Source organism: Triticum dicoccoides, chromosome 2B (genome assembly GCF_002162155.2).
Source record: "Triticum dicoccoides isolate Atlit2015 ecotype Zavitan chromosome 2B, WEW_v2.0, whole genome shotgun sequence".
In the NCBI taxonomy this organism is placed as follows: domain Eukaryota; kingdom Viridiplantae; phylum Streptophyta; class Magnoliopsida; order Poales; family Poaceae; genus Triticum; species Triticum dicoccoides.
The window spans coordinates 698142090-698214178 of NC_041383.1; the positions used below are offsets into that span (position 1 = coordinate 698142090).

At 44.7% G+C, this 72089-nt stretch overlaps 1 pseudogene; it reads left to right on the forward strand.

The window, feature by feature from the left end:
* The first annotated feature begins 18458 nt into the window (after window positions 1-18458).
* Window positions 18459-19927, forward strand: LOC119361167 (annotated as a pseudogene).
* Window positions 19928-72089: the final 52162 nt, after the last annotated feature.

Below are 72089 nucleotides of genomic sequence, written 5' to 3' on the forward strand. Positions count from 1 at the left end.
CTAATACCAAACAGACATTGTAGCCAAACATAAACATCTAAGACCTGAGGTCCCAACCAGGACAACTGCCGGTATGGGGCACCAACCAGTCCGGCACACTCCTCAACCAGGCCGCCTGCCAGGTATGAGGCCGCCGCAGCCACCTGCCACCAATTCATCTTTAGAGTTGTACTGTTGCATGTACCGTGTCAGGTCTCTCTTCCATCGACGCCGCCACGACGCCTGACATCGTCGTCCTCCTGCGCGAGTCCATCCTCCCACAACGAACTTCGAATCTGCACAGCGCCACGTCGTCAAGATTCGTTGTCATCTGTGTGTAGAATGAAGCACCGCTCCACCGAAGAATCCGTTCTCTGGTCCCTCGACCACGTGTGTATCTCCAAGAATGACCCCCCAAAAGAGGAACGACACCAAAGCGTCGCCGTCATCCGATCATCCGATCTAGGGTGTCCCAAGAGGTAGCAGAGATTGGCCTGGCTTGTCTTTTCTTGTTAAAGTTGGCCAAGCCCGAATCTAGTGCACGCCAACTCTATGAACTAGCAAGTACTACTATCTCTGCTTTGATCCTTTCTTTTCAGCCAATTAGTTCCCGTTTTTAAATCCATTCCCTTTTTCTGTGAGACACTATAATTCCATTCTGTTGATTAATAATTTCAGGCACACGAAGGAATACAATAGAAATAATCAAGGCATCATATAACTTTCTCCAGACTTTGCACAAGCTAGGCAGCATAAACTTTGACGAGAGGGCTTGTTTAGATTATCATGACAAAAGCCTCTCCCGGGCTCTCCGAAGCTCTAACCGCAGGTAGGTAGCCGCTTCCTCTAAATGGACAAATGCAGCCACTAAAACGCTCCAGCCAGGAGGATTAGCGCTCAGCCTACATGGACTACCTGCTACTTAAATAACTAACGATCATCCGTACGCTATTCTCTTGTGTTACTATCCTTGCTGAGTGTTTCCTTTAAAAAAAAAATCCTTGTTGAGTGTTCGTAGTGTTGCGCCTGCATCAGCATCCAAAGGAGCAGAGATGCTTCCTGCAGTATTATTATAAGTGTTCGTGTAGCCCTCCATTCAGAGATGTACAGTATGTGTGCAATGCTCAAAGTGCCCCAACTTTGGCTCGACTCATTGTATCCCATTACATGCGTGGTGTATATATACACGTACAACTCAACTAATCTCTAGATCTAATCACGGTTTAATTCTCTAACAACACTACCCCCTCCCACTCATCCTTTGAAGCTCGCCATCGGTAGCTCTTTCGTCATGATGCCAGCAAGCTGTCCCGATCTAGGCATAGGCATATGAACGACTTGGAACTGTCCAAAAGAGGCTTTTTTTTTTCTTACAAAGTGAATCTCAAACTCGATGTGCTCGGTATGGCGTACGGGATTGGCGGAGAGGTAGACGGACGGCTGCTACATTGTCAGAAGACAAAGGTCGCATTGTTGATGGAGCAATGGAGTTCGCCAAGTAATTGCTGAAGCCAACAACATTCAGCTATCGTGTTTGCTACATAGCGGTAGTCTGCTTCCGCGCTCGAGCGTGTCATGGTAGGTTCTCATTTGGACGACTAGGGGACGAGACTTGTTCCATGGTAGATGCAATAACCAGAGGTGGAGCGGTGGATGTCGGGACATGCCGCCGAATCAACATCGGAGTAGGCAGCAATGTCTAGATATGAGGAGTCGAGGATCCACGAAACCTTGCCATGCAAAGAAGTGCCACGAATGTAGCGGAGAAGACACTTGATCAAGGGCGAGTTCATTTCCTTTGGGGCGTGCATCTGCAAGCAATCTGGCCAACCGCATAGGCGATGTCCGGGCGCGTCAAGGTGAGGTACTGAAGTGCTCCAATGGTGCTGCAAAGAAATGTGGTCTACGGTACCATAGAAAAGAACATGCCAAATGATCATCTTCTTCAACCGATGGACAGTAGTCCCCACAAACAAACCTCATTCCTAGATGTGGCATGTTTACAGCTTGGAAAATGGATTTTAGTCTAGCCAGGCAGTTTCTCTGCTCCCTTCCTCATAAGTGATAGTTTGGTTAACTGTAAGGTTAAGGGAGTCTACAACTTGCTTTAGTATAAGGCACCTACTTACGGTGATTCGGGTTGCATGTAACTTCATATACAAATAGAAAGTGATTTATTAGCAAGTGTCATCACGTTGGGAAAGCACACATGAATGACCAACAAAACCAAGAACGTGAAATCTACAGAAACACCTAAGCAATGAAACCTCACAGTGGGGACAGATGGACGAACTGCTCCTCATCCATCAAAGAAGAAGCCTCAATGCCCAAATAAAACACGTGTGGCTAGCTCCACGCCGCGAAACTGCTTGTTTCCAGGAAACTGGCATCTACTAGAGGCGCGTTTGGTTACTTGCATTATTTTTTGCAACTTTGCATACTTGTCCTAGTTGGGCCTGGCTGAGCATATACAGGCTAAAAACCAACATCTGCATGTTGATTGGTTGTCTGCATTGCATCAAGACCTAGATGGCTGCAAATTGTTTGGTTGCACGTGTTTGTGCTTTAGGTGTGAGCAGATGCAAAGCACAACTATTTGGTTGTGTGCAAGTACTTGATCTGCTCACCCCTTTCAAATGTGATGGACCCATTTGACAACACACAACACACACAACATGCTATGATCAACAGTAGCACAAAAACAGCAAGAACAAGCAAAGAACAGACAGATCATAAGCTACTAGGCATAAGTTTAAAACATCAGGGCATCCCATGCCCCTGCTGGACCCCAGAGTGCTGCTCTCTGGGCAAAATATGGACATGTTCACAACAAAAGAGACGATCGGGCTTCAGTTCAAACCTACACTACTTCAATTCAGAGTACTACACATGGTTCAGAGTTCCAGACTAGACAGACGAACTAGAGGGCCTGAGTGATGTTGCCGGCGTAGCTGTGCTTCATGCACCGGACAGTGCAAATGTTGGAGTTGCTGACGTGTAGATCTGCACCTTGAGCCCCAGGCCGGAGAGCTTGAAGACTACAAGGTCGCCGGGGACGATCATGTGCCGGCCGAAGAAGTACTCCCAGCCGCGCCCCAGCACTATGTGCCCTTTGAACATCTGCACCTGTACCCAAAACTCACACCACTTGTTGGCAGAGAGGATGACGACGTGAGGAGGGCCACTGACCAGCCATTGCTTCATCACCGGCCTGAATTTACGCGGGATGATGAGCATGTCGATGTCCTCCTGGTCAGCGATCTGCACATAGAACCTGATAGGTTCCCGTGCACCCTCTTCGTGCCCAGTCCTCGGCCTCCCGCCAGCGCCCAGCGGCATCCTCATGAACTCCACCCTGCCAGGGAGCACCACCCTCTTCAGCCACCGGTTGGTGGGGATGAGGTCCTCTGCCCCCTCTGCGCCAGCGACGACCTACGCACCACCGTTGGCTTGTCCCACTCCGTCTTCAGTATCTTGTCAGCAAGATGGACAACAGTTAGCAACACATATGACACATGATCAAAGCTAACAAGTAGGACATCATCTATGCTCGCCGAACACAGTTTCTAATGATCACTACTAAGTACTAACACATGATCAGTGCTACTCTGATCAGTGCTTACAGTTATCAGTGCTAACACTGATCAGATAAAGCCACCACTCACATGTCCTACTTGCACCTACTATTTTTGGCATTCAGGTATGTCCTACTTGCATACCACATGCACTCACATACACTGTCAACAAGAGCAACATAACAACAGCAGCAAGAAGAGTAGCATGGACAACTATAGCAAGAAGAGTAGCATCAACAACAGCGATAAGAACTAACAACAATAGCATATACACTAGTAATAGCACCAAGAACAAAAAATGTGGCACTACAGACTAACAATTTGGTAGTAGAAAGTAACAATGTGGCACTAAAACGATGCAAACTAGCACTACATTATGAACAATCTAGGCATGTGGGATGAGAAACTAAGCATGCACTCTTGTTCATCCCCAAAATAGTGGAATCTTATCGAATCTAGTCGAAACTAGTAGAATCGGATTGAATCGGATCAAATTGGGTCAAATGAACTACCCTAAGAACCCTAAATAAGAAGCAGAGGGAGATTTGAGAGCTTACAATGGGGGTAACCGGTGTAGCGTATGCTGGCCATTCCCAGGGTCGCGGCCGTGCACCTCGGCCTGCGCCGGCTGAAAGATGACGCCAACGTCCTGGAGCTCCCTCCCCTTGCATCAGACGCGGAGGAGAAAACCCTCTTATGGGGGTGGGGTCTGCAAAGGACACTGTTGGGGGGTATTGGATCCCTGCGATGTTCGAGCCCATGGAGAGGATGTCACGCCCAATATGCGATACTATCCTAAAGAGACTCGAAGGTCCCACCAAGGATAGAACCGCATATTGAAACGCTTTTGCAAGGTGGATATCATTACATCAACATTACATAATAGATAGGGATACATACAAAAGGCATACAATGCCACATGAATACAACATCATCTTACATAAGAGCACCATCCGACTACGGATGAAACACAAATAGAAACTCAAACGACATCCACCCTACTAGCCCAGGCTGCCGACCTGGAACCTATTCCCTGGTCGAAGAAGCAGAAGAAGAACTCAACACAAAGCAAGCATCGCTCTCGCGTCATGATCATCGCATAACCTGTACCTGCAACTGTTGTTGTAGTAATCTGTGAGCCACGAGGACTCAGCAATCCCATTACCATGGGTATCAACACTAGCAAAGCTTAAAGGGAAAGGAAGGGGTAAAGTGGTGAGGTTGCGGCAGCGACTAAGCATATATGGTGGCTAACATACGCAAATAAGAGCAAGAAGAGAGAAAAAGGAACGGTCGTGAAGCTAGCAATGATCAAGAAGTGATCCTGAACTCCTACTTACGTCAAACATAACCCAAAGACCGTGTTCACTTCCCGGACTCCGCCGAGAAGAGACCATCACGGCTACATACACGGTTGATGCATTTTAATTCGGATCTGGTGTCAAGTTATCTACAATCGGACATTAACAAATTCCCATCTGCCTATAACCGCAGGCACGGCTTTCAAAATATTATACCCTGCAGGGGTGTCCCAACTTAGCCCATGATAAGCTCTCGCGATCAACGAAGGATATACCTTCTCCCAGGAAGACCCGATCAAACTCGGAATCCCGGTTTACAAGACATTTCGACAATGGTAAAACAAGACCAGCAAAGCCGCCCGATGCACCGACAATCCCGATAGGAGTTGCGCATATCTCGTTCTCAGGGCAACACCGGATAGGTCAGCCTACGAGTAAAACCAGCCCTCGAGTTGCCCCGAGGTGGCCCCGCAGTCTACCCGGTTCGGACCAACACTTAGACAAGCACTGGCCCGGGGGGGGGGGCTAAAATAAAGATGACCCTTGGGTTAATTACTCCCAAGGGAAATATAGGTGGTGGTGAGGCAAATGGTAAAAGCAATGTTGGGCCTTGCTGAAGGAGTTTTATTCAAAGCAAACTGTCAAGGGGGTCCCATAAATCACCCGACCATGTAAGGAACGCAAAATCCGGGAACATAACACCGGTATGACGGAAACTAGGGCGGCAAGAGTGGAACAAAACACCAGGCATAAGGCCGAGCCTTCCACCCTTTACCAAGTATATAGATGCATTAATAATATAAGAGATATTGTGATATCCCAACCAAAATCCTGTCCACCATGGAGCAATCTTCAACTTCACCTGCAACTAGCAACGCTATAAAAGGGCTGAGCAAAGCGGTAACATAGCCAAGCAACGGTTTGCTAGGAAGGGTGTCAAAGGTTAGAGGTTCATGGCAATTTGGGATGGCTTGATAAACAGGTGATAGGTAGCGCAGCATAGCAATAGAACCAAGCAACTAGCATAGCAATGATAGTAGTGAGATCCAGGGTAGCGGTCATCTTGCCTGAAATCCCGCTAGGAAGAAGAACGAGTCCATGAAGAAGACGAACGGGAGTAGTCGAACGAATCCTCACAATCGCAACATTACCGGAACTAAGAAGCAACACCGGAAAGAAACAAACAACATGGTAAATGCACGAGCATAAACATGGCATGATGCACAAACAAGTATGATGCATGTCCGATTTAACGAGGCATGGCATGGCAAAGTGCAACAAACAATACTACAAGTTAAGTGGAGCTCAATATGCAACGAGTTGCATATTGACGAAATTCCACATCTGAGTTATTTAGTTCACTCTCGTTTAGGTACACAACAATGTTAAATATTGTTAAACATGGCAAGGGGTGAAGCATAAGTAAACTAACTATTTAGGCAAGTTTAAATAAGGCCGGAACAACAAACAACAATTCCGGAAAATCCTCATGTCCATATTCTAGTTTTGGTACTGTTCTGACTATTACATAATTTTAGAGTTGTTAAACAGGAAAATAAAGTGGACCATGTTAAACTAGGCATTTTTCCACCCCATTTACATATAAAGTTTATTAAAATTGGAGCTACGGTTATTTAGTTATTAAATAAAACATTTTAGCATGGCATTTAAGCAAATTTAATCAAATAGCATTTTGAACATTTTAAACATGGATGAAAGTGGCATATTATGAAACTAGATGAAATCCTAAGCATTTTACATATATAAAACATTTTAATCCGATGCACGGTTGTGGAGTTTATTATATGCATGATATTGAGGGGTTTTCTGTAAAACTGTAATTCACCGGATAATGCTAAAATCGCTGGACAGGAAAAAAACATGCATGGGCCGAATCTGACTAGCCCAATAGAGGAAAGGCCAGGGGGCTGCTCTCCCTGGGCCTTGGGCGGGTTCGGTGGAGAGGCTGGGCTGCAGCTGGGGAGGCCCACGCAGGTGTGGTGCGCGCGGGACGATTAGCTCCTCTGCTCGTCCCGAGCAGAGACATGGCGGCGGCGATGGAGGCTCGCCGAGCGCGGCTGCGCGAAGGCAGGGAGAACGCCGGGAGGCACGGGACTCGCCGGGGACGGGTGCCGGAGGCCAAGCCTCGGCCGGATCTGGCAGGAAGGAGGGCCAACAGAGAGGGACGACAACTCCGGCGGAGTTCCATGGCAGCACAGGGGGGTTGGCAATGGTGGGCGGCGGAGAGACACCGAGGGGCGACGGATCTGGGTTCCGGCGCAGCCACAGCCTTCCGGCTAGGCGACGCGGACGATGGCCGGCGGCGGGTCGACGGGGAGCTCGAGATCGAGGGTCTCCTCCCCTCGATCCAGAACGGGAAGGAGGAGGCGGGCGGTCAGGCGGGCTCGCGCACGCGACGGCGGGCTGCTGCGGCGCGGCTTCAAGCCCAGGCGGGCCTTGGATGGGCTCCGCGGGCCGTGTGGGTGGAGGACAGACAGGGGGACGCGTGGCAGCCGCTGGTTGGGTGAGAAGTCGGCTTGCAGTGGCCCTGGCGAGTGGGACGGCGCCAAGTGGCAGGGAGAAGGTGGTCGGCGGCGGATCCGAGGAGAAGGGGCGGCGCTGGATCCGAGGGAGGGGGTCTCGGGGTAGGGGAAGATCTAGGTTAGCCCATTTTTGGTAGGGGGGTGTATATATATGGAAGGGGCTAGGGTTTGAGGGGTTAGGAGGGGGGTTTCGGAGCCGTTCGATCATAATCGGACGGTTCGGAGCGGAGGGGAAGTGTAGGAGGTCTAGACGGGCTGTGATGAGAGGCCTCGGGCTGAGAGGAGAGAAGAGAAGAGAGGTCCGGCAACAGTTTCCGAATACCGAAAACGTCTGACGCTAGACCGACTATATCGCGGTTATATATTTAACGGTTGGGCAGTCAAACGAACTCCGAATGCGACGAAATTTGGCAGGCGGCCTGTCTACACTATAATAAGACCGCTCGACAAGTTTGATCCCATTCCGAGAACATTTTTATGCCGCTTATAAAATATTATTTCGGAGGTGCCGCGGGCGCGTGTGAGAGTGGTCGGGCTCAGAACGGACAACGGAGAGAACCGGCGGAACCCGAACGGATGCAAGTTTTGAAAAACATGCGGATGAAATGCAGATGATGACATGAGATGAGATGCGTAACAAGAACGAAATGCAAAACAATAGATAAAACCCAACCACGAAGGAAATATCATATCGCATCTCCGGAAAAGGCAAGAGTTGGAGTTACGAATATGGAAAGTTGTATCCGGGGCGTTACAACACTCCACCACTACGAGAGGATCTCGTCCCGAGATCTAGGATGGCACCGGAGGGAAAACAGAAAGGGAAGAGAATAGGTAAAACTAAGTTGCTTCTTCGACAAATGAGTGAAACCACGAACCTTGAGAGGTTGAGCAATATAAAAGAAAGAGTACAACAGAGATGAACGAGATTGCAAACAATCTGTTAGAAAAGAGGAACAAGGAACATTACGAGAACTTGAAGGTTGCAAAGACATGAATCAAGAGTTTAATGGACAATATAGAATTCGAAACCACTCCGGTTAAAACAAGATGAGAGAGGAAGAATTCAGGCAGCACTCCGGTAGAAAAAAAAGAAGAAAACTTGATAAGCTGAAAAGATATTGAAAAGATGATACAACGCTCCGGTTGGACATGGAAGGAATATAATTTGAACTTGGCAAAATGAAAGCACTTGGATGAGACTCCAGTTAAAAGAGGAATGATAGACACAACACTCCAGTTAAATGGATAAGCATGGAAAGAACACGATCCTCAAATCGAGATGATGAGTGAAGAGAGCAACATCACAATGCCTTCGGGACGAAAGAATAGAAGTTAGATTGTTGGGATAAAGGGAAGGAGAAGAAAATGAAATCTTCTGCCAGAAATGAACTTGGAAAGCATCCTTGCAAAGAAGAATAGAACGGAGTTGTTGGAAAATCAACAACGAAAAGCACAAGCTTATTATGGGCTTATGGCAAACATCTCAAAATGATGAGGTGACAACCCGCCACTAATAGAAACAATTGATTGGTTGAGATCAATGAAGATAAGAGAAACTTCTTTCACCAAGAGGATCATTGGAAAACTTGGGTCATTGATAAGCACCACAATAGCAACATTCCTTAGGGAAGGCTTTAGGTGAAATATGACACAAGATAACTCCAACAAAGAGATTGATGGATTTAAAATACCTCATTCTTGACAACAATATGAATCATGAAACATGAAGGAAATTGTCAAGAGTGACATAACACCACCTCAAAAGATAAGGTAGAAAGAATTGCACTTCAGAATGCAAGATGAAGAATGCTTGAACTCCTCAAAACAAGACATGTGTTGAACACCATGTTTATTTTAGAGTATAGCTTTGCGGATCATAACTTCAAGAGTAATCTTGAAGAACAATTGCAGAATGAAAAGAATCCCTTGACGAACGATCATGTAGAGCCTCCATGAAGAACTCCGGTAATAAAAGGATGATAAAAAGAAAGAGAAGTTGAAAACACAAGGTGGAGCCTTGCGATGATTTAGATAGATCTTCGCGACGAGATAAAGCGGAAAACTTGAAACTCCGGAGAAGGAAAGATGAAGTATCTCGAACTGACAAAAATAACATGATGAACAACTCTGGAAAGAAGAAACTAGATTACTTGGATGAAACAATAATAAGAATTACATTATGCCTATCCTTCACCAATTTAAATTGATGACAAGCAACGGATTTGGCATTACTACTTATTCCCATTGAAAAAGGATTAAGAAAGATATAGTACAAACTTGAGAAGGTATAGATGGAACCACCGGTGGGATTTGGAAACAATGAATGAATTGATATGATAACAAAGGAAGTGAAAATCTTGAATGAACCACCATAAAAATTGAAAATGAGATTAGCAAAGGCACAATTCACCGGGAAGAATTGGAAAATGAATGAAGATACTTGAAGGGATTTAGATACATGAGAACAAAGAGATCATGACCTGATTAGAGGATATTTGAACGATGCACCGGTAAGATTTGGAGAATGATAGCTACACACTGCGAATGAAGAATTATGAAATGATGGTCTTCGGAGGAAAGAAATGGAAACAACTCATGAAATGCTCCAGATGATAAGAAAATAAATCTCACAATCAAAACAATTATGAGGATAGCATGAAGCTAGAACCATGAATCTTCAAGAGAATGGACCAAGATTTAGAGGAAACACTTCTTCGGTCTTCACATGTTGAGAATGATGATGAGAACCACCATGACAATTGTTGAGGCACTCTGGAATGAAAATTGGAAAGGTTGAGCCAACGATGAAAAGAATTTGAAAGATCTTGAAGAAAGACATCTGACTGATGAAAATTCATTCTTACATCAAACTTGGAAATGAATTTTAGAAGCTCTGGGAAAATTAGAAGAGTCAGGTAAGATCCTGGGAAAAGACCCGTGGGTTAGGGCCCACTCGAAAGAAACATCGTTGAAGAATTGCTTGAAATAGAGATTGCACCGGTAGAATTAAATAGCTTGAATGATAGAAAAACCTCAAACTAACTCGAACGGATTAAAAATGGAAACATGATTCTTCTGAGATATCTTCAGCACTCCAGAACAAATGAATAGCAAGAGGTGAGTGATTGAGAGGTGCACCGGCATGAGAAAGCATTTGACACGAGGAAAGGAATATGATCAACACTGAAAGCTTGAATTAAATCCACCAGAGAAGAAAAAAAACGGAGGATGATGAACTGGAAACTGTTGAGCATCTTCATGGGAAATCACCGGATAAGAACATCGAAGGAAAATAATGAAAAGACTTCTCTCAAATAAAAGGATACATGATTAAGAAATCTGAGTCCTTGAAGTAAAAGGGTGGGAGGGCGGGAAAACAAAGGCAACTTGGGATGGATGAAACAAACACCGTTGAGAAAACTTAGAATTGATCTTGCAGATGTTAAAAATGATCAGATCCACTAGAAGAGAAGCACACCGGTTGGAAAGAATTGACATGACAACCTCAGTGATCAAGAAGGATTAGCACTCCCATAGAAATATGAGAACACCGCTTGAAAGGTATGGATTCAACATTTGACTTCGAAGCAACTCGAATACCACAAATAAAACAAAACAAAGGATTGGCTTGCAGAATAAGCCGAAACAAATACGTATGATAGAGATTTACCCAATCCCATATCATGCATCTGTTGGAAAGATATTCTAGGAGTTACTTGAATTCCCACCTATAAAACTCCCGAAACTTTCTGGTTATGCAATCTGGTGTTGGGGATACAGGGGAAGCAATATATATCTCACCCAAACTAACAATCCCTACATCCAGCTGTATCCATCCGTCAACACATAACCAAGAAACCTTCGGAAATCGTGTACCTCAACCTTCGAAAAGCATCCGTTATACGAGTTATGGCAATACTCCCAAACTCCCCAGTACTGGGTGATGTCGAGGTTATCTCACCAACAACTGCATAAAAGAGATTTTCGATGTCGGCAAAACTCAGGTATTCCAGAACTGCAACGATAAAATTGTGACGACAACACCTAGGAGCTCAACTCCCCGGGTCAATGCCACATAATAGACAGGAGTCACCAAGAACAATGTTCTCGTCACAAAACCATCGGAACGATTCCAAGATACCCGCGTGATCCTAAATTTTTTTTTAGTGAAATTTGAGGAGAGGAAAGACAAAACATCTGCGTCAAGAGTCCTCACCAGAGCGACGAAGGGGGCTGAGGAGTAAAAAGAATCCTACTCTCCGATATATATAATCCTAAGAGTCAAAATAGTTTTCTTCTAGACTCAACAACGACCAACAATCAAGGGGGCTCCTATGGTCGGTCGAGGCTCTGTTACCAACTTGTCACGCCCAATATGCGATACTATCCTAAAGAGACTCGAAGGTCCCACCAAGGATAGAACCGCATATTGAAACGCTTTTGCAAGGTGGATATCATTACATCAATATTACATAATAGATAGGGATACATACAAAAGGCATACAATGCCACATGAATACAACATCATCTTACATAAGAGCACCATCCGACTACGGATGAAACACAAACAGAAACTCAAACGACATCCACCCTGCTAGCCCAGGCTGCCGACCTGGAACCTATTCCCTGATCGAAGAAGCAGAAGAAGAACTCAACGCAAAGCAAGCATCGCTCTCGCGTCATGATCATCGCATAACCTGTACCAACTGTTGTTGTAGTAATCTGTGAGCCACGTGGACTCAGCAATCCCATTACCATGGGTATCAAGACTAGCAAAGCTTAAAGGGAAAGGAAGGGGTAAAGTGGTGAGGTTGCGGCAGCGACTAAGCATATATGGTGGCTAACATACGCAAATAAGAGCAAGAAGAGAGCAAAAGGAACGGTCGTGAAGCTAGCAATGATCAAGAAGTGATCCTAAACTCATACTTACGTCAAACATAACCCAAAGACCGTTTTCACTTCCCGGACTCCGCCGAGAAGAGACCATCACGGCTACATACACGGTTGATGCATTTTAATTCGGATCTGGTGTCAAGTTATCTACAACCGGACATTAACAAATTCCCATCTGCCTATAACCGCAGGCACGGCTTTCGAAATATTATACCCTACAGGGGTGTCCCAACTTAGCCCATGATAAGCTCTCGCGATCAACGAAGGATATACCTTCTCCTAGGAAGACCCGATCAGACTCGGAATCCCGGTTTACAAGACATTTCGACAATGGTAAAACAAGACCAGCAAAGCCGCCCCATGCGCCGACAATCCCGATAGGAGTTGCGCATATCTCGTTCTCAGGGCAACACCGGATAGGTCAGCCTACGAGTAAAACCAGCCCTCGAGTTGCCCCGAGGTGGCCCCACAGTCTGCCCGGTTCGGACCAACACTTAGACAAGCACTGGCCCGGGGGGGGGGGGCTAAAATAAAGATGACCCTTGGGTTAATTACTCCCAAGTGAAATATAGGTGGTGGTGAGGCAAATGGTAAAAGCAATGTTGGGCCTTGCTGGAGGAGTTTTATTCAAAGCGAACTGTCAAGGGGGTCCCATAAATCACCCGACCGCGTAAGGAACGCAAAATCCGGGAACATAACACCGGTATGACGGAAACTAGGGCGGCAAGAGTGGAACAAAACACCAGGCATAAGGCCGAGCCTTCCACCCTTTACCAAGTATATAGATGCATTAATAATATAAGAGATATTGTGATATCCCAACCAAAATCCTGTCCACCATGGAGCAATCTTCAACTTCACCTGCAACTAGCAACGCTATAAGAGGGCTGAGCAAAGCGGTAACATAGCCAAGCAACGGTTTGCTAGGAAGGGTGTCAAAGGTTAGAGGTTCATGGCAATTTGGGATGGCTTGATAAACAGGTGATAGGTAGCGCAGCATAGCGATAGAACCAAGCAACTAGCATAGCAATGATAGTAGTGAGATCCAGGGTAGCGGTCATCTTGCCTGAAATCCCGCTAGGAAGAAGAACGAGTCCATGAAGAAGACGAACGGGAGTAGTCGAACGAATCCTCACAATCGCAACATTACCGAAACTAAGAAGCAACACCGGAAAGAAACAAACAACATGGTAAATGCACGAGCATAAACATGGCATGATGCACAAACAAGTATGATGCATGTCCGGTTTAACGAGGCATGGCATGGCAAAGTGCAACAAACAATACTACAAGTTAAGTGGAGCTCAATATGCAACGAGTTGCATATTGACGAAACACCACATCTGAGTTATTTAGTTCACTCTCGTTTAGGTACACAACAATGTTAAATGTTGTTAAACATGGCAAGGGGTGAAGCATAAGTAAACTAACTATTTAGGCAAGTTTAAATGAGGCCGGAACAACAAACAACAATTCCGGAAAATCCTCATGTCCATATTCTAGTTTTGGTACTGTTCTGACTATTACATAATTTTAGAGTTGTTAAACAGGAAAATAAAGTGGACCATGTTAAACTAGGCATTTTTCCACCCCATTTACATATAAAGTTTATTAAAATTGGAGCTACTGTTATTTAGTTATTAAATAAAATATTTTAGCATGGCATTTAAGCAAATTTAATCAAATAACATTTTAAACATTTTAAACATGGATGAAAGTGGCATATTATGAAACTAGATGAAATTCTAAGCATTTTACATATATAAAATTTTTTAATCCGATGCACGGTTGTGGAGTTTATTATATGCATGATATTGAGGGGTTTTCTGTAAAACTGTAATGCACCGGATAATGCTAAAATCGCTGGACAGGAAAAAAAACATGCATGGGCCGAATCTGACTAGCCCAATAGAGGAAAGGCCAGGGGGGCTGCTCACCCTGGGCCTTGGGCAGGTTCGGTGGAGAGGCTGGGCTGCAGCTGGGGAGGCCCACGCGGGTGCGGTGCGCGCGGGACGAGCAGCTCCTCTGCTCGTCCCGAGCAGAGACATGGCGGCGGCGATGGAGGCTCGCCGAGCGCGGCTGCGCGAAGGCGGGGAGAACGCCGGGAGGCACGGGACTCGCCGGGGACGGGTGCCGGAGGCCAAGGCTCGGCCGGATCTGGCAGGAAGGAGGGCCAACAGAGAGGGACGACAACTCCGGCGGAGTTCCTTGGCAGCACAGGGGGGTTGGCGACGGTGGGCGGCGGAGAGACACCGAGGGGCGACGGATCTGGGTTCCGGCGCAGCCACAGCCTTCCGGCTAGGCGACGCGGACGATGGCCGGCGGCGGGTCGACGGGGAGCTCGAGATCGAGGGTCTCCTCCCCTCGATCCAGAATGGGAAGGAGGAGGCGGGCGGTCAGGCGGGCTCGCGGCGCGACGGCGGGCTGCGGCGGTGCGGCTTCAGGCCCAGGCGGGCCCTGGATGGGCTCCGCGGTCCGCGTGGGTGGAGGAGAGACAGGGGGACGCGTGGCAGCCGCTGGTTGGGTGAGAAGTTGGCTTGCGGTGGCGCTGGCGAGTGGGACGGCGCCAAGTGGTGGGGAGAAGGTGGTCGGCGGCGGATCCGAGGAGAAGGGGCGGCGCTGGATCCGAGGAAGGGGGTCTCGGGGTAGGGGAAGAGCTAGGTTAGCCCATTTTTGGTAGGGGGGGTGTATATATATGGAAGGGGCTAGGGTTTGAGGGGTTAGGAGGGGGGTTTCGGAGCCGTTCGATCATAATCGGACGGTCTGGAGCGGAGGGGAAGTGTAGGAGGTCTAGACGGGCTGTGATGAGAGGCCTCGGGCTGAGAGGAGAGAAGAGAAGAGAGGCCCGGCAACAGTTTCCGAATACCGAAAACGTCTGACGCTAGACCGACTATATCGCAGTTATATATTTAACGGTTGGGCAGTCAAACGAACTCCGAATGCGACGAAATTTGGCAGGCGGCCTGTCTACACTATAATAAGACTGCTCGACAAGTTTCATCCCATTCCGAGAACATTTTTATGCCGCTTATAAAATATTATTTCGGACGTGCCGCGGGCGCGTGTGAGAGTGGTCGGGCTCAGAACGGACAACGGAGAGAACCGGCGGAACCCGAACGGATGCAAGTTTTGAAAAACATGCGGATGAAATGCAGATGATGACATGAGATGAGATGCATAACAAGAACGAAAGGCAAAACAATAGATAAAATCCAACCACGAAGGAAATATCATATCGCATCTCCGGAAAAGGCAAGAGTTGGAGTTACGAATATGGAAAGTTGTATCCGGGGCGTTACAGAGGACCACCGGCTCTGGCGGCGGAGCCGGAGCGACCGGCGCCGGCGCTGCATTGGCCTGGGGCGGCGGCATGGTGCGGAAAGGCGAGGGAGCTCGCAGTGCCGCCGTCAGATCTACTCCGGCTTCGGAGAGGCCGACAACCCACCTCTCTTGGATGGGATTGCTGACGGCGATGACCGGAGTAGGTGGGGCATGGCGAGACGGCGGCGTGGCCATCGGAGAAACCGAACGGGCGGTGAGGTGAGAGAGAGGGAGTGGGTGTGAACTGGCGAGGGAGGTGACGGGAGAGGGCATGGGGGGTATGAGCAATCGCATCGTCTCTCGCGTGTCCCATGGCGTGCAGGCGCTCGCCACGCGTGGCTCGAGCGAGCTTGGCTCGCAAAAAACGGCCGATTCGGCCGTTCCTCCAGAGTCAGGCCCATGCCTGCTTTGAGGTTCGTGCGGGCCAAGAATTAAATGCGACCCAGGCAACCAAACGGGCCAGATTCTTCCCGCGCGAGTCTAACCCGACCTAATGCGACCAACCAAACGTGTCCTAGATCTACGACTCGAATAGGAAAAAACAATTAGCCAATCGCTCTGTGTTCATCGGATAGCAAAGATGAGCTCGAAGAGCACCTCCAGCAGATCAAAGCGAGGGACGTATGTAGAGCAACAGTGGCGAATGGATAGAGAAAGAAGGAGAAGAAAAGCAAATCCAGGGGACGAGATAAAGACAATGAGAACACTCAAGCGAACGAACTAACAAAACCCATCATAGAGAGTCACACGTGGACACAATCCCAAATATAAAGAAAGATCAAACGATGAAAGCCGGGTAAAGGGAGAGACATAGCACAATACAAAGCCAAGGCGAGGCGAGCACATAGTTTTACTAAGCGGAGCGAGCGTTGTAGGCTGACCAACAAACACTCACCCCACCCTCCCCGCTAACCCAAGCCACTGGCACGGGGGCCAACAGTGGGAAGTCACCGTTGGACGACGGCTGGGTACACAAAGCATACAAACCATCTAACGGCTAGAAGGACGGAACCAACACGGATCCATGCGGACACTAGCCGGGTACAACCAACCAACCAGACGAAACGAACAATACTCCATGCGGACGCCAATTGGATAAAACCAGCTATGCAGAACGAACACGGTCCACCCAGACACTGGCCAAATAGGACCAGATGGATGGATAGGCAGGAACAAAGGTAACAGTCGGGCGCAGGCCAAAGAATGAACCTATCTTTATCTCACTAGCAAGACACTTGCTTCGCAATGTCTCCGAACGCGCTGGCCCGAAGAACCACTTGGGTGTTGGTGGTGGTTATAGCCGGGTGGGTTCGAGAAAGATGCACGAGCCGCCCGACACGATCACACATAGTCGGGCAGTCTCCACACACGAACAACCGCCACTACCCGGTGGCCCAAATATCATACAGCCACACACAAGAAAATGAAATGGCACACGCGGATCAAGGGCAACGGCCGGCAAATGGGGCGACCCTGGGTGTGCCATAGGGCCACACGCCATGGACCCCCGAGAACACCGGCTCGGTGCAGAGACCCGAGAAGATCAAACGGCCGGGAGGGCGCCAGGGAGCCAACGGCACAAGCCACGAGCGAAATGGGCGGCGCGGAGGGCACTCGGAAGTAGGGATGCCCCTAAGAGGCGGGTAGAAATAACCAAGGGAAATTGGTGAGAAAAGTCTATATTTCAACCCTGAACTAACCACGTAGTTTAATTTATGACCTATGTAAACTGTTTGTATTTTATTTGGATTATGTTTGAAAAAACATGGTAGGCCTGCTACGAGGCCGAAAAAATAGGTCTGTGCGTTGGGCGCAAGCTCGAGCCAAATGGGAAAAGAAAAATAAACGGACAACGAACAGGTGATCGGCCCAAACGGACAAAAAAGAATAAAGCGTGCCGCCATTTGGGCCGGCGCGTTGGAGTTGCTCTCATGGGTGCGACGAGTGTAGTTTGATGCTGAACGTAGTGGAGCACCACAGATACAGACGCGCACATGCAACGACAGGAGAAGATGATCCGAATTTGTCTTTTTTGCCGAGAGCTGCTTAGATGTCAAATGATTTAAAAATTTGAGCGAACCTCGCGCATCAAAATATCTACCAAGCAAAAAAAAAGGAAGTTTTCTAGTATTTGTTTTGATTTCTTTTTCAGCGCAGGTGCAGATCAGCCTGGGCTCAGAAGTGGATTGGGTGAGTCCCCAACTACTGTAACACCGAATGGAGAACAACCCTGTAGCAACCGTGTAAAACACCTCATGTGTGTAGCATTGTTGGTAGTTTACCTGCAATAGTCCTACACACGGGCTAACAATGAGATTTTTACGGAATGCCTTAACACTAATTAACCTCTTATCCCTGATTTTCTGCGGGTGGGGCCCTTCGTCTTCCTAACCTCAATGAAATTCTGCCACATGTGCCAGCCCTTAAACCCTGTAAAAGTTTGTCCATGAGTGTAGCATCGCTCGTTTACCTGTACCATTGCAGATTCCGCCGATGGCTGTTTAAGTTTTAACGGGATCTGTCAAACAAAGTGGGACCACCTCTGGTCAAACCCTTGGATGGCAAAGGTATTATCAAAATCGTGAACGGCACTCCAAGTTACCCTAGAAACGATTTCTCCTTTCCTCGGTGCTTCCATTTGATAACGAGAGCCCAATTTTTAAGGACTTAATTTGCCGGCAACAAGAAAAGCTAAACTTTTACTGGGACTTTACAAATACTCCTCTACACGGTTCTCTTGTTAATTGCTCCAACTTGCGGTCTCTGTATATTCGTCCCTCGTTTGTTATCACTCTCCTCCTCCGGGCCGTAGTATTTTTTGTCGTCAGAGGATGCAGCTAGCCATGGCTGCCCAAGAAGAGCAGCAGCCGCCGCTGCACATCCTCTTCTTCCCGTTCCTAGCCCCCGGCCACCTCATTCCAATAGCCGACATGGCCGCGCTCTTCGCCGCCCGTGGCGTCAGGTGCACCATCCTCACCACGCCCGTCAACGCAGCCATCATCCGCTCGGCCGTCGACCGTGCCAATGACGCTTTCGCTGGCCCGGCCATTGATATCTCCGTCGTGCCGTTTCCTGACGTCGGGCTCCCGCCGGGCGTCGAGAACGGCATGGCCCTTACATCCCAGGGAGACCGCGACAAGTTCGCTCAAGCGGTGCAGCTGCTCCGCGAGCCCTTCGAACACTTCTTGGCTCACAACCACCCCGATGCGGTCGTGACCGGCAGCTACTTCCACTGGTCCGTCACGCTGCCGCGGAGCACGGTGTCCCACGCCTCACCTTCCTCAGTAGCAGCATGTTCGCGCGGTCCTGCAGCGAGACCATGTTGCGCAACAACCCATTGGCGACTGCCCCCGACGATCCCGACGCGCTCGTTTCCCTGCCGGGGCTGCCGCACCGTGTCGAGCTGAGGCGGAGCCAAATGATGGACCCCGTGAAGCAGGCGGACCACTGGGCATTCTTCCAGAGCGTGAACGCCGCTGACCAGAGGAGCTTCGGCGAGGTTTTTAATAGCTTCCATGAGCTGGAGCCGGACTACGTCGAGCACTACCACACGACCCTTGGCCGGCGCGCGTGGCTCGTCGGGCCGGTAGCACTCGCCAGCCAGGACATCGCTAGGAGAGGCACCGACGCGCTCTCACCGGACTCGGACAACTGCCTTGGGTGGCTGAACACGAAGCCCGCCGGCTCGGTGGTGTACGTCTCCTTCGGCACGCTGATCAGGTTCTCGCCGGCGGAGCTGCACCAGCTCGCCCGCGGCCTCGAACTCTCAGGCATAAATTTCATGTGGGTGACCGGCGCCGCAGGCCCAGACCCTTCAGAGTGGATGCCTGAAGGCTTCGCCGAGCTGATGGCACGCGGCGACCGTGGGTTCATCATCCGAGGCTGGGCGCCACAGCTGCTCATCCTGAACCACCCTGCCGTTGGTGGGTTCGTGACGCACTGTGGTTGGAACTCGACACTTGAGGCCGTGAGCGCCGGTGTGCCGATGGTCACGTGGCCGCGGTATGCAGATCAGTTCAGCAACGAGAAGCTTATTGTGGAAGTGCTCAAGGTGGGCGTCAGCATCGGCGCCAAGGAGTACGCATCGTCCGTGGAGACTCACGAGGTGATCGGCGGTGAAGTAATCGCTGAATCCATCGGAAGATTGATGAGCAACAACGAGGAGGGCAGCGCCATAAGAAAGAAGGCCAAGGACCTCGGTGTGAAGGCAAGGACCGCGGTGGAGAGTGGTGGGTCTTCGTACAATGATGTTGGTCAGTTGATGGACGAGTTGACGGCCCGCCGGAGTTCCATGAAGGTTGGAGAAATGTAAAAAGAAAAAGAAAAAAAAACTTGGGTTGGCATATCTAACGAACGTTCGCCACAAGAGATGGCATTTGTGAACGTCCATCTGGCAGTTTTAGTGCATTTGAAGTACCTGGGTGGCCTTTTTTAAACTGCCATGCCATTTCTTTAATTTCCAGTGTAGAAAAGCCATCGAAACTACACCCTAGGATCAAGATCGTGTGGCAGTTAGGGCGTTCGCTGACAGTTTTTCCCTAGCGAACGTTCGCCAGTTACTATTTCGAAAAGGTTTAACTAGCCCCTTTGATATGGCGAGCACTAGGCGCCAGTCGACCGACCAAAATTTCGGTCAGACGCCGTGCAGCCGTGCGATTGGAGGCCCCCGCATCATTGGATCTCCCTTGCTCCTTTCCTCCTCTCACAACTCACCCAGCACCCACCCCCACCCCCCCTGCATCTCGCACACGACGCCGTCTGCTGCTAGCCTTGCGGGCTCCTGCGCGCTCGTCGTCCCCGTTCCCTTTGTCAGCCTGCTTGTGCTCGCCGTAGTCGTCGGATGGACTTGCAGCTAGCCGTGGTCCACCTCTGGTTGCAACGACCCCAGATGGGGTTCCAGCAGTGCTACGAGCCGCCGTCATATCGCGCCGTGCGCCCATCATAGCACCCCCGTGTGTTGACAAAAAGTAGCTCCTATCGTTGCCACTCGCCATTGTCAGCTCACCGTTCTCTCCTTGAAACTTTTTCAGAAGCGGGTTGAAGCTTTCTCGTTGTCCATTGCATCTTTTCTCTGATTTCCGTCGCCGGTCACCACGAAAAAGAATGTGGTTACAAATTATGTCACCGTAATAGCAAAAAATGACGGCGGTTGCAACAAAAAATGTGGACGCCGTCGTGGCATGTCCAGCATCAGCATCAAAGATGTAGAAAATGTCGACGGTGGTAGTAGCAACAATTTACTACAGCTGCAGCAAAAACCGTCTGGTCGTAGAACCAACGCAGCTAGCTCGCGCGCTATAGGTTGCAGCTCACTTTGCTGCAGGTTGTAGCAAATCGCAATGATGGTTGTAGCAACTTCACATGTATATGGAGCGGAGAGGAAGGGTCAACCTGGAGGACACCCTCATAGCAGCACCTGGGGGAGGTTGTAGCAAATTGCAATGATGGTTGTAGCAGTTTCAGAGAGGGAGGGCCAAGCTGGAGAACGCCCCTCATAGCAGCACATGGGGTAGGCATGGAGTTGTGCTCTCGATGGGGAAGAAAAGAAGGAAGAACGAGTGGAGGAGAGAGCTGCATAAGAAAGATAAGAGAAAAATACGCCGTACAGTGTGTGGGCCAGTGGTCGTTCGATCCAGCTAGATCGCGTGGCCCGCGCGCGACCGGCGGAAGACTCCATCGGTGCGCCAGGTGTAAAGTTTCCCCTTTGATATTGTATGGATGCATCGTCATTAAGGATCAGAGGGAGTAGAACACTTCCTCTCTCGTAACATCACGATGACATGCACGGTCATACAAAACTCATTGGAGTTACATTTGTTGGGGAACGCAACATGCAATTTCAAAACAAAATCCTATGCTAACGCAAGATCTATCTAGGAGATGCATAACAACGAGAAGGGGAGAGTGTGTCTATGTACCCTCGTAGACCGAAAGCGGAAGCGTTTGACAACGCGGTTGATTTAGTCGAACTTCTTCTCGTTCCGATCGATCAAATACCGAACGTACGACACCTCTGAGTTCTGCACACGTTCAGCTCGATGACGTCCCTCGAACTCTTGATCCAGCAAAGTGTTGAGGAAGTAGATGAGTTCCGTCAACATGACGGCGTGGTGACGGTGATGGTGAAGTGATCTGCGCAGGGCTTCGCCTAAGCACTACGGAGATATGACCAAGGGTGTAATCTGTGGAGGGGGGCGCCGCACACGGCTAACAATTGTTGGTGTGTGTTCTAGGCGCCCCCTCCCCACGTATATATAGGTGGGAGGGGGAGGGGAGCAGCCTTGGGGCACCCCAAGTAGGAGGAATCCTACTTGGGGGCCTCGTCCAATTCCCTCCCCCCTTATCATATTTTCAGGAGGTGGAAGGAAGGAGGAGAGAGGATGGAAGGAAGGTGGAGGCCGAATCCCTCCCCTTCCTTCTCTCTTCTCCTCTTTCCTTCCTCTTCTGTTTCGGTCCATATGAGGGGCGCAACAGCCCCTACCGCCTGCTGCGTTTCCCCTCTTGGCCCATTAGGCCCATAGCTTTGCCGGGGAGGGGGGGGGGTGCCCGGAACCCCTTTTGGTGACCCGATATGTACCCGGTACCCTCCGGAACACTTTCGGTGTCCGAATACTATTGTCCTATATATCAATCTTTACCTCTCGACCATATCTAGAGTCCTCTTCATGTCCGTGATCTCATCCGGGACTCTGAACAACATTCGGTCACTAAATCACATAACTCATATAATACAAAATCGTCATTGGACGTTAAGCGTGCGGACCCTACGAGTTCGAGAACTATGTAGACATGACTGAGACACCTCTCTGGTCAATAACCAATAGCAGAACCTGGATGCTCATATTAGCTCCCACGTATTCTATGAAGATCTTTATCGGTCGAACCATTATGACAACATACGTTATTCCCTTTGTCATCGGTATGTTACTTACCCGAGATTCGATTGTCGGTATCTTCATACCTAGTTCAATCTCGTTACCAGCAAGTCCCTTTACTCGTTCTGTAATGCATCATCCTGCAACAAACTCATTAGTCACTTTGCTTGCAAGGCTTCTTATGATGTGCATTACCGAGAGGGCATAGAGGTACCTCTCTGATACTCGGTGTGACAAATCCTAATCTCGATCTATGCCAACCCAACAAACACCTTCGGAGATACATGTAGAGCATCTTTATAATCACCCAGTTGCATTGTGACGTTTGATAGCACACAAGGCATTCCTCTGGTATTCGAGAGTTGCATAATCTCATAGTCGAAGGAATATGTATTTGACATGAAGAAAGCAATAGCAATAAAACTGAGCGATCATAATGCTAAGCTAACGAAAGGGTCTTGTCCATCACATCATTATCCTAATGATGTGATCTTGTTCATCAAATGACAACACATGTCTATCGTTAGGAAACTAAACCATCTTTGATTAACAAGCTAGTCTAGTAGAGGCTTACTAGGGACACAGTGTTTTGTCTATGTATCCACACATGTATCAAGTTTCCCGTTAATGCAATTCTAGCATGCATAATAAAAATTTATCATAATATAAGGAAATATAAAATAACAACTTTATTGTTGCCTCTAGGGCATATTTCCTTCAGTCTCCCACTCGCACTAGAGTCAATAATCTGGTTCACATTGCCATGTGATTTTGTTGGAAATATGCCCTAGAGGTAATAATAAAATGGTTATTATTGTATTTCGTTGTTCATGATAATTGTCTATTGTTAATGCTATAATTGTATTAACTGGAAACCGTAATACATGTGTGAATACATAGACCACAACATGTCCCTAGTGAGCCTCTAGTTGACTAGATCATTGATCAACAAATGGTTATGGTTTCCTGACCATGGACATAGGATGTCATTGATAACGGGATCACATCATTAGGAGAATGATGTGATGGACAAGACCCAATCCTAAGCATAGCACAAGATCGTATAGTTCGTTTGCTAAGAGCTTTTCTAATGTCAAGTATCATTTCCTTAGACCATGAGATTGTGCAACTCCCGGATACCGTAGGAATGCTTTAGGTATACCAAACGTCACAACATAACTGGGTGGCTATAAAGGTGTGATACGTCTCCGTCGTATCTATAATTTTTGATTGTTCCATGCCAATATTCTTCAACTTTCATATACTTTTGGCAACTTTTTATACTATTTTTGGGACTAACATATTGATCCAGTGCCCAGTGCCAGTTCCTGTTTGTTTTATGTTTTATGTTTCGCAGAAAACCAATATCAAACGGAGTCCAAACGGGATTAAAACGGACGGAGAATTATTTTGGAATATTTGGGATTTTCCGGAGGAAGAATCAACGTGAAACGGTGTCCGAGATGGCCACGAGACAGGGGGGCGCGCCCTGGACTCTCGTGAGCCACCCGTAAGGCGGTTGACGCTCTTTTTTTCCGCAAGAAATCTAATTTTACAAGAAAAATCTGGGTGGAAGATTCACCCCAATCGGAGTTACGGATCTCTAGATATAAAGGAAACGGTGAAGGGGTAGAAACAGGAACGCAGAAATAGAGAGATAGATCCAATCTGGAGGGGCTCTCGCCCCTCCCAGGCCATGGGAGCCAAGGACAAGAGGGGAAACCCTTCTCCCATCTAGGGAGGAGATCAAGGAAGAAGAAGAAGAAGGGGGCTTCTCTCCCCCTTGCTTCCGGTGGCGCCGGAGCGCTGCCGGGGGACATCATCATCACTGCGATCTTCACCAACACCTCCATCATCTTCACCAACATCTCCATCACCTTCCCCCTTCTATATCCAGCGGTCCACTCTCCCGCAACCCGCTGTACCCTCTACTTGAACATGGTGCTTTATGCTTCATATTATTTTCCAATGATGTGTTGCCATCCTATGATGTCTGAGTAGATTTTCGTTGTCCTACCAGTGATTGATGAATTGCTATGATTGGTTTGATTGCATGTTTTATTATTGGTGCTTTCCTATGGTGCCCTCCGTGTCGCACAAGCGTGAGGGATTCCCACTGTAGGGTGTTGCAATGCGTTCATGATTCGCTGATAGTGGGTTGCGTGAGTGACTGAAACACAAACCCGAGTAAGTATATTGTTGCGTATGGGATAAAGGAGACTTGATACTTTAATGCTATGGTTGGGTTTTACCTTAATGATCTTTAGTAGTTGCGGATGCTTGCTAGAGTTCCAATCATAAGTGCATATGATCCAAGAAGAGAAAGTTTGTTAGCTTATGCCTCTCCCTCAAATAGAATTGTAATAGTGATTACCGGTCTAGTAACATAGTCAATTGCTTAGGGACAATTCCACAACTCCTACCACCACTTTTCCACACTCGTTATATTTACTTTATTTGCATCTTTATCTGAACAGCCCCTAGCTTTTATTTACGTGCTCTTTATTATCTTGCAAACCTATCCTCTCACACCTACAAAGTACTTCTAGTTTCATACTTGTTCTAGGTAAGCGAACGTCAAGCGTGCGTAGAGTTGTATCGGTGGTCGATAGAACTTGAGGGAATATTTATTCTACCTTTAGCTCCTCGTTGGGTTCGACACTCTTACTTATCAAAAACTATTATGATCCCCTACACTTGTGGGTTATCAAGACCTTTTTTTGGCGCCGTTGCCGGGGAGTCATAGCGTGTGGTGAATATTCTCGTGTGTGCTTGTTTGCTTTATCACTAAGTAATTTTTATTTGTTGTTCTTAGTTGTTTTCTATCTTTAGTTATGGGTAGGAAACGCAAAATACCAAAAAAATTAGGTGTACCTACTGCACCAATGGTTGAAGAACCACTCAAAATTTATCACACTACTGAAGCTTTTTACTTGGATCATCTTCGATCCCTTTGTGCTCATGCTGAAACCCTAACTAGCTTAGTTGAGGGCAAATCTTTAGATGAGCATGCTTGTTATGTGCGACACCATATATCTGAAAAAGGGAAACTATTATGGGATCAAATTCAAAGTTTGCAATGCTATGCTTGTACTTTATGTGAATTATATGATGTTACTTGTTGTTCTGAAAACCCTAAGAAACACTTTCCCTACCAATGCTTGTTTAGTGATAATGGAATCGTATCTTCATATGCTAAGGGTGTTTATAATTACTATGATGTTCAACAAATTGAAGAATTTTTTGCTTTTAAGGGTGCCTATGAAATTGCTTCTTTGATTGAAAAGTATGATGCTACTCTCTACAAATCTGAAATTTTTGCCATACTTGAATATTACTATGATAAATATGCTTCTAATGCCTATGTTAAACTATATATTGAGGCCTACCCCGCTGTCCAAGAAGAGACTAATATTTTGCAGGAAGCTATGGAAGAAGAAATTGATGAAACTATGAGCTCATTGGATGAAAAACATGATGAGGAGAGCGAAGAACAAAAGGAGGAAGAGCAGATTAGCTACCCGTGCCCACCTTCTAATGAGAGTAACTCTTCAACTCATTGTTTAATTTCCCTTCGTGCTTACCGAAGGATGATTGCTATGATGATTGTTATGATCCCGTTGATTCTCTTGAATTACCCCTTTTTGATGATGCTTGCTATGCTTGTGGCCAAGATGCCAATATGAATGATGCTTATGGAGATGAACTTGCTATAGTTCCTTATGTTAAACATGAAATTGTTGCTATTGCACCCATGCATGATAGTCCTATTATCTTTTTGAATTCTCCAAACTACACTATATCGGAGAAGTTTGTGCTTATTAAGGATTATATTGATGGGTTACCTTTTACCATTGCACATGATGATTTTGATAGATATAATATGCATGTGCTTGCTGCTCCTACTTGCAGTTATTATGAGAGAGGAACTATATCTCCCCCTCTCCATGTTTCCAATATGATAAAATTGCAAGAAACTGTTTATACTATGCATTGGCCTTTACTTGGTGTGCATGAATTGTTCTTTTATGACATGCCGATGCATAGGAAGAGAGTTAGACTTCGTTGCTGCATGATATATGTTACTTTGTGCTCACTACTAAATTACAAATCATTTTTAATTAAAATTGGCTTTGATATACCTTGGAATCCGGGTGGATTCATTACTTGAGCACTAAATGCCTAGCTTAATGGCTTTAAAGAAAGTGCTGCCAGGGAGACAACCCAGAAGTTTTAGAGAGTCATTTATTTCTGTTGAGTGCTTTTATATAGTTTAAAAACAAAAAATAAATAAAGAGGGTAACCAAAAAACTTTTCAAAAAGGAAAGTGAAAGTGAGAGAGACAAGCATTGTTGAAGTGGGAGAGCTCCTTGAACTTTGTTCATGCTCACGGAAACTTTGTGAATCTTGATTACAGAAAATTTTCAATAAAAATAATTATCCCCTTGTACAATTCCATTGTATTATAAAAATAATGTGCCAAGGTTTGCCTTTAGGATGTTTACAATGCTTGTTGGTTTGTACGGTACAAGACAGAAACTTTGTCTGTGGTGTACGATTTTACATTTTTAACTGGAACGTCAATTGGTTCTGATTCCTTTTGCACTGTCTTTCTATACAACTTTTTTATTTTTCCTAATTTTGGTAGAATTTCTGGGTACCAGAAGTATGGTGAATGTTCATATTTCTACAGACTGTTCTGTACTTGACAGATTCTGTTTTTGATGCATAGTTTGCTTGTTTTGATGAATCTATCAATTTATATCAGTGGATTAAGCCATGAAAAAGTTATATTACAGTAGACGCAATGCAAAAACAAAATATTAATTGGTTTGCTACAGTACTTAGAGTGGTGATTTGCTTTATTATACTAACGGATCTTACCGAGTTTTCTGTTGAAGTTTTGTGTGGATGAAGTGTCTAATCGAGGATGTCTCGATATGAGGAAAAGGAAGCTTGGGGATGACTGAGGCACCCCAAGTAAATATTCAAGGAGACTCAAGTGTCTAAGCTTGGGGATTCCCTGGAAGGAATCCCCTCTTTCTTCAACAAGTATCGGTATGTTTTCGTATTCGTTTCGTTTATGCATTATGTGCAAGTCTTGGAGCGTCTTTTGCATTTAGTTTTCATTTTTCTTTTATGCACCATGCTGGTATGAGATAGTTCTTGGTTGATTTATAGAATGCTCATTGCACTTCACTTAAATATTTTGAGTATGGCTTTATAGAATGCTTCATGTGCTTCACTTATATCATTTGAAGTTGGATTGCCTGTTTCTCTTTACATAGAAAACCGCCATTTGTAGAATGCTCTTTTGCTTCACTTACATTTGTTAGAGTGTGGGAATCTCTTTTGTAGAAAGAATTAAACTCTCTTGCTTCACTTATATCTTTTTAGAGAGATGACAGGAATTGGTCATTCACATGGTTAGTCATAAAATCCTACATAAACTTGTAGATCGCTGAATATGATATGTTTGATTCCTGCAATAGTTTTGCGATATAAAGGTGGTGATATTAGAGTCATGCTAGTGGGTGGTTGTGGATTGTAGAGATACTTGTGTTGTGGTTTGCAAGTCCCGTAGCATGCACGTATGGTAACCGTTGTGTGACAAATTTGAAGCATGGGGTGTTTCTTTGATTGTCTTCCTTATGAGTGGCAGTCGGGGATGAGCGATGGTATTTTCCTACCAATCTATCCCCCTAGGGGCATGCATAGTAGTACTTTGCTTCAAGGGCTAATAAACTTTTGCAATAAGTATATGAGTTCTTTATGACTAATGTGAGTCCATGGATTATACGCACTTTTACCTTTCCATCATTGCTAGCCTCTTCGGTACCGTGCATTGCCCTTTCTCACCTCGAGAGTTGGTGCAAACTTTGCCGGTGCATCCAAACCCCGTGATATGATACGCTCTATCACACATAAGCCTCATTATATCTTCCTCAAAACAGCCACCATACCTACCTATCATGGCATTTCCATAGCCATTCCGAGATATATTGCCATGCAACTTCCATCATCGTCATATACATGACTTGAGCATTTATTTTCATATTGCTTTGCATAATCGTAAGATAGCTAGCATGATGTTTTCATGGTTGATGTCATTGCTACGCTAGATCATTGCACATCCCGGTACACCACCGGAAGCATTCATATAGAGTCATATCTTTGTTCTAGTATCGAGTTGTAATATTGAGTTGTAAGTAAATAAAAGTGTGATGATCATCATTATAGAGCATTGCCCCATAAAAAAAGAAAAAGAAAGAAAAAAAGGGGAAAGGCCAAAGAAGCCTAAATAAAAAAGGGGGTCAAAGAATCCCACCAAAAAAGAAAAAAAGAAAAAAAAGAAAAAGAAAAGGGGCAATGTTACTATCCTTTTACCACACTTGTGCTTGAGAGTAGCACCATGTTCTTCATATAGAGAGTCTCTTATGTTGTCACTTTCATATACTAGTGGAAATTTTTCATTATAGAACTTGGCTTGTATATTCCAACGATGGGCTTCCTCAAATGCCCTAGGTCTTCATTAGCAAGCAAGTTGGATGCACACCCACTTAGTTTTCAGTTTGAGCTTTCACACACTTGCAACTCTTAGTGCATCCGTTGCATGGCAATCCCTAATCCTCGCATTGACATCAATTGATGGGCATCTCCATAGCCCGTTGATTAGCCGCGTCGATGTGAGACTTTATCCTTTTTTGTCTTCTCCACATAACCTCCATCATTATATTCTATTCCACCTATAGTGCTATATCCATGGCTTGCGCTCATGTATTGCGTGAGGGTTGAAAAAGCTGAAGAGCGTCAAAAAGTATGAACCAATTGCTCGGCTCGTCATTGGGGTTGTGCATGATGGGAGCATTTTTGTGTGACGAAGATGAAGCATGGCCAAACTCTATGATTTTGTAGGGATAAGCTTGCTTTGGCCTTGTTGTTTTGAAAAGACATGATTGCTTTATTGGTACGCTCGAAGTATTATCGTTTTTTATGTCAAATGATAGACTATTTCTTTGAATCACTCATGTCTTAATATTCATGCCATGATTATACATATGATCAATATTATGCTAGGTAGCATTCCACATCAAAAATTATCTTTTTTATCATTTACCTACTCGAGGACGAGCATGAATTAAGCTTGGGGATGCTGATACGTCTCCATCGTATCTATAATTTTTGATTGTTCCATGCCAATATTCTTCAACTTTCATATACTTTTGGCAAATTTTTATACTATTTTTGGGACTAACATATTGATCCAGTGCCTAGTGCCAGTTCCCGTTTGTTGCATGTTTTATGTTTTGCAGAAAACCAATATCAAACAGAGTCCAAACGGGATAAAAACAGACGGAGAATTATTTTGGAATATTTGGGATTTTCCGGAGGGAGAATCAATGCGTAACGGTGTCCGAGGTGGCCACGAGACAGGGGGGCGTGCCCTCCTCCCCTGGGCGCGCCCTATACTCTGGGCCACCTGTAAGGCGGTTGATGCTCTTCTTTTGCCGCAAGAAAGCTAATTTTACAAGAAAAATCTGGGCGAAAGATTCACCCCAATCGGAGTTACGGATCTCCAGATATAAAGGAAACGGTGAAGGGGCAGAAACAGGAACGCAGAAACAGAGAGATAGATCCAATCTCGGAGGGGCTCTCGCCCCTCCCAAGCCATGGGAGACAAGGACCAAAGGGGAAACCCTTCTCCCATCCAGGGAGGAGGTCAAGGAAGAAGAAAAAGAAGAAGGGGGCCTCTCTCCCCCTTGCTTCTGGTGGCGCCGGAGCGCTGCCCGGGGCCATCATCATCACCGCGATCTTCACCAACACCTCCATCATCTTCACCAACATCTCCATCACCTTCCCCCTTCTATATCCAGCGGTCCACTCTCCCGCAACCCGCTGTACCCTCTACTTGAACATGGTGCTTTATGCTTCATATTATTTTCCAATGATGTGTTGCCATCCTATGATGTCTGAGTAGATTTTCGTTGTCCTACCGGTGATTGATGAATTGCTATGATTGGTTTGAGTTGCATGTTTTATTGTTGGTTCTGTCCTATGGTGCCCTCCGTGTCGCGCAAGCGTGAGGGATTCCCGCTGTAGGGTGTTGCAATGCGTTCATGATTCACTGATAGTGGGTTGCGTGAGTGACTGAAACACAAACCCGAGTAAGTATATTGTTGCGTATGGGATAAAGGGGACTTGGTACTTTAATGCTATGGTTGGGTTTTACCTTAATGATCTTTAGTAGTTGCGGATTCTTGCTAGAGTTCCAATCATAAGTGCATATGATCCAAGAAGAGAAAGTTTGTTAGCTTATGCCTCTCCCTCAAATAGAATTGTAATAGTGATTACCAGTCTAGTAACATAGTCAATTGCTTAGGGACAATTCCACAGCTCCTACCACCACTTTTCCACACTCGTTATATTTACTTTATTTGCATCTTTATCTGAACAACCCCTAGCTTTTATTTACTGCTCTTTATTATCTTGCAAACCTATCCTCTCACACCTACAAAGTACTTCTAGTTTCATACTTGTTCTAGGTAAGCGAACGTCAAGCGTGCGTAGAGTTGTATCGGTGGTCGATAGAACTTGAGGGGATATTTATTGTACCTTTAGCTCCTCATCGGGTTCGACACTCTTACTTATTGAAAACTGTTGCGATCCCCTGCACTTGTGGGTTATCAAGAAGGTGCACGACAGGTATCTCCGAAAGTGTCTGTTGGGTTGGCACGAATCGAGACTGGGATTTGTCACTCCGTATGACGGAGAGGTATCTCTGGGCCGACTCCGTAATTCATCATGATAATGAGCTCAATGTGACTAAGTAGTTAGTCACGGGATCATGCATTACGGAACGAGTAAAGTGAGTTGCCGATAGCGAGATTGAACGAGGTATTGGGATACCGACGATCGAATCTCGGGCAAGTAACGTACTGATTGACAAAGGGAATTGTATACGGGATTGCTTGAATCCTCGACATTGTGGTTCATCCGATGAGATCATCGTGGAACATGTGGGAGCCAACATGGGTATCCAGATCCCGCTGTTGGTTATTGGCGGGAGAGATGTCTCGGTCATGTCTGCATGGTTCCCGAACCTGTAGGGTCTACACACTTAAGGTTCGGTGACGCTAGAGTTGTTATGGGAAATAGTATGTGGTTACCGAAGGTTGTTCCAAGTCCCGGATGAGATCCCAGACGTGATGAGGAGCTCCGGAATGGTCTGGAGGTGAAGATCAGTATATTGGACGAAGGGTATTGGAGTCCAGAATTGTTCCGGGGGTACCAGGTGATGACCAGCATGTCCGAAAGGGGTTTCGGAGGCCCCGACAAGTGTTGGGGGAACTTATGGGCCAAGGGGAGGGGGCACATCAGCCCACTAAGGGGCTGAGATCCCCTCCCACCCCATCTCACATAACCTGGAGAGGTAGGGGCGCCACCCCTAGGGCAGCCTCCCCTCCCGGCTTGGGGGGCAAGTTTCCTAGTGGGTGGGGGCGCCCAAACCCATCTAGGGTTTCCCCTGGCCGCCGTCCCCTCCTCTAGATCCATCTAGAGGGGCCGGCCCCCTCTCCCCTTCCCCCTATATATAGTGAGGGGGTGGGAGGGCAGCCACACCCTTCCCCTGGCGCAGGCCCTCCCTCCTCCAACACTTCCTCCTCCTCCGTAGTGCTTAGCGAAGCTCTGCCGGAGAACCACGAGCTCCATCACCACCACGCCGTCATGCTGTCGGAGTTCTCCCTCAACTTCTCCTCTCCCCTTGCTGGATCAAGAAGGAGGAGACGTCCCCGGGCTGTATGTGTGTTGAACACGGAGGCGCCTTCCTTTCGGCGCTAGATCGGATCTTCCGCGATTTGAATCGCCGCGAGTACGACTCCATCATCCGCGTTCTTGTAATGCTTCTGCTTAGCAATCTTCAAAGGTATGAATATGCTCATCCTCTCCCTCTCTTGTTGCTAGAATCTCCATAGATTGATCTTGGTGATGCGTAGAAAAATTTGAATTTCTGCTACGTTCCCCAACAATGGTATCAGAGCCAGGTTTATGAGTAGTTTCTATGCACGAGTAGAACACAAGTTGTTGTGGGAGTCGATTTTGTCAATTTACTTGCCACTACTAGTCTTATCTTGATTCGGCGGTATCGTGGGATGAAGCGGCCCGGACCGACCTTACACGTACGCTTACGTGAGACAGGTTCCACCAACTGACATGCACTAGTTGCATAAGGTGGCTAGCGGGTGTCTGTCTCTCCCACTTTAGTCGTATTGGATTCGATGAAAATGGTCCTTATGAAGGGTAAATAGCAATTGGCATATCACGTTATGGTTTTGGCGTAGGTAAGAAATGTTCTTGCTAGAAACCTATAGCAGCCACGTGAAAACTTGCAACAACAATTAGAGGACATCTAACTTGTTTTTGCAGCATATGCCGTGTGATGTGATATGGCCAAAAGGATGTGATGAATGATATATATGTGATGTATGAGATTGATCATGTTCTTGTAATAGGAATCACGACTTGCATGTCGATGAGTATGACAACCGACAGGAGCCATAGGAGTTGTCTTAATTTTATGACCTGCGTGTCATTGAATAACGCCATGTAATTACTTTACTTTATTGCTAAACCGTTAGCCATAGTAGTAGAAGTAATAGTTGGCGAGACAACTTCATGGAGACACGATGATGGAGATCATGATGATGGAGATCATGGTGTCATGCCGGTGACGATGATGATCATGGCGCCCCGAAGATGGAGATCAAAAGGAGCAAAATGATATTGGCCATATCATGTCACTATTTGATTGCATGAGATGTTTATCATGTTTTTGCATCCTATTTGCTTAGAACGACGGTTGCATAAATAAGATGACCCCTCATAAAATTTCAAGAAAGTGTTCCCCCTAACTGTGCACCGTTGCGAAGGTTCGTTGTTTCGAAGCACCACATGATGATCGGGTGTGATAGATTCTAACGTTCGCATACAATGGGTGTAAGCCAGATTTACAGATGCAAAACACTTAGGTTGACTTGACGAGCCTAGCATGTATAGATATGGCCTCGGAACACAAGAGACCGAAAGGTCGAACATGAGACGTATAGCAGATGCCGTCAACATGAAGATGTTCACCGATGATGACTAGTCTGTCTCACGTGATGATCAGACACAACCTAGTTGACTGAGATCATGTATCACTTAGATGACTAGAGGGATGTCTATCTAAGTGGGAGTTCATTAAATAATCAGATGAACTTAATTATCATGAACATAGTCAAAAGATATTTGCAAATTATGTCGTAGCCTACGCTTTAGTTCTACTGTTTTAAGATATGTTCCTAGAGAAAATTTAGTTGAAAGTTGACAGTAGCAATTATGCGGACTGAGTCCGTATACTGAGGATTGTCCTCATTGCTGCACAGAAGGCTTATGTCCTTAATGCACTGCTCGGTGTGCTGAACCTCGAGCGTCATTTGTGGATGTTGCGAACATCTGACATAACGTTTTGATGACTACATGATAGTTCAATGCGTAATGTTAAACGGTTTAGAATTGAGGCACCAAAGACATTTTGAAACGTCGCAGAACACATGAGATGTTCCAAGAGCTAAAATTAGGATTACAGGCTCGTGCCCACGTCAAGAGGTATGAGACCTCCGACAAGTTTCTTAACCTGCAAAATAGGGATAAAAGCTCAATCATTGAGCATGTGCTCAGATTGTCTGAGTACTACAATCACTTGAATTGAGTGGGAGTTAATCTTCCAGATGAGATAGTGATGTTTCTCCATAGTCACTGCCACCAAGCTATTAGAGCTTCGTGATGAACTATAACATATCAGGGATGGACATGATGATCCTTGAGCAATTTGCGATGTTTGACACCACGAAAGTAGAAATAGAGTAGGAGCATCAATTGTTGATGGTTAGTAAAACCACTAGTTTCAAGAAGGGCAAGGGCAAGAAGGGATACTTCATGAAACGGCAAATCAGTTGCTGCTCTAGTGAAGAAACCCAGGGTTGAACCCAAACCCGAGACTAAGTGCTTCTGTAATGAAGGAACGGTCACTGAAGCAGAACTACCCTAGATACTTGGTAGATGACAAGGCTGGCAAGGTTGACAGAAGTATATTGGATATACATTGTATTAAATGTGTACTTTACTAGTACTCCTAGTAGCACCAGGGTATTAAGATACCGGTTCGGTTGCTAAGTGTTAGTAACTCGAAATAAAAGAGCTACGGAATAAACGGAGACTAGCTAAAGGTGAGATGATGATGTGTGTTGGAAGTGTTTCCAAGGTTGATGTGATCAAGCATCGCGTGATCCCTCTACCATCGAGATTGGTGTTAAACCTAAATAATTGTTATTTGGTGTTTGCGTTGAGCATAGACATGATTGGATTATGTTTATCACAATACGGTTATTCATTTAAGGAGAATAATGGTTACTCTGTTTATTTGAATAATACCTTCAACGGTCTTGCACCTAAAATGAATGGTTTATTGAATCTCGATCGTAGTGATACACATGTTCATACCAAAAGATATAAGATAGTAATGATAGTACCACATACTTGTGGCACTGCCATTTGAGTCATACTGGTATAAAACACATGAAGAAGCTCCATGTTGATGGATCTTTGGACTCACTCGTTTTGAAAAGATTGAGACATGCGAACCATGTCTATTGGTATATATGCATGAAGAAACTCCATACAGATGGATCGTTTGGACTCACTTGATTTTGAATCACTTGAGACATGCAAACCATACCACATGGGCAAGATGACTGAAAGGCCTCGTTTTTCAGTGAGATGAAACAAGAGAGCAACTTGTTGGAAGTAATACGTTTGATGTGTGAAATCCAATGAGTGTTGAGGCACGCAGTGAATATCGGTATGCTCTTACTTCACAGATGATTTGGTTAGATTCTGAGTATATTTACTTGATGAAACATGAGTCTGAATTATTGAAAGGTTCAAGCAATTTCAGAGTGAAGTTGAATATCATCATGGCAAGAGGATAATGTCTATGATACGATCATAGAGATGAATATCTGAGTTACGAGTTTTGTACACAATTAAGACCTTGTGGAAATTGTTTCATAACTAATACCGCCTGGAACACCATAGTGTGATGGTGTGTCCGAACATCATAAATGCACCCTATTGGATATGGTGCATACCATGATGTCTCTTATCGAATTACCACTATCATTTATGGGTTAGGCATTCGAGACAACCGCATTCACTTTAAATAGGGCACCACGTAATTCCGTTGAGATGACACCGTATGAACTATGGTTTAGAGGAACCTAAGCTGTCATTTCTTAAAAATTTTGGGGCTGTGATGCTTATGTGAAAAGTTTTTCCTGATGAGCTCGAACCCAAAGAGGATAAAATGCATCTTCATAGGACACCCAAAAATAGTTGTGTATACCTCCTAATTCAGATCCGGAAGCAAAAGTGATTTTTTCCAGAAACATGTCCTTTCTTGAGGAAAAGTTTCTCTTCAAAGAATTGAGTAGGAGGATGGTGCAGACTTGATGAGGTTATTGAACCATCACTTCAACTAGTGTGTAGCAGGGCACGTGAAGTTGTTCCTATGGCGCCTACACCAATTGAAGTGGAAGCTGATGATAGTGATCATGAAACTTCATATCAAGTCACTACCAAACCTCATAGGTCGACAAGGATGCGTACTACTTCAGAGTGGTATGTAATCCTGTCTTTGAGGTCATGTTGCTAGACAACAATGAACCTACGAGCTATGGAGAAGCGATGGTGGGCCCGGATTCTGACGAATGGCTCGAGGCCATAAAATCCGAGAGAGGATCCATGCATGAAAACAAAGTATAGACTTTGGAAGAACTACTTGATGGTCGTAAGGCTGTTGGGTACAGATGGATTTTAAAAGGAAGACGGACAATGATGGTAAGTATCACCATTAAGAAAGCTTGACTTGTCGTTAAGATGTTTTCCGACAAGTTCAAGGAGTTGACTACGGTGATACTTTCTTACTCGTAGCGATGCTAAGAGTCTATTAGAATTGTATTAGCAGTTACTGCATTATTTATGAAATCTTGTAGATAGGATGTCAAAACATTGTTTCCCCGACAATTTTCTTGAGGAAAGGTTGTGTGTGATACAACCAGAAGGTTTTGTCAATCCTAAAAGATGCTAACAAGTATGCAAAGCTCCAGCAATCCTTCTAAGTACTGGAGTAAGCATCTCCGAGTTGGAATATACACTTTTATGAGATGATCAAAGATTTTGGGTTTATACAATGTTTATGAGAAACTTGTATTTCCAAAGAAGTGAGTGGGAGCACTATAGAATTTCTGATGAGTATATGTTGTTAACATATTGTTGATCGGAAATGATGTAGAATTTCTGGAAAGCATATAGGGTTGTTTGAAAGGTGTTTTTCAATGGAAAACCTGGATTAAGCTACTTGAACATTGAGCATCAAGATCTATAAGGATAGATAAAAAACGCTTAATAGTACTTTCAAATGAATACATACCATGACAGGATTTTGAAGGAGTTCAAACAAATCAGCAAAGAAGGAGTTCTTGGCTGTGTTATAAGGTGTAAGCATTGAGTAAGACTCAAGATCTGACCATGGCAGAAGAGAGAGAAAGGACGAAGGTCGTCCCCTATGCTTTAGACATAGGCTCTACAGTATGCTATGCTATGTACCGCACCTAAAGTGTGCCTTGCCATGAAGTCAATCAAGGGGTACAAGAGTGATCCAGGAATGGATCACATGATAGCGGTCAAACTTATCCTTAGTAACTAGTGGACTAAGGAATTTTCTCGATTATGAAGGTGGTAAAAGAGTTTGTCATAAAGGGTTACGTTGATGCAAACTTTGACACTAATCCGGATGACTCTGAGTAGTAAACCAGATTCATATAGTAGAGCAGTTATTTGGAATAGCTCCAAGTAGCGCTTGGTAGCTGCATCTACAAGATGTCATAGAGATTTATAAAGCACACACGGATCTGAAAGGTTCAGACCCATTGACTAATAACCTCTCTCACAAGCGAGATATGATCAAACCCCATGGGTGTTGGATTCATTACAATCACATAGTGATGTGAAATAGATTATTGACTCTAGTGCAAGTGGGAGACTGTTGGAAATATGCCCTAGAGGCAATAATAAAATGTTTATTATTGTATTTCGTTGTTCATGATAATTGTCTACTGTTCATGTTATAATTGTATTAACTGGAAACTGTAATACATGTGTGAATACATAGACCACAACATGTCCCTAGTGAGCCTCTAGTTGACTAGCTCGTTGATCAATAGATGGTTATGGTTTCCTGACCATGGACAAAGGATGTCATTGATAACAGGATCACATCATTAGGAGAATGATGTGATGGACAAGACCCAATCCTAAGCATAGCACAAGATCGTATAGTTCGTTTGCTAAGAGCTTTTCTAATGTCAAGTATCATTTCCTTAGACCATGAGATTGTGCAACTCCCGGATACCGTCGGAATGCTTTGGGTGTATCAAACATCACAACATAACTGGGTGGCTATAAAGGTGCACTACAGGTATCTCCGAAAGTGTCTGTTGGGTTGGAACGAATCGAGACTGGGATTTGTCACTCCGTATGATGGAGAGGTATCTCTGGGCCCACTCGGTAATGCATCATCATAATGAGCTCAATGTGACTAAGTAGTTAGTCACGGGATCATGCATTACAGAAAGAGTAAAGTGACTTGCCGGTAACGAGATTGAACGAGGTATTGGGATACCGACGATCGAATCTCGGGCAAGTAACGTACCGATTGACAAAGGGAATAGTATACGGGATTGCTTGAATCCTCGACATTGTGGTTCATCCGATGAGATCATTGTGGAATATGCGGGAGCCAACATGGGTATCCAGATCCTGCTATTGGTTATTGGCCGGAGAGATGTCTTTGTCATGTCTGCATGGTTCCCGAACCCATAGGGTCTACACACTTAAGGTTCTGTGGCGCTAGAGTTGTTATGCGAAATAGTATGTGGTTACCGAAGGTTGTTCGGAGTCCTGGATGAGATCCTGGACGTGACAAGGAGCTCCGGAATGGTCTAGAGGTGAAGATCGGTATCTTGGACCAAGGGTATTACAGTCCGGAATTGTTCCAGGGGTACCAGGTGATGACCAGCGTGTCCGAAAGGGGTTTCGGAGGCCCAGCGAGTGTTGGGGGGCCTTATGGGCCAAGGGGAGGGGGCACATCAGCCAACTAAGGGGCTGAGCGCCCCTACCACCCCATCTCATGTAACCTGGAGAGGTAGGGGCGCCACCCCTAGGGCAGCCTCCCCTCCCGGCTTGGGGGGCAAGTTTCCTAGGGGGTGGGGGCGCCCAAACCCATCTAGGGTTTCCCCTGGCCACCGCCCCCTCCTCTAGATCCATCTAGAGGGGCCGGCCACCTCTCCCCTTCCCCCTATATATAGTGAGGGGGTGGGAGGGCAGCCACACCCTTCCCTTGGCGCAGCCCCTCCCTCCTCCAACACTTCCTGCTCCTCCGTAGTGCTTAGCGAAGCTCTGCCGGAGAACCACGAGCTCCATCACCACTAAGCCGTCGTGCTATCGGAGTTCTCCCTCAACTTCTCCTCTCTCCTTGCTAGATCAAGAAGGAGGAGACATCCCCGGGCTGTACGTGTGTTGAACGCGGAGGCGCCGTCCATTCGGCGCTAGATCGGATCTTCCGCGATTTGAATCACCGCGAGTACGACTCCATCATCCGCGTTCTTGTAATGCTTCCCTTAGCGGTCTTCAAAGGTATGAAGATGCTCATCCTCTCCCTCTCTTGTTGCTAGAATCTCCATAGATTGATCTTGGTGATGCGTAGAAAATTTTGAATTTCTGCTACGTTCCCCAACAGATTTAACATCAATAGTTCACATCTTTATGTGATTAACACCCATAATTCACATCGCCATGTGACCAGCACCCAAAGGGTTTACTAGATTCAATAATCTAGTTCACATCGTTATGTGATTAACACCCAAAGGGTACTAAGGAGTGATCATGTTTTGCTTGTGAGAGAAGTTTAGTAAATGGGTCTGTCACATTCAGATCCATATGTATTTTCAGATTTCTATGTCTACAATGCTCTGCATGCATGAAGCTACTCTAGCTAATTTCTCCCATGTTCAATACATATCTAGATTGAGACTTAGAGTCATCTAGATTAGTGTCAAAGCTTGCATCGACGTAACTCTTTACGACAAACTCTTTATCACCTCCATAACTGAGAAACATTTCCTTAGTCCTCTTTAAGTAACTAAGGATAATTTTGACCGCTGTACAATGATCTACTCCTGGATCACTATTGCACCCCTTTGCCAAACTCATGGCAAGGTACACTACAGGTTTGGTATACAGCATGCCATACTTTACATAACCTATGGCTGAGGCATAGGGAATGACTTTCACTCTCTCTTTATCTTCTGCCGTGGTCGGTTTTTGAGTCTTTACTCAACTTCACACCTTACAATACAGGCAAGAACTCCTTCTTTGACTGATCCATTTTGAACTCCTTCAAAATCTTATCAAGGTATGTACTCATTGAAAGTCTTATCAAGCGTCTTGATCAATATCTATAGATCTTGATGCCCAATATGTAAGCAGCTTCGCCCAATATGTAAGCAGCTTCACTGAGGTCTTTCATTGAATTTTTTTTCTTATTCAAGTATCCTTTTATGCTATCCAGAAATTCTATATCATTTCCAATCAACAATATGTCATCCACATATAATATCAGAAATGCTACATAGCTCCCACTCACTTTCTTGTAAATACAGGCTTCACTGTAAGTCTGTATAAAAACATATGCTTTGATCACCTCATTGATACGTCTCCAATGTATCTATAATTTTTGATTGTTCCATGCTATTATATTATCCATCTTGGATGTTTTATATGCATTTATATGCTATTTTATATGATTTTTGGGACTAACCTATTAACCTAGAGCCCAGTGCCAATTTTTGTTTTTTCCTTGTTTTTGAGTTTTACAGAAAAGGAATACCAAACGGAGTCCAATTGACCTACCAATTTACGGAGATTTTTTATGGACCAGAAGAAGCCCCCAAAGCAAAAGAGTTGGGCCAGAAGAGTCCCGAGTCATCCACGAGGTTGGGGGGCGCAGCCTACCCCCCAGGGAGGGTGCCCCTACCTCGTGGTTGACTCGGAGACCCTCCTGACGTGAAACCGACGTCAAATATTCCTATTAATACAGAAAACCCTGAAAAGAAACCAACATCGGGAGTCCCGCCGCCGCAAGCCTCTGTAGCCACCAAAAACCAATCGGGACCCTGTTCCGGCACCCTGCCGGAGGGGCGCTCCATCACCGGTGGCCATCTTCATCATCCCGTCACTCTCCATGATGAGGAGGGAGTAGTTCACCCTCGGGGCTGAGGGTATGTACCAGTAGCTATGTGTTTGATCTCTCTCTCTCTCACTCTCTCTCGTGTTTTTGATTTGGCACGATCTTGATGTACCGCGATCTTTGCTACTATAGTTGGATGATATGATGTTTCTCCCCCTATACTTTCTTGTAGTGGATTGAGTTTTCGAGTTGAAGTTATCTTATTGGATTGAGTCTTTAAGGATTTGAGAACACTTGATGTATATCTTGCATGTGCTTATCTGTGGTGACAATGGGATATTCATGTGATTCACTCGATGTATGTTTTGGTGATCAACTTGCGGGTTCTGTGACCTTGTGAACTTATGCATAGGGGTTGGCACACGTTTTTGTCTCGACTCCCCGGTAGAAACTTTGTGGCACTCTTTGAAGTTCTTTGTGTTCGTTTGAACAGATGAATCTGAGATTGTGTGATGCATATCGTATAATAAAACCCGCAGATACTGTGGTGACATTGGAGTATCTAGGTAACATTAGGGTTTTGGTTCATGTGTGTCTTATGGTTTTATATTACTACGAACTCTAGGGCTGTTTGTGACACCTATAGGAATAGCCCAATCAATTGATCGGAAAGAATAACTTTGAGGTGGTTTCGTACCCTACAATAACCTCTTCGTTTGTTCTCTGCTATTAGTGACTTTGGAGTGACTCTTTGTTGCATGTTGAGGGATTGTTATATGATATAATTATGTTCATAGTTGAGAGAACTTGCACTAGTGAAAGTATGAACCCCAGGCCTTGTTTCTAAGCATTGCAATACCGTTTTGGCTCACGTTTGTTACTAGTTACCTTGAAGTTTTTATATTTTCAGATTATAAAAACCTATATCTACCATCCATATTGCACTTGCATCACCATCTTTTCGCTGAACTAGTGCACCTATACAATTTACCATTGTATTGGGTGTGTTGGGGACACAAGAGACTCTTTGTTATTTGGTTGCAGGGTTGTTTGAGAGAGACTATCTTCATCCTACACCTCCCACGGATTGATAAACCTTAGGTCATCCATTTGAGGGAAATTTGCTACTGTCCTACAAACCTCTACACTTGGAGGCCCAACAACATCTACAAGAAGAAGGTTGCCTAGTAGACATCAAGCTCTTTTCTGGCGCTGTCGCCGGGGAGGTTATGTAAGCGACGCTCACATCCCATCAACTAAGCTCTTTTCTGGAGCCGTTGCTGGGGAGGTGAGTGCTTGAAGGTATATCTTTAGATCTTGCAATTGAATCTTTTAGTTTCTTGTTTTATCACTAGTTTAGTATATAAAAGAAAGCCACAAAAAATGGAATTGAGGGTGCCTCATATGCTTCATCTTTTTAATGTCTTTCATGAAGATAAGGATTCTGATAATTGTGCCAAAGTGTTAGAAGAAGAATGCCATAAAATGTTTGGCATACAATCTTTGAATGATGAGCATGATTGCAATGTTGTTAGTATGAACACTTTGAATATCCATAGTACTAATGATGATTGCACTAGTCATGATAAAAATGTCTCTTATAAGCATGCCAACTTTTGTGGAGTGCATAGAGTTTGCAAGTACACACCAAATAGGGAAGATAGATTTTGCAAGAGGTATAATATTTAGAAACTAAATGGTTGCAAGAGAGGCTAGATGTTTGTTCTGAAAATTTATTTTTTCTTAGCATACTTGTGAACTTTGCAATGAACGTGGTCATTTAAATCTCCAATGCAAATTGTTTCATGATCGAATCGTGTCCAAAAATTGTGATGACTTGATTTCCCTTGCACATCATAAGGAACTTAGTTTGCTTTTAGGTTATGAAGAAATGCAGCGTATAACTAAGGATATTCCAGAATTTGTCCTTGTGAAAGTTCTTGATTTTGATCTAAAGGAAATTTATATGTATTTATGCGGTGAATTGCATTGAAAATCCTTGTATTGCCAATTGCATAAAGACAAGGAAACAAATAGAAGATGAAGAGAATACTAATGAAAGGGAAGAGGTTTCCCAATATCCTCCTATTATTTCTTATGATGAATCAGGTAACGAGGAGGAGCCTTGTATTCAACCAATCTCGTTAATAAGGAGCTCCAAAAAGAGGATTAAATCCACACATAATGTGGAGAATAAAAAGAAAAGACGGAGAAGCAAAGGTAAAAAGGTATCCCTCCCAAATGATGTTGCTCCTATTACTCATTGTGATGATGATAATTGCTATACTATTGGTGCTATCCATATTATTAATGATGATAGTGATTATGCTTATGATATGCAAAGGCCCAAGATTGGGGATGCTATGTTTGATGAGAATGACATGTTTGAGAATTTATTTGCTGCAATTAATGTTTGTACCAAGCTTGGGGATGCTATGTTTAATGAAGATGACATTTTTAGTCTCCCAAGTTTTGATGAGCAAATTTATTTTGGTGATAGCATGCCTCCTATTTATGATGATTATATTGATGAAAGTGAGTTTGGAAGAGTGTCAACTTTAGGAAGTAATGACCCCACTATTTTGAAGGGTGTTGAATCTTATGGTGATAATGATAAAACTGGATTTGGAGAGGTCATGACTTTATTTATTAATTATTCGACTATTTCGGAAGAGGTTTCAATTGATTATGACGAGAATAAAGTTACTACTTATGATGATTATTGCGATGACAGTTATGTTATAAAAATTAGTGATGATTCTATTTATAAAACTTGTCATGATTATGATTACCCTTTTTCTGAACATAACTCTTTTAATGTGGAAACAATTTATAGTATTCGAATTTCTTATGATACTCCCACTATTTTGAATGAGAAGAATTTTGCTTATGTGGAGAGTAATAAAATTTATATGCTTGGGGATCATGAAAATAATGCTTTATGTGATGGTTATATTGTTGAATTCATTCATTATGCTACTGAAAATTATTATGAGGGAGGAATATATGCTTGTAGGAGTTGCAATAATATCAAGTTTCCTCTCTATGTGTTGAAAATCTTGAAGCTATGGTTGTTTTGCTTTCCTATGCTAGTTGATTCTTGTTCCCATAAGTTGTTTTCTCACGAAATCCCTATGCACAGGAAGTGGGTTAGACTTAAATGTGCTAGCCATATGCTTCATGATGCTCCTATTATGTTTCAATTCTTATCTTTTATGTGAGCATCGTTGACATCATCATGCCTAGCTAAAAAGGCATTAAAGAAAAGTGCTTGTTGGGAGACAAACAAAAATTTACCCCTACTGTTTTCGTGTGTCCACATGATTAAGATACTGTAGTAATCATGTTTTATATCTTCTGTTTCAATAAAGTGCCAAGTATAGCTTTTAGGATAGCTTGTGGTGATAGTTGTGTTGATCCTGCTGAAAATCAGAAACTTTTGCACTCAGTAAATAATTTCGTGAATATTATTGAAACGTGATTTTGACCTGATTCATTTTTCTATGGATTGGTGCACAAATTTATCAGGCGGAACTATTTTTGTCAGAATTTTTGGAGTTACAGAAGTATGGAAAGTTTCCAGATTACTACAGACTGTTCTGTTTTTGACAGATTCTGTTTTCATTGTGTTGTTCGCTTATTTTGATGAATCTGTTAGTAGTATCGGATGGTATGAACCATGGAGAAGTTGGAATACAGTAGATATAATACCAATATGAATAAATAATGAGTTCACAACAGTACCAAAAGTGCTGATTTATTTTCTTATACTAACGGAGCTTACGAGTTTTCTGTTGAGTTTTGTATTGTGAAGTTTTCAAGTTTTGGGTAAAGATTCGATGGACTATGGAATAAGGAGTAGCAAGAGCCTAAGCTTGGGGATTCCCAAGGCACCCCAAGGTAATATTCAAGTAAACCAAGAGCCTAAGCTTGGGGATGCCCCGGATGGCATCCCCTCTTTCATCTTCGTTCATCGGTAACTTTACTTGGAGCTATATTTTTATTCACCACATGATATGTGTTTTTCTTGGAGCGTCATTTTATTTTATGTTGCCTTGCTTGCTGTTTGAATAATATTCCAAGATATGAAATTCTTAAATGTTAGAGAGTCTTCATGTAGTTACATAATTATTCGACTACTCATTGATCTTCACTTATATCTTTTGGAGTAGTTTGTCGTTTCCTCCAGTGCTTCACTTATATCTTTTTAGAGCACGGTAGTGGTTTTATTTTGAAGAAATTGATGAACTCTCATGATTCACTTATATTATTTTGAGAGTCTTTTAGAACATAATGGTAATTTTCTTGTGTTATGAATTTAGTCCTAATATGATAGGCATCCAAGAGGGATATAATAAAAACTTTCATATAAAGTGCATTGAATACTCTGAGAAGTTTGATTCTTTATGATTGTTTGGAGATATGAAGATGGTGACATTGGAGTCATGCTAGTGGAGTAGTTGTGAATTTGAGAGATACTTGTGTTAAAGTTTGTGATTCCCGTAGCATGCACGTATGGTGAACCGTTATGTGATGAAATCGGAGCATGATTTATTTATTGATTGTCATCCTTTGTGTGGAGGTCGGGATCACGCGATGGTTAACTCCTACCAACCCTTCCCCTAGGAGCATGCACGTAGTACTTTGTTTCGATAACTAATAAATTTTTGCAATAAGTATGCGAGTTCTTGATACGTCTCCAACGTATCTATAATTTTTTATTGTTCCATGCTATTATATTACCTGTTTTGGATGTTTATGGGCTTTACTTTACTCTTTTATATCATTTTTGGCACTAACCTACTAACCGGAGGCCCAGCCCGTATTACTGTTTTTTTGCCTATTTCAGTGTTTCGAAGAAAAGTAATATCAAACGGAGTCCAAACAGGATGAAACCTTCGGGAGCGATCTTTTCGGAACAAACGCAATCCGGGAGACTTGGAGTCGACGTCAAGCAACAAACAAGGTGGCCACGAGGGTGCCCGGCTCTCCCCCTGGGGGTGGGCGTGCCCCCACCCTCGTGGGACCTTGTTGCTCCACCGACATACTTCCTTCGCCTATATATACTCTCATACCCTGAAAAGATCCAGGAGCACCACGAAAACCTAATTCCACCGCCGCAACCTTCTGTATTTGCGAGATCCCATCTTGGAGCCTTCGCCGATGCTCCACTGAAGGGGGAATCGACCATGGAGGGCCTCTACATCATCCCCAAGGCCTCTCCGATGAGTTGTGAGTAGTTTACCACAGACCTTTGGGTCCATAGTTATTAGCTAGATGGCTTCTTCTCTCTCTTTGAATCTCAATATAAAGTTCTCCTCGATCTTCTTGGAGATCTATTCGATGTAACTCTTTTTGCGGTGTGTTTGTCGAGATCCGATGAATTGTGGGTTTATGATCAAGTTTATCGATGAGAAATATTTGAATCTCCTCAAAATTCTTTATGTATGATTTATTATCTTTGCAAGTATCTTCGAATTATCAGTAGGAGAAGCTACTAAACTCCTTGATAACATTATGGCTAATTATTCTCAATGTCACACCAAAAGATCTACTAGTAAAAAAGTGCATGCTATAGAAGAAATTAATATTTTGAGTGGAAAGATGGATGAACTTATGAAATTGTTTTCTACTAAGAGTGCTCCTATTTATCCTAATGATATGCCTTTGTCTACTTTGATTGAGAATAATAATGAATCTATGGATGTGAATTTTGTTGGTAGGAATAATATTGGTAACAATGCTTATAGAGGAAACTTTAATCCTAGACCGTTTCTTAGTAATTCCTCTAATAATTATGGTAATTCCTACAACAACTCTTATGGAAATTTTAATAAGATTCCCTCTGATTTCGAGAATAGCGTTAAAGAATTTATGATCTCTCAAAAGAATTTTAATGCTTTGCTTGAAGAAAAATTGCTTAAAGTTGATGAATTGGCTAAGAACGTTGATAGACTTTCGCTTGATGTTGATTCTTTGAAACTTAGATCTATTCTACCTAAGCAGGATATCAATGAGTCTCTCAAAGCCATGAGAATTTTCATTGATGAGTGCAAAGAAAGAACCGCTAGGTTGCGTGCTAAGAAAAATTGCTTTGTAAAAGTGTGTTCTTCTAGCCTCCATGAAAATAATGATGAAGATCTATAAGTTATTGATGTTCCCCTATTAAATCCTTGTTTTGCAATATGAATCTTCATAATGATGGGATTGGAGATGAGTCAACTTTAGTTAAAAGGTGTCCCAATAATTCTGAGTTTTTAGATCTTGATGCTAAATTTGGTAAAAGTGGGATTGGAGAGGTCAAGACATTACATAGCATTGAACCTACTATTATGGATTTCAAGGAATTTAATTATGATAATTTTTCTTTAATATATTGTATTTCCTTGTTGCAATCCGTGTTGAATTCTCCTCATGCTTATAGTCAAAATAAATCTTTTACCAAACATATTGTTGATGCTTTGATGCAATCTTATGAGGAAAACTTAATTTGGAAGTTTCTATACCTAGAAAACTTTAAGATGAGTGGGAACCTACTATAAAGATTAAAATTAAAGATCATGAGTGCTATGCTTTGTGTGATTTGGGTGCTAGTGTTTCCACGATTCCGAAAACTTTATGTGATGTGTTAGGTTTCCATGATTTTGATGATTGCTCTTTAAACTTGCACCTTGCGGATTCCACCATTAAGAAACCTATGGGAATGATCAATTATGTTCTTATTGTTGCAAATAGGAATTATGTGCTCGTAGATTTTATCGTTCTTGATATAGATTGCAATCTTTCATGTTCTATTATTCTTGGTAGACCTTTCCTTAGAACGATTGGTGCAATTATTGACATGAAGGAAGGGAATATTAGATTCCAATTTCCATTAAGGAAAGGCATGGAACACTTTCCAAGAAAGAAAGTTAAATTACCTTATGAATCTATCATGCGAGATAATTATGAATTGAATGCCAAAGATGGTACTACTTAGATCTATTCTCGCTTTTATGCCTAGCTAGGGGCGTTAAATGATATCGCTAGTTGAGAGGCAACCCAATTTTATTTTGTTTCTTACTTTTTGCTTCTGTTTAGTAATAAATATTTCATCTATGTTCTGTTTAGATGTGTTTTCATGTTTTAATTAGTGTTTGTGCCAAGTAGAACCTATAGGATAACCTACGGTGATAGTTAATTTGATTCTGCTGAAAAACAGAAACTTTTGCACGCACAAAAATAATTTTAGTAAATCACAGAAACGTGGTTTTGCGTTGATTATTTTTGCTGTAGATCAATAGAAAAATTGCCCAGGACTTCCTATTTTGGTAGTATTTTTAGAGTTCCATAAGTATTCGAAAGTTATAGATTGCTACAGACTGTTCTGTTTTTGACAGATTCTGTTTTTCGTGTGTTGTTTGCTTATTTTGATGCATCTATGGCTAGTATCGGGTGGTATGAACCATAGAGAAGTTGGAATACAGTAGGTTTAACACCAATATAAATGAATAATGAGTTCATTATAGTACCTTATGTGGTGGTTTTTCTTTCTTGCACTAACGGAGCTTATGTGATTTCTCGTTGAGTTTTGTGTTGTGAAGTTTTCAAGTTTTGGGTAAAGATTTGATGGACTATGGAATAAGGATGGCAAGAGCCTAAGCTTGGGGATGCCCATGGAACCCCAAGATATTCAAGGATAACCAAAAGCCTAAGCTTGGAGATGCCCCAAAAGGCATCCCCTCTTTCATTTTCGTCTATCGGTAACTTTACTTGGAGCTATATTTTTATTCGCCACATGATATGTGTTTTGCTTGGAGCATCTTGTATGATATGAGTCTTTGCTTTTTGGATTACCACAATCATCCTTGCTGTACACACCTTTTGGGAGAAACCCACATGATTTAGAATTTATTAGAATACTCTATGTGCTTCACTTATATCTTTTGAGCTAGATAATTTTTCTCTAGTGCTTCACTTATATCTTTTAGAGCATGATGGTGGCTTGATTTTGTAGAAATTGTTGATCTCTCATGCTTCACTTATATTATTTTGAGAGTGTTTTAGAACAGCATGGTATTTGCTATGGTTATAAAATTGGTCCTAGAATGATGGGCATCCAAGTTGGGTATAATAAAAACTATCATAGGAAGTGAATTGGATGCTATGATCAGTTTGATGCTTGATAATTGTTTTGAGATATGGAGGTGGTGATATTAGAGTCATGCTAGTTGGGTAATTGTGAATTTAAAGAATACTTGTGTTGAAGTTGGCAAGTCCCATAGCATGCACGTATGGTAACCATTGTGTAACAAATTTGAAACATGAGGTGTTCTTAGATTGTCATCCTTATGAGTGGCGGTCGGGGACGAGCGATGGTCTTTTCCTACCAATCTATCCCCCTAGGAGCATGCGCGTAGTTCTTGGTTTTTGATGACTTGTAGATTTTTGCAATAAGTATATGAGTTCTTTATGACTAATGTTGAGTCCATGGATTATAAGCACTTTTACCTTTCCATCATTGCTAGCCTCTTTGGTACCGTGCATTGCCCTTTCTCACCTTGAGAGTTGGTGCAAACTTTGCCGGTGCATCCAAACCCCGTGATACTATACGCTCTACCACACATAAACCTTCTTATATCTTCCTCAAAACAGCCACCATACCTACCTATTATGGAATTTCCAAAGCCATTCCGAGATATATTGCCATGCAACTTTCCACCGTTCCGTTCATCATGACACGCATCATCATTGTCATATTGCCTTGCATGATCATGTAGTTGACATCGTATTGTGGCAAAGCCACCTTCATAATTTTTCATACATGTCACTCTTGATTCATTACCCATCCCGGTACACCGCCGGAGGCATTCATATAGAGTCATATCTTTTTCTATTTTTGAGTTGTAATTCATGAGTTGTAAATAAATAGAAGTGTGATGATCATCATTATTAGAGCATTGTCCCTTATAAAAATAAAAGAAAAAAAGTCCAAAGAAAAAAAAGAAAGGCCAAATAAAAAAAGGCTCAAAAAAAGAAAGAAAAAAAGAAAAAAAGGAAAAAAAAGAAAGAAAAAAATAAAATAAAAAAGGGGACAATGTTAGTATCTTTTTCCACACTTGTGCTTCAAAGTAGCACCATGTTCTTCATATAGAGAGTCTCATTTGTTGTCACTTTCATTTACTAGTGGGAATTTTTCATTATAGAACTTGGCTTGTCTATTCCAACGGTGGGCTTCCTCAAAATGCGCTAGGTCTTCGTGAGCAAGCAAGTTGGATGCACAACCACTTAGTTTCTTTTGTTGAGCTTTCATGCATTTATAGCTCTAGTGCATCCGTTGCATGGCAATCCCTACTCCTCATGTTGAAATCAATTGATGGGAATCTCCATAGCCCGTTGATTATCCTCATTCACATGATACTTTCTCCTTTTTTGTCTTCTCCACACAACCTCCATCATCATATTCTATTCCACCCATAGTGCTATATCCATGGCTCACGCTCGTGTATTGTGTGAATGTTGAAAAAGTTTGAGATTACTTAAATATGAAATAATTGCTTGGCTTGTCATTGGGGGTGTGCAATATGAGAGCATTCTTGTGTGACAAAAAAGGAGCATGACCAAACTATATGATTTTGTAGGGATGAACTTTCTTTGGCCATGCTATTTTGAGAAGACATGATTACTTTGTTAGTATGCTCGAAGTATTACTATTTTTTATGTCAATATGAACTTTTATTTTGAATCATTTGCATCTGAACATTCATGCCACAATAAAGAAAGTTACATTAAGGATTATGCTAGGTAGCATTCCACATCGAAAATTCTGTTTTTATCATTTACCTACTCGAGGACGAGCAGGAATTAAGCTTGGGGATGCTTGATACGTCTCCAACGTATCTATAATTTTTGATTGTTCCATGCTATTATATTACCTGTTTTGGATGTTTATGGGCTTTACTTTACACTTGTATATCATTTTTAGGACTAACCTACTAACTAGAGGCCCAGTCCGAATTGCTGTTTTTTGCCTATTTCACTGTTCGAAGAAAAGGAATATCAAACGGAGTCCAAACGGAATGAAACCTTCCGGAGCGATCTTTTCGGAACAAACGCAATCCAGGAGACTTGGAGTGGACGTCAAGCAACAAACGAGGCGGCCACGAGGGTGCCTGGCTCACCCCCCACCCTCGTGGGCCCCTCGTTGCTCCACTGACATACTTCCTTTGCCTATGTATACTCTCGTACCCTGAAAACATCCAGGAGCACCACAAAAACCTAATTCCACCACCGCAACCTTCTGTATCCGCGAGATCCCATCTTGGAGCCTTCGCCGGCGCTCCACCGGAGGGGGAATCGACCATGGATGGCCTCTACATCATCTCCAAGGCCTCTCCGGTGAGTTGTGAGTAGTTTACCACATACCTTCGGTCCATAGTTATTAGCTAGATGGCTTCTTCTCACTCTTTGAATCTCAATACAAAGTTCTCCTCGATCTTCTTGGAGATCTATTCGATGTAACTCTTTTTGCGGTGTGTTTGTCGAGATCCGATGAATTGTGGGTTTATGATCAAGTTTATCGATGAGAAATATTTGAATCTCCTCAGAATTCTTTATGTATGATTTGTTATCTTTGCAAGAATCTTCGAATTATCAGTTTGGTTTGGCCTACTAGATTGATCTTTCTTGCAATGGGAGAAGTGCTTAGCTTTGGGTTCAATCTTGCGGTGTCCTTTCCCAGTGACAGCAGGGGCAGCAAGGCACGTATTGTATTGTTGCCATCGAGGATAAAAAGATGGGGTTTATATCATATTGCATGAGTTTATCCCTCTACATCATGTCATCTTTCTTAATGCGTTACTCTGTTCTTCATGAACTTAATACCCTAGATGCAGGCAGGAGTCGTTCGATGTGTGGAGTAATAGTAGTAGATGTAGAATCGTTTCAATCTACTTGTTGTGGACGTGATGCCTATATACATGATCATGCATAGACACTCTCATAACTATGCACTTTTCTATCAATTGCTCGACAATAATTTTTTCACCCACCGTAATACTTATGCTATCTTGAGAGAAGCCACTAGTGAAACCTATGGCCCCTGGGTATATCTTTTATCATATAAGTTTTCCATCTACTTCTATTTGCATCTTTTATTTTCCAATCTATATCATAAAAATACCAAAAATATTTATCTTATCTTATTATCTCTATCAGATCTCACTTTCGCAAGTTACCATGAAGGGATTGACAACCCCTTTACCGCGTTGGTTGTGAGGTTCTTGTTTGTTTGTGTAGGTGTGTGGGACTTTTGAGGAGCCTCCTACTGGATTGCTACCTTGGTTCTCAAAACCTGAGGGAAATACTTATGCTACTTTGCTGCATCACCCTTTCCTCTTCAAGGGAAAAACCAACGCATGCTCAAGAGGTAGCAGTTCTTTATGACTAATGTTGAGTCCATGGATTATACGCACTCTCACCCTTCCACCACTGCTAGCCTCTCTAGTACCGCGCAACTTTCGCCGGTACCATACACCCACCATATACCTTCCTCAAAACAGCCACCATACCTACCTATTATGGCATTTCCATAGCCATTCCGAGATATATTGCCATGCAACTTTCCGCTGTTCCATTTATTATGACATGATTCACCATTGTCATATTACTTTGCATGATCATGTAGTTGACATTGTATTTGTGGCAAAGACACCGTTCATAATTCTTTCATACATGTCATTCTTGAATCATTGCACATTCCGGTACACCGCCAGAGGCATTCACATAGAGTCATATTTTGTTCTAAGTATTGAGTTGTAAATAAAAGTGTGATGATCTTCATTATTAGAGCATTGTCCCATGTGAGGAAAGGATGGTGGAGCCTATTATTCCCCCACAAGTCGGGATGAGACTCCGGACGAAAAAAAAGAGGCCACAAAAAAGAAGGCCCAAATAAAAAAATGAGAGAAAAAGAGAGAAGGGGCAATGTTACTATCCTTTTTCCACACTTGTTCTTCAAAGTAGCACCTTGATCTTCATGATAGAGAGTCTTCTATTTTGTCACTTTCATATACTAGTGGGAATTTTCATTATAGAACTTGGCTTGTATATTCCAATGATGGGCTTCCTCAAAATGCCCTATGTCTTCGTGAGCAAGCGAGTTGGATGCACACCCACTTAGTTTCTTTTTGAGCTTTCATACACTTATAGCTCTAGTGCATCCGTTGCATGGCAATCCGTACTCACTCACATTGATATCTATTGATGGGCATCTCCATAGCCCGTCGATATGCCTAGTTGATGTGAGACTATCTTCCTCCTTTTTTGTCTTCTCCACAACCACCATTCTATTCCACCTATAGTGCTATCTCCATGGCTCATGCTCATGTATTGCGTGAAAGTTGACGAAGTTTGAGAATACTAAAGTATGAAATAATTGCTTGGCTGAAACCGGGATTGTGCATGATTTAAATATTTTATGCGATGAAGATAGAGCATAGCCAGACAATATGATTTTGTAGGGATAGCTTTCTTTGGCCATGTTATTTTGACAAGACATGATTGCTTTGTTAGTATGCTTGAAGTATTATTGTTTTCAAGTCAATATTAAACTTTTGTTTTGAATCTTATGGATCTGAATATTCTTGCCACAATAGAGAAGATTACATTGATAAATATGTTAGGTAGCATTCCACATCAAAAATTCTATTTTTATCATTTACCTACTCGAGGACGATCAGGAATTAAGCTTGGGGATGCTTACGTCTCCAACGTATCTATAATTTTTTTATTGTTCCATGCTATTATATTATCCATCTTGAATGTTTTATATGCATTTATATGCTATTTTATATGATTTTTAGGACTAACCTATTAACCTAGAGCCAGTGCCAGTTTCTGTTTTTCCTTGTTTTTGAGTTGAACAGAAAAGGAATACCAAATGGACTCAACTTGACCTGCCAATTTACAGAGATTTTTTATGGACTAGAAGAAGCCCGCAAAGCAAAAGAGTTGGGCCGGAAGAGTCCCGAGTCATCCACGAGGTTGGGGTTGCCCCTACTCCCCAGGGAGGGTTCCCCTACCTCATGGTTGACTCGGAGATCCCCCCTGACATTAAACTGATGCCAAAAATTCCTATAAATACAGAACCCCCCGAAAAGAAACCTAGCTCGGGAGTTACGCTGCCGCAAGCCTCTGTAGCCACCAAAAACCAAGCAGGGCCCTATTTCGGCACCCTGCCGGAGGGGGGATCCATCACCGGTGGCCATCTTCATCATCCCGGCGCTATCCATGACGAGGAGGGAGTAGTTCACCCTCGGGGCTGAGGGTATGTACCATTAGCTATGTGTTTGATCTCTCTCTCTCTCTCTCTCTCTCTCTCGTTTTCTTGATTTGGCACGATCTTGATGTACTGCGAGCTTTGCTACTCTTGTTGGATCATATGATGTTTCTCCCCCTCTACTATCTTGTAATGGATTGAGTTTTCCCTTTGAAGTTATCTTATCAGATTGAGTGTTTAAGGATTTGAGAACACTTGATGTATGTCGTGCATGTGCTTATCTATGGTAACAATGGGATATTCACGTGATTCACTCGATGTATGTTTTGGTGATCAACTTGTGGGTTCTGTGACCTTGTGAACTTACGAATAGGGGTTGGCTCACGTTTTCATCTTGAATCTCCGGTAGAAAATTTGGGGCACTCTTTGAAGTTCTTTCTGTTCGTTTGAATAGATGAATCTAAGATTGTGTGATGAATATCGTATAATCAAACCCGTGGATACTTGTGGTGACACATTAGGGTTTTGGTTCATGTGTGTCTTAAGGTGTTATTTTACTACGAACTCTAGGGCTATTTGTGACACCTATAGGAATAGCCCAATGGATTGATCGGAAAGAATAACTTTGAGGTGGTTTCGTACCCTACAATAAATTTTTTTGTTTGTTCTCTGCTATTAGTGACTTTGGAGTGAACTCTTTCACTACAAAAAAGGACACATCTGTGACATTTTGGGTCGAACGGAAAATTTTTCTGTCATACTTATGACACTTCTATGACTATAATTGTGACAAAACCCGGTATCATCATAGATGTGGTGGGCTCCTACTTCTATGACAAAAAATCATGACAAAAAATGGCCTTTTCGTCCTGGGCGGGCCGAAGACGCAACTGCATGACATTCTTTGGGCCGTCCATGACGGAAAAATCCTTGGTAGAAGCGAGGGCGTGGAAAATATTGGGGCATTCCCGGTTACGGTGGGTGGTCGGGGGCTCGAGCGATGCGTGTTTCTCTCATACCGTACGCGCATGGGTGAGAGGCGTTGGGCTCTAACTGAACCCGAGCGAGGCATTGAGCTCTAACTGAACCCGAGCGAATGCACTACCTACGTTACTGAAACCGAGTGATTCCTTCGCTACTGCTGCTAACTAAAGCCAATCGATGTTGCCTCTGGATGAACAGTGAATATTGCTGGGGGGGTTTGGATGAACAATGAGCGTTGTTGGGGGGGTTTGGATGAACAATTATCGGTGGGGGTGGATGAACAGGACCCCGTGGTGTTGCCTCTTGATGAACAAGACCCCGATCGATCAAGCCGGTTGGGGCTGGATGAACACGACCCCGTGGAGGGCTGGATGAACAAGACGACCCCATGGAGGGCTGGTTGAACAGTAGCCGCTGGAGGGCTGGATGAACAGTAGCCCGTGGAGGGGTGGTTGAACAGGAGCCTGATATGTCTCCAACGTATCTATAATTTTTGATTGCTCCATGCTACTTTATCTATTGTTTTGGACTATATTGGGCTTTATTTTCCACTTTTATATTATTTTTGGGACTAACCTATTAACCGGAGGCCCAGCCCAGAATTGCTGTTTTTTTGCCTATTTCAGTATTTCGAAGAAACAGAATATCAAACGGAGTCCAAACGGAATAAAACTTTTGGGAACATGATTTTCTCACCGAACGTGATCCAGGAGACTTGGACCCTGCTCCAAGGAACAGCCGTGGAGGTCACGAGGGTGGAGGGCACGCCCCCCTGCCTCGTGGGCCCCCTATTGCTCCACCGACGTACTCCTTCCTCCTATATATACCTACGTACATCCGTCAGATCAGAAAGGGAGCCAAAAACCTAATTCCACCGCCGCAACTTTATGTATCCGCGAGATCCCATCTTGGGGCCTGTTCCGGAGCTCCGCCGGAGAGGGCATCTACCACGAAGGGCTTCTACATCAACACCATAGCCTCTCCGATGAAGTGTGAGTAGTTTACTTCAGACCTTCGGGTCCAAAGCTAGTAGCTAGATGGCTTCTTCTCTCTTTTTGGATCTCAATACAATGTTCTCCCCCTCTCTTGTGGACATCTATTCGATGTAATCTTCTTTTTGCGGTGTGTTTGTTGAGACCGATGAATTGTGGGTTTATGATCCAGCTTATCTATGAACAATATTTGATTCTTCTCTGAATTCTTTTATGTATGATTGAGTTATCTTTGCAAGTCTCTTCGAATTATCCGTTTGGTTTGGCCAACTAGATTGGTAGTTCTTGCAATGGGAGAAGTGTTTAGCTTTGGGTTCAATCTTGCGGTGTCCTTACCCTGTGACAGAAAGGGTTGCAAGGCAGGTATTGTATTGTTGCCATCGAGGATAACAAGATGGTTTTTTTATCATATTGCATGAATTTATCCCTCTACATCATGTCATCTTGCTTAAGGCGTTACTCTGTTTTAAACTTAATACTCTAGATGCATGCTGGATAGCGGTCGATGAGTGGAGTAATAGTAGTAGATGCAGAATCGTTTCGATCTACTTGTTTTGGACTTGATGCCTATATACATGATCATACCTAGATAATCTCATAATTATTCACTTTTCTATCAATTGCTCAACAGTAATTTGTTCACCCACCATAGAATACTTATGCTCTTGAGAGAAGCCACTAGTGAAACCTATGGCCCCCGAGTCTATTCTCATCATATCAATCTCCATTACTTTATTTACTTGCTTTGTTTTTACTTTGCCTTTTACTTTTTACTTTTCATCTCTATATCAAAAATACCAAAAATATTATTTATCATCTCTATCAGATCTCACCCTCGTAAGTGACCGTGAAGGGATTGACAACCCTTAACCGTGTTAGTTGCGAGTAGCTATCGTTTTGTGTAGGTACGAGGGACTCGTGCGTGATCTCCTACTGGATTGATACCTTGGTTCTCAAAAACTGAGGGAAATACTTACGCTACCTTACTGCATCATCCTCTCCTCTTCGGGGAAATCCAACGCAGTGCTCAAGAGGTAGCGAGAAGAATTTATGGCGCCGTTGCCGGGGAGTTTGCGCAAAAGTCAACCATACCAAGTACCCATCACAATCCCTATCTCTCGCATTACATTATTTGCCTCTCGTTTTCCTCTCCCCCACTTCACCCTTGCCGTTTTATTCGTCCTCTCTTTCCCAATCTCCTCCTCTCTTTCCCGTTTGCCTTTTTCATGTTGCCTTTCTGTTTGCTTGTGTGCTAGCTTGCTTGCTTGTCGTCATGTCTAATTCTTTATCTTCTCTGTTATCTCCCGAGAATGAAGTTCTAAATTTTAAGCAAAGGGAGGGAGAAAATCTGAAAGATGCTTGGTATAGAATTTGCAATGCTCAAAATAGATCTACCAGGAAGCAATCTACTTCAGTTCTTCTTCGTAATTTTTACGTAGGTGCTAATCCTTGGTATAGATATATCCTTGATACCATTACTGGAGGGAATTTTTTGGTAGCCATACTTTTGATTCCTATAATGCTTTATTAGATTTATTCGGCACCCCACCTCTTTTGATTAATGGAACTATGTTAACTTTGGAGCATGTTATGCAAAGACTTGAAATTATTGAGAATAAACTTGCTACCATTGAATCAATTGAAAATCTTGATAAAAAGATCCACAATCAAATTACCCAATATGGATCTAAGGTAGGAATGACTTTGAAGAATATTAAAGAAAAAGAACCCATAGTTAATGAGAAAATAAATCTAGATTCCACAAGAATCGATAAACTTGAGGGTATCATTACCAACTTGGGAACCACTTTTTCTTCCGTACAAAACACTCCAAGTTCTTCTACTAAAAATACTAAGCTCATTTATGTTCCTAAGAATAAGGGTGAATTATCTAGTAAGGAAACTGCGGATCTTAAATCTATAAGTGTTCATCCCAATCTTTTTACTATCATTAAGGAACCTTTTGCCATGAATGAATTTTTCGATCTTTTGCATGAAAATTTGACAATTACTAGAAATAAAGAGAATTCTAAAGAAGATAGATGCCTCATTGAAGAATTGCCTACCAAAGATGGCAAAACTTAGATCTATCTTCGCTTTTATGCCTAGCTAGGGGCGTTAAACGATAGCGCTTGTTGGGAGGCAACCCAATTTTATTTTGTGTTTTGTGTTTTTGCTTATGTTTAGGAATAAATAATCCATCTACTTTCTGTTTAGATGTGGTTTTATCTTTTAATTAGTGTTTGTGCCAAGTAGAACCTATAGGATAAGCTATGATGATAGTTGATTTGATTCTGCTGAAAAACAGAAACTTTGCGCTCACGAGAAAAAATTCAATAAATCACAGGAACGAGATTTTGCATTGATTCTTTTTGCTGATGATCAATAAGAAAATTCTCCAGTACTTCCTATTTTGGTAGAAGTTTTAGAGTTCCAGAAGTTTGCTTCAGTTACAGATTGCTACAGACTGTTCTGTTTTTGACAGATTCTGTTTTTCGTGTGTTGTTTGCTTATTTCAATGCATCTATGGCTAATAAATTATTTTATAAACCATAAGGAAGTTGGAATACAGTAGGTTTAACACCAATATAAATAAAGAATGAGTTCATTACAGTACCTTGAAGTAGTCTTTTGTTTTCTTTCACTAACGGAGCTCACGAGATTTCTATTGAGTTTTGTGTTGTGAAGTTTCAAGTTTTGGGTGAATTCTTTTGATGGATTATGGAACAAAGAGTGGCAAGAGCCTAAGCTTGGGGATTCCCGTGGCACCCCCAAGATAATCCAAGGACACCAAAAAGTCAAAGCTTGGGGATGCCCCGGAAGGCATCCCCTCTTTTGTCTACTTCCATCGGTAATTTTCTTGGAGCTATATTTTTATTCACTACATGTCATGTGTTTTGCTTGGAGCATCTTATATTATTTGCGTCTTTGCTTGTTAGTTTACCAAAATCATACTTGATGTACACACCTTTTGAGAGAGCCATACATGATTTAGAATTTGCTAGAATACTCTATGTGCTTCACTTATATCTTTTGAGCTTGATAGTTTTGCTCATAGTGCTTCACTTATATCTTTTGAGCGTAATAATTTTTGCTCTAGTGCTTCACTTAGATCTTTTAGAGCACGGTGATGGATTTGTTTTAAAGAAACTATTGATCTCTCATGCTTCACTTAGATTATTTTGAGAGTCGTTAATAACATGGTAATTTGCTTAATGTTAATATACTTGGTATTCAAGATATGTGAAACTTTCTTTTGAGTGAATTGAATACTAAGATAAGTTTGATGCTTGATAATTGTTTTGAGATACGGAGGTGATAATATCAAAGTCGTGCTAGTTGGGTGATTATGAATTTGAGAAATGCTTGTGTTGAAGTTTGCAAGTCCCGTAGCATGCACGTATGGTTAAAGTTGTGTAACAAATTTGAAACATGAAGTGCACCTGGCTTGTGCATCCTTATGAGTGGCGGTCGGGGACGAGCGATGGTCTTTTCTTACCAATCTATCCCCCTAGGAGCATGCGCGTAGTACTTGATTTTTGATGACTTCTAAATATTTGCAATAAGTATATGAGTTCTTTTGACTAATGTTGAGTCCATGGATTATACGCACTCTTACCTTTCCGCCTTTGCTAGCCTCTTCGGTACCGTGCATTGCCCTTTCTCACCTTGAGAGTTGGCGCAAACTTCGCCGGTGCATCCAAACCCCGTGATACGATACGCTCTATCACACATAAACCTCTTTATATCTCCTCAAAACAGCCACCATACCTACCTATTTATGGCATTTCCATAGCCATTCCGAGATATATTGCCATGCAACTTCCATCATCATCATCATCATGACATACATTACTTTTGTCATATTGCCATTGCATGATCATGTAGTTGACATCGTATTTCTGGCAAGGCCACCATGCACTATTTTCCATACATGTCACTCTTGATTCATTGCACCATCCCGGTACACCACCGGAGGCATTCATATAGAGTCATATCTTGTTCTAAGTTTCGAGTTGTAATCCTTATGTTGTAATCAATAGAAGTGTGATGATCATCATTATTAGAGCATTGCCCAAAATAAAAAAAATAAAAAAAAGGAAGAAAAAAAGGAAGAAAGGCCAAAAGAAAAAAAGAAAGGCCCAAAAAAGAAAAAAAGAATAGCACGCGTGTGAGGGCAAAACTGCTGCTGATAGGCCCGGGAGCGGGTATGCGAATAACACGCGGTAGTTTACCCAGGTTCGGGGCTCTCCGGAGAGATAATACCCCTACTCCTGCATGTCTGTATGTATGTGGCATATCTCAGTACAGAGTGCTCCTGGAGCTGTATCATTGGTCAGTGCCATAGGCATCTGACTTTGTATATGCGGGTGGCCGGGTAGGCAAGGATGCTCTAGTGGCCAAATGGCTTATGGCCATGAGTGTGTGCGTGAGCATGCTCGCCCGTGGGAGTGGATGGATGGATGTGTGCCTTATATAGTGTGGCTAGCTTAGCAAGTAAGCTATGTAGGCATGGTAGCTAGCTAGGTAGTGGCATGGTGGGGTGTCACACTTGTCCCCTGGGTCACTTCATAAATAGTGCCCAGGGACAAGTGTCACTGTACATGATGGCTGGGGTGACACGTGAATAGTGCCCAGATACGGCCGTCTCGTCGGTGTCGGGTCGGGCTGCAGTCGGCAGCCGGCTGGTTGGCATAGTCGGCAGCCGGCTGGTCGGCGCAGTCGGCAGTCGGCAGCCGGCTGAGCAGAGCAGTCGGACGGGGAGCCGGCAGGAGCGGCCAGGCAGTCGGACTGAGGGGCTTTGCTAGCCCCGATGTCTTGAATAATTGTCTTGCCGTCTTCGGGGTACCCGTCGCCAATTACTCCGACAATAGCCCCCAAGCCTCCGGGCAACTTGGCAAAGTTGGGCGGAGGTTTTTTCGCGAGTGTTCATGGAAATGATCATGAGAAAGACAAAGTTAGTCCACACAGATATATCAAATGTTTGCTTTCAGCATTGCAAGTTTTATGCGGAGGGTGCCGACTCGGTTTCGTCCGAGCCCCCTTCTATCTTTTTCGTGTTCCCTCCACTTTTTGTCTTGTGCTCTCGCTCGCCGGACAGCCGCTCTGCGGTCTGTGGCTGAGAATGGGCCGCAAAGTGGAGTGTACAATGCTCAGACTCTGGGAGCGGATTTAACCGAGCAGATACTCATAAAGGAAACGGTCGGGTCGCCCGAAGCGTTTCTCTTCCCGGACGTTTTTTCACGTGGTGTGATCTCCAGCTTTTGCTCTTGCTAGCCGGACAGCCGCTCTGCGGTCTGTGGCTGAGAGGTGGGCCTTTGGTACTGCACACGCTACTAAGCCGTCTGCGGGAAAAAATGTCTCAGGCCAAGCGGCCAGCCCCCGGGCCAACTCTGGTTGGCGTCGGGGCGAACAGTGGTCTGACTGCAATAAAAATGCAGAGATAGCCCTCGAGCATCGCTCGGGGTTATCCGTGCTTGCGTGACGCAAAAATATGCAGGTGAGGAGCTCACATTGATTTTCGTGTAGCCGAGGCGGAGTTTGCCGAAGATAGCCGACGCGGCTCGGCGCTCGCGGAGCGCGCCGACGCACCCGCTGGATGTGGCCTTTGAGCCCCCGGGTGCTCGAAGCAGGGCCCCGGCCGGTCAGGCTCGACCGGCCAGGCGGCGAGGCGTCTTGCAACATCCTTCTTCTTCTTTTTCTCTTCTGCCTGCTACTGGCAGCCGGACAAAACTCTTCTCTTGTCTGCAATCTTCGTGGGGGCGCACCAGCGCACCCGCTGGGTGTAGCCCCCGAGATTCGGGCCGACTGCTGAGCAGTCGGGTCGGATCTCCCGGCAACTACTTTGTCTTCTTCGCGGGGGCGCGTCAGCGCACCCGCTGGGTGTAGCCCTCGAGATTCGGGGCGACTGCTGAGCAGTCGGGCCGGATCTCCCGGCGACTACTTTGTCTTCTTCTCTTTTTTTTCTTCAGCCAGCTGGACAGCGGACTCCAACACAGCAGTCGGGCTTTTTGCAGCCGGCCAAGCAGCCAGAGGTCGGACGCACATTTGGCAGTCGAACGCACATTTCTTTCTTCTTTTTTTCAGCCGACTCTCGGGAAGCCAGCCTTCTCTTCTCTTTCTGTCTGGCTCCATGCGGCGAGCCGGACCCTCCATTTTTTTTACAGCCAGCCGTCTGGGCACATAGCCCTTGACTCTTTTCTTTTACACGGCTCTGCTCTTTCTTTCTTTTCCTGAGCAGTCGATAGGAGCGGGACGGCAGCAGCCGGCGGCCGGGTCGCGGCAGAAGCTGGCAGGCCGGGAAGCGGGCGGAAGCCGGCTGCTGGCTGGAGCAGCAAGCCGGCGGGCGTGGGGGCCGGCCCGGCGCGGGAGGCGAGCGTGGAGTGGAGTGGCCAGGTGGACAGGAGTCATAGCCGGCGATGGGAAGGCGGCCCGGGACCGGCGCAGACGCGGTAGAGAAGCGGTTGGGGAGGCGCACCGCAGGCGGGGCGAGGTGCGGGGAGCCGGACAGGGCGCCGGCAGGGGCGCAGGAGCCGGCGGGCGGGCCGGAGCCCAGGCGGACAGCCGGCGCGAGCGGCCGGCGCGGGCTCGCGGACGGAGGGAGCAGGCACCGAGGCACGCAGGGCGACGCGGGAGGCCCGCACTGGGGGAGCCGGACTTGCAGGCGGTCAGCAGCGAGCGCCCGTGAGGCGGCCACGCGAGGCGGAGCTGGCCAGAGGCGCAGCGGCACTGCGGGCGGGCGTGTGGAGCTGGACGCGGAGGCAACATGGAGGAGGGCGCGCCCGCTCGGGCGGAGAAAGGGCGGACGCGAGCTGCATGGCCGGCGTACGGGCTATGCATGGCCATTATCTGGCCATTGTACATGCCATGTCCGACTTGTGTGCTTACGTACAGATGATGTATGGGCATTGTATGGGTAGCGTAGTAGCTGGTGTATGGGGGTAGTCTGACCACGGTTTGACTCTCATCTAGCTAGCTTGCATAGATGGTGTATGGAGGAGCGACCGTGCATTCCGGCCGGAGCTAGGCACAGCGTGGAGGAAAGCAGATGCGAGCGGCGCATGGACGGACACGGGCGACCGAAGTGAGGTCCCGAGCGCAGGCACGCGTGGACGGACAGCCAGTGTCGCAATGGTAGCGGTGAGGAAGGCGCAACCGGTGGCGAGGACGCGCCACCCCTCGCGGCCGCTACAGGGGCATGTCGGTGTCGAGCCCCCGAGCGCTACTAGAGAGACGGCGCGACGCCGCGGTGATGATGACGAAGATGGTCCCGCCCGGACTGCGAAACTAGCAGCAGCGCGGTAGCATAGTACCGCCCCACGGTGGGCGCCAAATGTCGTGGTATTCTCATGGGGGGGGTGTGGAAGACGACATATGCCACAAGGTGGCTTCGTTTGAGGGCAAGACTGCTGCTGATAGGCCCGGGAGCGGGTATGTGAATAGCATGCGGTAGTTTACCCAGGTTCGGGGCTCTCCGGAGAGATAATACCCCTACTCCTGCATGTCTGTATATATGTGGCATATCTCAGTACAGAGTGCTCCTAGAGCTGTATCATGGGTCAGTGCCATAGGCATGTGACTTTGTATATGCGGGTGGCCGGGTAGGCAAGGATGCTCTAATGGCCGAATGGCTTATGGCCATGAGTGTGTGCGTGAGCATGCTCGCCCGTGGGAGTGGATGGATGGATGTGTGCCTTATATAGTGTGGCTAGCTTAGCAAGTAAGCTATGTAGGCATGGTAGCTAGCTAGGTAGTGGCATGGTGGGGTGTCACACTTGTCTCCTGGGTCACTTCATAAATAGTGCCCAGGGACAAGTGTCACTGTAAATGATGGCTGGGGTGACACGTGAATAGTGTCCGGGTACGGCCGTCTCGTCGGTGTTGGGTCGGGCTGCAGTCGGCAGCCGGCAGCCGGCCGAGCAGAGCAGTTGGACGGGGAGCTGGCAGGAGCGGCCGGGCAGTCGGACTGAGGGGCTTTGCTAGCCCCGATGTCTTGAATAATTGTCTTGCTGTCTTTGGGGTACCCGTCGCCAATTACTCCGACAGCTACTATCTCTTTTTCCACACTTGTGCTTCAAAGTAGCACATTGTTCTTCATGTAGCGAGTCTCATATATTGTTCTTCAAAGTAGCACTTTGTTCTTCATGTAGTGAGTCTCATATATTGTGCTTCAAAGTAGCATCTTGTTTCTCATGTAGTGAGTCTCATAAGTTGTTTTTTATACTAGTGGGAATCTTTCATCATAGAACTTGGCTTGTATATTCCTACGATGGGCTTCCTCAAATGCCCTAGGTCTTCATGAGCAAGCGAGTTGGATGCATACCCACTAGTTTTCTTTTGTTGAGCATTCATAGCTCTAGTGCATCCGTTGCATGGCAATCCCTACTCCTCATGTTGACATCAATTGATGGGCATCTCCATAGCCCATTGGTTATCCTCGTCAATGTGAGACTTTTTTTTTGTCTTCTCCACACAATCCCCATCATCATATTCTATTCCACCCATAGTGCTATATCCATGGCTCACGCTCATGTATTGCGTGAAGGTTGAAAAAGTTTGAGATTATTTAAGTATGATACAATTGCTTGGCTTGTCATTGGGGGTATAGAAGTTGGGAACATCTTTGTGTGACGAAAATGAAGCATAGCCTAACTATATGATTTTGTAGGGATGAACTTTCTTTTGCCATGCTATTTTGAGAAGACATGATTACTTTGATTAGTATGCTTGAAATATTATTATTTTTGTGTCAATATGAACTTTTGTCTTGAATCTTTCGGATTTGAATATTCATATCACAATCAAGAAGATTTACATTGAAATTATGCCAAAGTACCACTCCGCACCAAAAATTCTTTTTTTATCATTTACCTACTCGAGGACGAGCAGGAATTAAGCTTGGGATGCTTGATACGTCTCCAGTGTATCTATAATTTTTGATTGCTCCATGCTACTTTATCTACTGTTTTGGACTATATTGGGCTTTATTTTCCACTTTTATATTATTTTTGGGACTAACCTATTAACCGGAGGCGCAACCCAGAATTGCTGTTTTTTTTGCCTATTTCGGTATTTCGAAGAAACAGAATATCAAACGGAGTCCAAACGGAATAAAACTTTCGGGAACGTGATTTTCTCACTGAACGTGATCTAGGAGACTTGGACCCTGCTCCAAGGAGCAGCCGTGGAGGTCACGAGGGTGGAGGGCGCACCACCTGGGCGCGCCCCCCTGCCTCATGGGCCTGCTGTTGCTCCACCGACATACTCCTTCCTCCTATATATACATACGTACCTCCGTCGGATCAGAAAGGGAGCCAAAAACCTAATTCCACCACCGCAACTTTCTGTATCCGCGAGATCCCATCTTGGGGCCTGTTCCGGAGCTCCGCGGAGAGGGCACCTACCACTGAGGGCTTCTACATCAACACCATAGCCTCTCCGATGAAGTGTGAGTAGTTTACTTCAGACCTTCGGGTCCATAGCTAGTAGCTAGATGGCTTCTTCTCTCTTTTTGGATCTCAATACAATGTTCTCCCCCTGTCTTGTGGAGGTCTATTCGATGTAATCTTCTTTTTGCGGTATGTTTGTTGAGACCAATGAATTGTGGGTTTATGATCCAGCTTATCTATGAACAATATTTGATTCTTCTCTGAATTCTTTTATGTATGATTGAGTTATCTTTGCAAGTATCTTCGAATTATCCGTTTGGTTTGGCCAACTAGATTGGTAGTTTTTGCAATGGGAGAAGTGTTTAGCTTTGGGTTCAATCTTGCGGTGTCCTTACCCTGTGACAGAAAGGGTTGCAAGGCACGTATTGTATTGTTGCCATCAAGGATAACAAGATGGGGTTTTTATCATATTGCATGAATTTATCCCTATGCATCATGTCATCTTGCTTAAGGCGTTACTCTGTTTTTAACTTAATACTCTAGATGCATGCTGGATAGCGGTCGATGAGTGGAGTAATAGTAGTAGATGCAGAATCGTTTCGATCTACTTGTTTTGGACGTGATGCCTATATACATGATCATACCTAGATAATCTCATAATTATTCGCTTTTCTATGAATTGCTCAACAGTAATTTGTTCACCCACCGTAGAATACTTATGCACTTGACAGAAGCCACTAGTGAAACCTATGGCCCCCGGGTCTATTCTCATCATATCAATCTCCATTACTTTATTTACTTGCTTTGTTTTTTACTTTGCCTTTTACTTTTTACTTTGCATCTCTATATCAAAAATACCAAAAATATTATTTATCATCTCTATCAGATCTCACCCTCGTAAGTGACCGTGAAGGGATTGACAACCCCTAATCGTGTTGGTTGCGAGTAGCTATCGTTTTGTGTAGGTACGAGGGACTTGTGCGTGATCTCCTACTGGATTGATACCTTGGTTCTCAAAAACTGAGGGAAATACTTACGCTACCTTACTGCATCATCCTCTCCTCTTTGGGGAAATCCAACGCAGTGCTCAAGAGGTAGCAGAGCCCGTGGAGAGGGCTGGTTGAACAATATCTGGTGGAGTAGCGCGCGGTCGAGACTGGATGAACAGGAGCCCATGGATGAACAGTTGCAGGTGGAGGCTGGAGGAGGTCGATGGTGGTTGAATAGTAGCCCGTGGAGGCTGGAGGAGGTCGACGGTGGAGATGAACAATATCCTGTGGAGTCCTGTTTTGCGGTACGCCACACCCCTCGCGATGAACAGGACCCCCGTTTCGACCGCAGCGCTCCAACACAAGTCTGTTTCCTCCATTTTGCGGTACGCCACACCCCTCCCGATCAACAGTACCCCGTTTCGACCGTAGGAGGTCCAATAGAAGTTCGTTTCCTCCGTTTTGTGGTACGCCAGACCCCTCCTGATTAACAGGATCCCGTTTTGAATGTGGCTGGTCGAACACAAGGCCGTTTCCTCCATTCTGTGGCACTCCAGGCCTCGTTTCCATCGGCTGTTCCGTCCGAGCCCTCCCGATGAACACAATGACGCATTCCGGTCTGACCCAGCCAGTTGGCTCCCCATGAACACGACGATGACATAGTTTCTCCGTTCCGACCTAGCCATGTACACGAGCGTTGGCCGTACGTGCGTGAGTAGGCGTTCGAGACCCCGCCTGTATGTACGTACGTGGCCATATTTACTTTCTTGCACCCTGGCCGTTGTACGTACGTGTATATGCTACGGGCACGCCTCTACTACGACACTTGCAAGCCTCTACTACGACACGTGCGTGCCTCTACATCGACTAGTATGTACGTACATGTATGCGACCAGAATGACAACGCTACGTACGCTTTGACCAGGTGGGTCCCGACTGTCAGGCACTTGCGTGTGAAGTTGTAGCTAGTGGGTCCCAGCAGTCAGGGGGGCAAATCGTTTTTTTCTAGACACACTTCCTTGCATTCGAAGATGTAGCTGGTGGGTCCCAGCAGTCGGGGGAAAACGTTTTTTCACGAAATACAGTGGCCCGTCTGGTGGGTCCCTACTGTTGGGTGGAGGAATAATTATTTTGCACGTAATAAGGAGGCACTTCCTTGCGGCCGCCGTGGACCCAACGGTCAGCCTCTCCACATACAGTACTCTTCTGATGGAAGTCGTTCCTTGACGATGTTGACCACGCCGTGCCGAGAGCACCAGGGCGGTGGACGATGGTGAGGCCTAGGAAGGGGAAGACGCGGAGCCGGGGAAGACGCGTGAGTGGAAGCCCGTGCGGAGAGGAGTACAAGGGTTCACTAGTTCGGTTGTGGTGTGAGGCTGCCATCGCCGCAGGGCCTGGCCAGCGGTGGGAATAGTAGGGGGCAGTGAGGCCTCCGCGGCAGCACAACCGGCCACGGGAGGTAGGAGCATGCAACACGACTGGTGCTGCTTTGGGCGGCTGGAGCAAGAAGACCAGAGGTTAAAGAAGCACTACGTCCGTTAGATGGACATCGTACGGTCATTAGATCTAGAATCGTTCATATTGACTAAGTTGACAAAGCCATCCGTCCCCGTCAACTTAGTAGGCCCACAAGTCAGCCTCCCACCAAGGTGGGTCCCAGCTAGCAGGGGGAGTATTCATTTTTTTGTGCGTAATAAGGAGGCACTTCCGGTGGGTCCGAGATGATAGCGGGGGAACGTTTTTTCATGAAATACAGAGGCCCTTCTGGTGGGTCCTAGCTGTCAGGTGGAGTAATCATTATTTTGCGCGTAATAAGGAGGCATTTCCCTGTTAGCCTCTTTAGATGGCTGTTGTTTGTTGACCATGTTGACCTCGCCGCGCCGAGAGCACAAATGTGATCGAGGAGGGCGAGGCCCACGAAGGGAACCACCCGGAGCCGGTGAAGCCACCGCAGCGGATGCCCATGCTGAGGGGAGTACGAGCGCTGACTGGTCGGCTATGGGGTGAGGCTGACGTCGCCAAAAAATAACAGGATGTGTGGGTGGTTAGAGGGATGGCCAGGCGGCAGCACAGCCATCCACGGGAGAAGGGAGCAGGCAGTCCTGCCGGCGCTGGTTTGGGCGGCTGGAGCAGGAAGATCAGAGATTGAAGAAGCATGGCGGCCGCGTCAATTTTTTAGGGCAGCGTTATCGTCAACCTAGTAGGCCCAGAAGTCAGCCTCCAAATCTGTGGAAAACAGCATACAACCCATTAGCCATTATTTTCAATATTTTACAGCCCATTTGCTAATTCTTAAGGATATTTGAAGCCCATATTCTTTTTATTAGCATTAGAGACCATATATTCCGGGCACTACTAAAAAATTCAATGAAATTTTGCATATTTCGGTGGGGTTCGAACTCTTTTAATAACGAAATTTCGAGTCATGTTAAAAATAATTTTTAAAAAACTATATCAAAATAAAATTCAAAAAACAATTCTCCGCAAAAAATGAATGAAATTTAGAATCTTAACTAGCAAGATGTCCGTTCGTTGCACGGAACATGAAGATGCATTTGTATGAGTAGTTTTTCTTGTGGGAGAAAAGATGATATTTTAATGTAATTGCCAGTTGGCTTTGGTTTTTATAAGAGTAGAGAGTAGAGAAATCCTGAAAAAATGATATTTTAATGCAATTGTCGGTTGGCTTTGGTTTAAAAATTTACAACCCATTTCTTACAACTTATAGCCCATTTTCTGGGGAAGCCGATTTCTTACTACTTACATCCCTGCTCATCTTGAAAGATCTGCAGCCCAGCAGGGCTGAGAAAAGCAAGTAGGCCTCGGTTTTGGTATTCTCCAAAAAAAGAACTGGACTAGCCATTTTCAGGAAGATAAAATATATCAACTGGGCTCGTCATGTGCTTAATAAAAGCGTAAGCGTGGGCTAGACGGGCCACAACCCCCGCACAGTTCGCAGTTGAGCTCTGTCTCTGAAACTAAAAAACAACTGGGCGAGCTGCTAGGTCCCTGGTGTTATAAGCTCGTTGTCTAATTTTCTGGTTTATTGCATACATTGACAATGGTGTGGGACCTAGTTGTCAAACAATTAGGAGGATGTATTTTTTTGGCTTGTAATAATGAGGCACCTGCTTGCGAAATGCAATGACCCTGGTGGGTCCCTACTGTCAGCCTCTCCATGTACAGTTATCTCCTAATTCCTCTTGGTTGTTGACCATGTTGACAACGCCAGACGGCGGCGGGCACAGCGGGCGAACCAAGGCGGAGAACAACGGCGAGGCCTCGGATGGGAATGAACAGCAGCTGTGGAAGATGCGGAAGTGTAGTGGCAGATGGAGGGGAGTACGAGGGCAACAACATGCAACTCAAGCATACAAATGGTACAAAAAGCCCAAGGATTAATTGTTCATCAAATTTGTAGACAAAACCGAGATTGAACATGGCAGTAACATCTAACCCAGCCACTCTTTTTTGCAGTCACAAACAAATGGATCAGCCTGATCCATAAAATCAACATCCTATGCAAAAATATTTATTTCAGGATGACTACAACTTGTTGTAAACAGAAGCCGAGCACGTTTAGAAACCCATTTGTCCACCTGAAACTTCTTTTTTTGCTATTCAACATGTCCGTCCGTGAGAAATGTCTTGCGGTAAAAATTAAGCCTCATGGACAATAGTAACCTCGCATTCAACAGGAAGAATGTGACAAAGCTTGTGTTTGCCTGGTTGGATGCATATCCTTCCATCGTGTATTGTCCTCAAACGAATGTCATGAGAACTGAGAAAATGTTGGTGCTTGTTACGCCACCGATTGGTTATATGTTTTGCTCCATGTGGTTCTTCCTAAGTAGACATGAAGATTGAAAACAGTTAAGGTTTGAAAAAAGAGTATGTCGAAAGAACGACAGCTGAACAGTTAATTCTAGTACAATATATATGGGCTTTCAATGTGCATGAAATCATCACCTCTCTATATAAATTCTCCAGAGATCGAAAGCATGGCAGCAAGCCAATAATTATGTTCTGATCAAAACTAAACATTCCGATATATATGATCTTGACAGAATCCAGCAGCATTGATAGGCTAGCAATGGACGAACTCTTCATTGAGCATATAACATAATATTAGTATCTAAAGTGTATTCCAAGATGATATAAAACTTATGCGCAGAAATGAAGAATGCAGCTTATGATTAGAAATGTGTAGATGATAATATACGGTACCTGAAAAAGTGAGGAGCCAAACACCAACTCCTTGTGATCATTAAATGGGTCACGAATTATACCCAAGGTCTCCAGTTTTGGCACAGAGACGACAATTATTTGTGAAGGTCTATAACAATTATCAAGGAGCAACCTTTGAAGTGAAGGGGCATCTTCAATGATGAGATGATGTCCTTCAAAACAAATTTCAATGCTTTTAAGGTGAGGCGAGTTTATTTGGAGACAACTGATACGGATTTCTATTCCCAAAACAATCAGCAAGCGCTCCAGGGCAGGGCAACTGGAGTGGATCATGCTGTGCAGTGAGGCCTCCGACAGATAAACCACCACAAGCGAAAGTTTTTTTAGCAGTGGGAGTCGAATCATTTGTACCAGATCGTCTGGTAGATGGCACCGGGCGAAGGTGGAGGTGTGGAGAGAGGAGGAAAACTGCAAGATGGACAATGGTGGTGTGGGCATGAATTCTTTGTGTATTCGTGGTATGAAACTTTTGTGGTAATGGTACAACTCCAACTGCTGGAGTTTTCTGAATTTAGGGGATGTTAGCCAAGCGTCCACCGTGCCGGGTATGGATTGCAGGTAGCGTGTCGGGATGCAGAGGCATTGAACGGGGCCCTGCTAGTGAGAGGAGACGATGGCTCTAAGGAGATCAAATTCAGGAAGGACAGATATCTGACGACAATCGAGATTGAGGGGCGTGGTGTGCCATAGAGGGCGCCACCGAGTTGAGAGGACTTGTGTGCGGCAGCAATCCTTGGTGGGATGAAGCGAGATGATCTCCTCAAGGATGACGTCCGGGAGATCGCTGATGCGGTCCACCGGAGATTCTACCTGTTCCTTAGATCCGAGTGGGGGGGGGGGGCCTCGCCGCTTCTCCCCGCGCTGTCGGGTGTGGGATCTACAACCGGCGTCACCACTGGCGGGAGCCTCATCTTCTTGGCGCTGGGGCCAGCCGACTCCATTTTCCTCGTGGGCGTCGCACCGAGCTCACGGGTTTGAGCAGAGTAGCCAAAGACGAGCTTAGTGGTAGTGCGAGTGGGGAAGAGGGAGGGTTGGGGATTTCTGTAGGAGTGGAATAAGAGGAGAAAATGTTTTCTGTATGAGTGAGGAAGAAGGTGAGCAGGGGTTTTCTGGACGAGTGAGGAAGATTGGGGAGCGGGGGGAATTGGGGGGAGACGGAAGCGGGAGAGCGAGCTGTGCGTGTTTATAAGGCCCGCTGCACTAACTACTCGCTTTTTCCCAAGAACCGCTCTCTTCTTTTGCGTTGCTGCATTGGAGTTGGCGCATGGACTTGGCTGACTGGCCATGCATGCAGGATGCATGTGCCCGCCGGCCACTGCATGCGCCTGGTTTATTACTAGGCCTATTTAATAGGGTGGTTAAGGAGTAAATTAAGGAGATTTATTTTCTCTGTGTGCAT